The 52,316-nt window shown below is 44.1% G+C and overlaps 2 protein-coding genes across 2 annotated transcripts; one reads left to right on the top strand and one right to left on the bottom strand.

Moving 5' to 3' along the window:
- Window positions 1-15,275: 15,275 nt before the first annotated feature.
- LOC119362956 lies at window positions 15,276-16,703 on the top strand. Its single transcript, XM_037628238.1, has one exon. It carries the CDS (start codon window positions 15,478-15,480, stop codon window positions 16,444-16,446), a length of 969 nt encoding a protein of 322 aa, XP_037484135.1. The 5' UTR covers window positions 15,276-15,477; the 3' UTR covers window positions 16,447-16,703.
- Window positions 16,704-22,287: 5,584 nt separating this feature from the next.
- On the bottom strand, window positions 22,288-27,066 carry LOC119362955 (zinc finger CCCH domain-containing protein 62-like). The gene is made up of 8 exons (XM_037628237.1): window positions 26,554-27,066; window positions 25,551-25,669; window positions 25,298-25,359; window positions 25,161-25,215; window positions 24,985-25,081; window positions 24,795-24,893; window positions 24,135-24,243; window positions 22,288-23,463 (listed from the first exon to the last, which is right to left on the bottom strand). Exons 1-8 carry the CDS (start codon window positions 26,932-26,934, stop codon window positions 22,646-22,648), a joined length of 1,740 nt encoding a protein of 579 aa, XP_037484134.1. The 5' UTR covers window positions 26,935-27,066; the 3' UTR covers window positions 22,288-22,645.
- Between the last annotated feature and the right edge of the window lie 25,250 nt (window positions 27,067-52,316).

Raw genomic sequence — 52,316 nt, 5'->3', positions numbered from 1 at the left:
GTGGGACTAGGAAAGGGGAGTCCTACTCCCACTAGGAGGAGGACTCCCCCCTCCTTGGTGAACCCCCTAGGGCCGGCCGGCCTCCCCCCCTTGCTCCTTTCTATACGGGGGCAGGGGGCACCCTAGAGACACACAAGTTGATCTACGGATCGTTCCTTAGCCGTGTGCGGTGCCCCCTCCACCATATTCCACCTCGGTCATATCATCACGCAGTTTACGTGAAGCCCTGCGCCGGTAGAACATCATCATCGTCACCACGCTGTCGTGCTGACGGAACTCATCCCCGACGCTTTGCTGGATCGGAGCCCGGGGATCGTCATCGAGCTGAACGTGTGCTGAACTCGGAGGTGCCGTACGTTCGGTACTTGGATCGGTCGGATCATGAAGACGTACGACTACATCAACCGCGTTGTCATAACGCTTCCGCTTACGGTCTATGAGGGTACGTGGACAATACTCTCCCCTCTCGTTGCTATGCCATCACCATGATCTTGCGTGTACGTAGGAATTTTTTTGAAATTACTACGTTCCCCAACCGTGGCATCCGAGCCTGGTTTTATGCGTAGATGTCATACGCACGAGTAGAACACAAGTGAGTTGTGGGCGATACAAGTCATACTGCTTACCAGCATGTCATACTTTGGTTCGGCGGTATTGTGAGATGAAGCGGCCCGAACCGACATTACGCGTACGCTTACGCGAGAATGGTTTCACCGTTACGAGCACTCGTGCTTAAAGGTGGCTAGCGGGTGTCTGTCTCTCTCACTTTAGCTGAATCGAGTGTGGCTACGCCCGGTCCTTGCGAAGGTTAAAACAGCACTAACTTGACGAACTATCATTGTGGTTTTGATGCGTAGGTAAGAACGGTTCTTGCTAAGCCCGTAGAAGCCACGTAAAATTTGCAACAACAAAGTAGAGGACGTCTAACTTGTTTTTGCAGGGCATGTTGTGATGTGATATGGTCAAGACATGATGCTATATTTTATTGTATCAGATGATCATGTTTTGTAACCAAAGTTATCGGCAACTGGCAGGAGCCATATGATTGTCGCTTTATTGTATGAAATGCAAACGCCCTGTAATTGCTTTACTTTATCACTAAGCGGTAGCGATAGTCGTAAAAGCAATAGATGGCGTAACGACAACGATGCTACGATGGAGATCAAGGTGTCGCGCTGGTGACGATGGTGCTTCGGAGATGGAGATCACAAGCACAAGATGATGATGGCCATATCATATCACTTATATTGATTGCATGTGATGTTTATCCTTTATGCATCTTATCTTGCTTTGATTGACGGTAGCATTTTAAGATGATCTCTCACTAATTATCAAGAAGTGTTCTCCCTGAGTATTGCACCGTTGCGAAAGTTCTTCATGCTGAGACACCATGTGATGATCGGGTGTGATAGGCTCTACGTTCAAATACAACGGGTACAAAACAGTTGCACACGCGGAATACTCAGGTTAAACTTGACGAGCCTAGCATATACAGATATGGCCTCGGAACACGGAGACCGAAAGGTCGAACGTGAATCATATAGTAGATATGATCAACATAGTGATGTTCACCATTAAAACTACTCCATCTCACGTGATGATCGGACATGGTTTAGTTGATTTGGATCACGTAATCACTTAGATGACTAGAGAGATGTCTGTCTAAGTGGGAGTTCTTAAGTAATATGATTAACTGAACTTAAATTTATCATGAACTTAGTACCTGATAATATTTTGCTTGTCTATGTTTGTTGTAGATAGATGGCTCGTGCTGTTGTTCCGTTGAATTTTAATGCGTTCCTTGAGAAAGCAAAGTTGAAAGATGATGGTAGCAATTACACAGACTGGGTTCGTAACCTGAGGATTATCCTCATTGCTGCACAGAAGAATTACGTCCTGGAAGCACCGCTGGGTGCCAGGCCTGCTGCTGATGCAACTGACGACGTTAAGAACGTCTGGCAGAGCAAAGCTGATGACTACTCGATAGTTCAGTGTGCCATGCTTTACGGCTTAGAACCGGGTCTTCAACGACGTTTTGAACGTCATGGAGCATATGAGATGTTCCAGGAGTTGAAGTTAATATTTCAAGCAAATGCCCGGTTGAGAGATATGAAGTCTCCAATAAGTTCTATAGCTGCAAGATGGAGAAGAATAGTTATGTGAGTGAACACATACTCAAAATGTCTGGGTATAATAATCACTTGATTCAACTGGGAGTTAATCTTCCTGATGATAGTGTCATTGACAGAGTTCTTCAATCACTGCCACCAAGCTACAAGAGCTTCGTGATGAACTATAATATGCAAGGGATGGACAAGACTATTCCCGAGCTCTTCGCAATGCTAAAAGCCGCGGAGGTAGAAATCAAGAAGGAGCATCAAGTGTTGATGGTTAACAAGACCACCAGTTTCAAGAAAAAGGGCAAAGGGAAGAAGAAGGGGGACTTCAAGAAGAACAGCAAACAAGTTGCTGCTCAAGAGAAGAAACCCAAGTCTGGACCTAAGCCTGAGACTGAGTGCTTCTACTGCAAGCAGACTGGACACTGGAAGCGGAACTGCCCCAAGTATTTGGCGGATAAGAAGGATGGCAAAGTGAACAAAGGTATATGTGATATACATGTTATTGATGTGTACCTTACTAATGCTCGCAGTAGTACCTGGGTATATGATACTGGTTCTATTGATAATATTTACAAATCGAAACAGGGACTACGGATTAAGCGAAGATTGGCTAAGGACGAGGTGACGATGCGCGTGGGAAATGGTTCCAAAGTCGATGTGATCGCGGTCGACACGCTACCTCTACATCTACCATCGTGATTATTTTAGACCTAAATAATGAAAGATATGAAGCGTTCCTACTCCATCGAGGGAGCCGCGTGGTAGTTTATATTGATGCGTGGCCGAAGCCTGGCTTGACGTACAAGGTTATGACAGAAGGAGTTTGGGTAGAATACAAGAGAAGGAAGGAGGTTGAGATTACAACTCTATATTCTAACACCCTCCCTTAATCTCAACTAACCTAAGTTAAGATTACTCTTGAATTCTTCAAATGGTCTTGCTGGTAGTGCTTTTGTAAAACCGTCAGCCACTTGATCCTTAGAAGGAATAAATCGAATCTCAAGTTTCCTTGCTGCAACCCTTTCTCGTACAAAGTGAAAATCAATTTCTATGTGCTTTTTCCTGGCATGAAACACTGGATTTGCAGACAGATATGTTGCTCCCAAATTATCACACCATAAACATGAGATACGATTCTTCTTGATTCCCAATTCCTCAAGAAGTGATTCAACCCAAATGATCTCAGCAGTTGCATTAGCCAAAGACTTGTATTCAGCTTCTGTACTTGAGCGTGACACAGTAGCTTGCTTTCTAGCACTCCAGGAGATAAGATTAGATCCAAAGAACACTGCAAAACCTCCAGTTGATCTTCTGTCATCACTACATCCTGCCCAGTCAGCATCAGAGAATGCACTCACAAGAGAAGAATTAGACCGTTTGAAATGAAGTCCTATTCCCATAGTATGTTTCACATATCTCACAATCCTCTTGACAGCTGACCAATGTGCAGAAGTAGGTGCATGAAGATATTGACAAACCTTGTTGACAGCAAATGAGATATCTGGACGTGTGAGAGTTAAATATTGTAGTGCTCCCACAGTACTCCTATACTTTGTACTCTCCTCCTCTTGAAGTGGCTCACCCTCATATGCTGAGAGACTTTCTGGGGAGGATAAAGGTGTAGACATTGGCTTGCAATTTTTCATCCCCATGCGAGACAGAAGCTCAAGAATATATTTTTCCTGATTTAGCACAATACCATCTTGAGTTTTCTTGACTTCAATACCCAAGAAGAAATGCAAATCACCTAGGTCCTTCAAGGCAAACTCTGAGCTCAAATCATGCAAAAGAGCATTAGTAGCATTTTGTGAAGAACTTGCAACTATGATATCATCAACATATATAAGCACAAAAATGACTACTCCTGCCTTGTTATAAATAAACAAGGATGTGTCAGCCTTGGAAGCAACAAAGCCAAGATATTTTAACTGTGAGCTCAATCTGGAATACCATGCTCTGGGTGCTTGCTTTAGACCATAGAGTGCTTTATCAAGCTTGCAGACATACTGTGGCAATTTCTTACTCTCATACCCAGGTGGTTGTCTCATAAACACTTCCTCTTCCAGAACACCGTGCAGAAACGCATTCTGTACATCTAGCTGCCTTAAACTCCATCCTCTGGATACAACAATGGCTAACACAAGTCTGATAGTTGCAGCTTTCACAACGGGACTAAAGGTGTCCTCATAGTCAATGCCATAATGTTGCTTAAAGCCCTTTGCAACTAGACGTGCCTTATATCTGTCAATGGAGCCATCTGCCTTCTTCTTAATTCTATACACCCATTTGCAATCAATAATATTTTTACCTCTCTGATTTGGTACAAGATGCCAAGTCTTATTCCTCATGAGCGCAGAATACTCCTCATCCATTGCCTTTTTCCATTTAGGATCATCAAGTGCATTCTTCAACGATGTTGGTTCTCCTGAAATACACAACATTCCATATGGTATAGTTCCATCTTTCCTAATTTTAGGATTCCGTATACCTTTCTGTAGCCGGGTCATAACACGTGAAGAAACCTCTCGCTGCACCGCTGGTATACTTGCCACAGAAGATCCAGGAGAATCTGCTGATGCAGTAGACTGATTTGTCGTCATATGCGCAGGGGATCCTGTGGCTTCTGGTGTGGCTGCCCCTCCTGCAGGCACTGGCGCAGAGGATCCGCCACCCGACCACGACTGGAGGCGCGCGTGATGCGGAGAGGATCTGGTCCCGCCGCTGGTCCCGTCTGACGCTGGAGCGCGGGGCGAGGGGGATTCGGCCCCGCTGCTGGTCCCGCCTGAAGCTGACGCGGCAGCACGGGAGTGGCCCGCCCTGGATCCAGGACTGGAGCCATCAGGGGCTTGATCCGAGGCGGATGCGGTCGCGTGATCCGAGATCTGCGCGCATGCAGGGGTGGCAGGCGCCGCCAGATCTTCTTCGTCATCTGTGCCAGCTTCGTCTCCTTCCTCAGCATGAAATATAGGATCAAAACCAGCCATATTTTCGAGATCTTGGTCATTTTGAGCACCGTTTTCTCCAGGGACCTGCACAGGCATAAGAGAAAGACTAGTACCAGCAGGAATATCATCACATTGGTTAGTACAATTGTTGTCGCCCCCATGATCAAAAGACCGAAGATGTGAAGGAAGAAGAAGAATTTCTTTGCGGAGAAGTGCACCAGCATTAGGATGAAGGGATGCAAAGGGAAACACGGACTCATCAAATACAACATCTCTGGATATATACACCCGACCAGTAGGAACATCAAGGCACTTAACCCCTTTATGCATGGGGCTATAGCCTAAAAAGACACACCGTTTTGAGCGGAAAGCGAGTTTGCGTGTGTTGTAAGGCCTAAGATTGGGCCAACAGGCACAACCAAAAATACGAAGAGATGTATAGTTGGGTGTGACACCAAGAAGTCGTGTAATGGGTGTTTCAAATTTGATAACTTTACTTGGAAGCAAGTTGATGAGATATGTAGCAGTTAAGAATGCTTCATCCCAAAATTTAAGCGGCATGGAAGCATTTGCTAACAAGGCAAGTCCCATATCAACTATGTGACGGTGCTTTCTTTCAGCGGATCCATTTTGTTGGTGAGCATGAGGACAAGATACATGGTGTGATATGCCAAGCTTTTGAAAGAAAGAATTTAGTTTTTCATACTCACCACCCCAGTCACTTTGCATAGCAATGATTTTAGAGTTCAATTTCCGTTCAACAAGATTTTGGAAATTGAGGAAAACTTGGAATACATCAGATCGCTTTTTCAACAGATAAATCCAAGTAAATTTACTATAGTCATCAATAAAACTTACATAATAGGAAAATCTACCAACTGAAATAGGAGCTGGCCCCCATACATCTGAAAAGATAAGTTGTAAAGGGGCAGTAGACACACTAGTAGAAATTGGGTAAGGTAATTGATGACTTTTTGCTTGTTGACACGGATCACAAACTAACTCACTACTAGGCTCATAAGAGAGTTTATTTTTGCTAAGAACATATCTAACTATGACTGAAGATGGATGACCTAAACGACTATGCCACCTTGATGTAGATAGCTTGGTGACAATATTTGCTTGTTTATTGGACCATGAAGATGATGATGATGATGATGATATGAGTGGGTAGAGTCCTCCCACGCACCGTCCTCTAAGAATGACTCTCCTTGTTTTCAAGTCCTTAACCAAGAAAAAATAAGGATAGAACTCAATAAGAACATTGTTATCAAGAGTGAATCGATGAACGGAAACAAGATTTTTAGAGGTTTGAGGAACATGCAAGACATTGGTCAAGTGTAAATTTTTCACGGGGGTTTTAACAATTGAACTGCCAATGTGTGTGATATCCATACCAGAACCGCTTGCCATGCGAATTTGGTCGCCTCCATTGTACTTCTCCCGCATCGTCAACTTGTCAAGTTCACCTGTGATGTGGTTTGTTGCTGCACTGTCGGCGTACCAGTTGGTGTCCACACCATAGGAGGCTGCATGCGCTTGCTTTTCTTCCTGGTCGTTTTCTTCATAACGCCACCAGCAAACTCGTGCACCTCCTGGATGGTGTCTGTAGCATATCTGACATTCTGGATAGTCATGTTGTTGCTCACGAGCCTGTTGTTGCTGTTGCTGTCGAGGATGGCCTCTGAATCCGCCGCCTCCATTGGAGGAAGACGACTGTCGGTCACCGCGGTCACCACGATCACCAAGGCCACGACCTCTTCCTCCACGCCCGCGAGATCTGCCACGGGACTGGCCACGGCCTCTGTAGACCGCATTAGCGGATGAATAGAACCCGCCTGAAGATGAGTCACCTAGCATCTCCATCCTTTGATCAAAGGCAGCAATCTAGGCAAAAAAGATCGTCGGCTGTGATGATGTTTTTGACAGCGTCGATCGCCGCCACCACGGGGTCGTAGTCGCGGTCCAGTCCGGCCAGAATATAGTCCACCATCTCCGGATCAGATACGGGACGACCTGCAGCAGCTAGTTCATCCCCAAGACTTTTCATCTTCGCCATATACGCCGAGCTTGACATCGAGCCCTTCTTGGTATTGGTGATGGCGATTCTCAGATTAGTAATCCGAGACTGAGATTGTGAGGCGAAGAGATTTGTCACCGTAGTCCAGAGCTCAAAGGTGGAATCTTTCCCAACAACTTGTGCAAGAATTTCTGGAGACATGGAATTGAGAAGGTATGGTAGAACCTGCTGATCTTTGGCGATCCAGGGTCCATATAGGGGATTCGGCTCTAGGGCCGTGGTCTTGTCTGCCTTCGTGATCTCCACCATCTTGGGTGGAGCGGCATCGGTGTTGTCCAGGAGCCCCGTCACCTGCGCGCCTCGCAGGGCTGGGAGGACCTGCGTCTTCTAGAGGATGAAATTACCTCTTGCGAGCTTCTCAGACGGCGGTGATCCAAGGTTGAGGGAGACACCGGCGGAGGAAGCCATGGAGACGATGATGTGTGGTTTCTAGGGTTTTGGATTGTGGCTAGATGTATGAGAAGAGGTGGCTCTGATACCATGAAAGATATGAAGCGTTCCTACTCCATCGAGGGAGCCGCGTGGTAGTTTATATTGATGCGTGGCCGAAGCCTGGCTTGACGTACAAGGTTATGACAGAAGGAGTTTGGGTAGAATACAAGAGAAGGAAGGAGGTTGAGATTACAACCCTATATTCTAACAAATAATTGTTATTTGGTGCCAGCGTTGAGCATGAACATTATATCTAGATCTTGTTTGATGCGAGACGGTTATTCATTTCAATCGGAGAACAATGGTTGTTCTATTTATATGAGTAATATCTTTTATGGTCATGCACCCTTGAAGAGTGGTCTATTTTTATTGAATCTCGATAGTAGTGATACACATATTCATAGTGTTGAAACCAAAAGATGCAGAGTTGATAATGATAGTGCAACTTATTTGTGGCACTGCCGTTTAGGTCATATCGGTGTAAAGCGCATGAAGAAACTCCATACTGATGGGCTTTTGGAATCACTTAATTATGAATCACTTGGTACTTGCGAACCGTGCCTCATGGGCAAGATGACTAAAACGCCGTTCTCCGGAACTATGGAGCGAGCAACTGATTTGTTGGAAATCATACATACTGATGTTTGTGGTCCAATGAATGTTGAGGCTCGCGGCGGGTATCGTTATTTTCTCACCTTCACAGATGATTTGAGCAGATATGGGTATATCTACTTAATGAAACACAAGTCTGAAACATTTGAAAAGTTCAAAGAATTTCAGAGTGAAGTGGAAAATTATCATAACAAGAAAATAAAGTTTCTACGATCTGATCGTGGAGGAGAATATTTGAGTTACGAGTTTGGTTTACATTTGAAACATTGCGGAATAGTTTCGCAACTCACGCCACCCGGAACACCACAACGAAACGGTGTCCGAACGTCGTAATCGTACTTTACTAGATATGGTGCGATCTATGATGTCTCTTACTGATTTACCTCTATCGTTCTGGGGTTATGCTTTAGAGACGACCGCATTCACGTTGAATAGGGCACCATCAAAATCCGTTGAAATGACGCCTTATGAACTGTGGTTTGGCAAGAAACCAAAGTTGTCGTTTCTTAAAGTTTGGGGCTGCGATGCTTATGTGAAGAAACTTCAACCAGATAAGCTCGAACCTAAATCGGAGAAATGTGTCTTCATAGGATACCCAAAAGAGACTATTGGGTACACCTTCTATCACAGATCTGAGGGCAAGATTTTCGTTGCTAAAATCGGATCCTTTTTAGAGAAGGAGTTTCTCTAGAAAGAAGTGAGTGGGAGGAAAGTAGAACTTGATGAGGTAACTGTACCTGCTCCCTTATTGGAAAGTAGTTCATCACAAGAACTGGTTCCTGTGATAACTACACCAATTAGTGAGGAAGCTAATGATATTGATCATGAAACTTCAGATCAAGTTTCTACTGAACCTCATAGGTCTACCAGAGTAAGATCCGCACCAGAGTGGTACGGTAATCCTATTCTGGAAGTCATGTTACTTGACCATGATGAACCTACGAACTATGAGGAAGCGATGATGAGCCCAGATTCCGCAAAATGGCTAGAGGCCATGAAATCTGAGATGGGATCCATGTATAAGAACAAAGTATGGACTTTGGTTGACTTGCTCGATGATCGACAAGCCATTGAGAATAAATAGATCTTTAAGAAGAAGACTGACGCTGATGGTAGTGTAACTGTCTATAAAGCTCGACTTGTTGCGAAAGGTTTTCGACAAGTTCAAGGGGTTGACTACGATGAGACTTTCTCACCCGTAGCGATGCTTAAGTCTGTCCGAATCATGTTAGCTATTGCTGCATTTTATGATTATGAAATTTGGCAAATGGATGTCAAAACTGCATTCTTGAATGGATTTCTGGAAGAAGAGTTGTATATGATGCAGCCAGAAGGTTTTGTTGATCCAAAAGGTGCTAACAAAGTGTGCAAACTTCAGCGATCCATTTATGGACTGGTGCAAGCATCTCAGAGTTGGAATAAACGCTTTGATAGTGTGATCAAAGCATATGGTTTTATACAGACTTTTGGAGAAGCCTGTATTTACAAGAAAGTGAGTGGGAGCTTTGTAGCATTTCTAATATTATATGTAGATGACATATTATTAATTGGAAATGATATAGAATTTCTGGATAGCATAAAGGGATACTTGAATAAAAGTTTTTCAACGAAAGACCTCGGTGAAGTTGCTTACATATTGGGCATCAAGATTTATAGAGATAGATCAAGACGCTTAATAGGACTTTCACAAAGCACATACCTTGATAAAATTTTGAAAAAGTTCAAAATGGATCAGGCAAAGAAAGGGTTCTTGCCCGTGCTACAAGGTGTGAAGTTGAGTCAGACTCAATGCCCGACCACAGCAGAAGATAGAGAGAAAATGAAAGGAGTTCCATATGCTTCAGCCATAGGCTCTATCATGTATGCAATGCTGTGTACCAGACCTGACGTATGCTTAGCAATAAGCTTGGCAGGAAGGTACCAAAGTAATCCAGGAGTGGATCACTGGACAGCGGTCAATAACATCCTGAAATACCTGAAAAGGACTAAGGATATGTTTCTCGTATATGGAGGTGACAAAGAGCTAGTCGTAAATGGTTACGTCGATGCAAGCTTTGACACTGATCCGGACGAATCTAAATCGCAAACCGGATACATATTTTTATTAAACGGTGGAGCTGTAAGTTGGTGCAGTTCTAAACAAAGCGTCGTGGCGGGATCTACATGTGAAGCGGAGTACATAGCTGCTTCGGAAGCAGCAAATGAAGGAGTCTGGATGAAGGAGTTCATTTCCGATCTAGGTGTCATACCTAGTGCATCGGGACCAATGAAGATTTTCTGTGACAATACTGGTGCAATTGCCTTGGCAAAGGAATCCAGATTTCACAAGAGGACCAATCACATCAAGAGACGCTTCAATTCCATCCGGGACCAAGTCCAAGTGGGAGACATCGAAATTTGCAAGATACATACGGATCTGAATGTTGCAGACCCGTTGACTAAGCCTCTCTCACGAGCAAAATATGATCAACACCAAGACTCCATGGGTATTAGAATCATTACTATGTAATCTAGATTATTGACTCTAGTGCAAGTGGGAGACTGAAGGAAATATGCCCTAGAGGCAATAATAAAGTTATTATTTATTTCCTCATATCATAATAAATGTTTATTATTCATGCTAGAATTGTATTAACCGGAAACATAATACATGTGCGAATACATAGACAAACACAACGTCACTAGTATGCCTCTACTTGACTAGCTTACTAATCAAAGATGGTTATGTTTCCTAACCATAGACATGTGTTGTCATTTGATTAATGGGATCACACCATTAGGAGAATGATGTGATTGACATGACCCATTCCGTTAGCCTAGCACTTGATCGTTTAGTATATTGCTATTGCTTTCTTCATGACTTATACATGTTCCTGTAACTATGAGATTATGCAACTCCCGTTTATCGGAGGAACACTTTGGGTGCTACCAAACGTCACAACGTAACTGGGTGATTATAAAGGAGTACTACAGGCGTCTCCAAAGGTACATGTTGGGTTGGCGTATTTCGAGATTAGGTTTTGTCACTCCGATTGTCGGAGAGGTATCTCTGGGCCCTCTCGGTAATGCACATCACTATAAGCCTTGCAAGCAATGTAGCTAATGAGTTAGTTACGGAATGATGCATTACGTAACGAGTAAAGAGACTTGCCGGTAACGATATTGAACTAGGTATTGGATACCGACGATCGAATCTCGGGCAAGTAACATACCGATGACAAAGGGAACAGCGTATGTTGTTATGCGGTTTGACCGATAAATATCTTCATAGAATATGTAGGAGCCAATATGGGCATCCAGGTCCCGCTATTGGTTATTGAGCGAGAATAGTTCTAGGTCATGTCTACATAGTTCTCGAACCCGTGGGGTCCGCACGCTTAACATTATGATGACAGTTTTATTATGAGTTTATAAGTTTTGATGTACCGAAGTTTGTTCGGAGTCCCGGATGTGATCACGGACATGACGAGGAGTCTCGAAATGGTCGAGACATAAAGATTGATATATTGGACGACTATATTCGGACACCGAAAGTGTTCCGGGTGATTTCGGAGAAAACCGGAGTGCCGGAGGGGTTACCGGAACCCCCCGGGGAAGTATTGGGCCTTAGTGGGCCTGAGGGGAGAGAGAGGGCAGCAGCCTAGGAGGTGGCGCCCCCTCCCCCATGAGGAGTCCGAATTGGACTAGGGGAGGGGGCGCGGCCCCCCTTTTCTCTCTCCCTCTCCCTCTCTTTCCTTCCCCTTCCTCCTTCCTAGTGGGACTAGGAAAGGGGAGTCCTACTCCCACTAGGAGGAGGACTCCCCCCTCCTTGGCGCGCCCCCTAGGGCCGGCCGGCCTTCCCCTTGCTCCTTTATATACGGGGGCAGGGGGGCACCCTAGAGACACACAAGTTGATCTACGGATCGTTCCTTAGCCATGTGCGGTGCCCCCCTCCACCATATTCCACCTCGGTCATATCGTCGTGGAGTTTAGGCGAAGCCCTGCGCCGGTAGAACATCATCATCGTCACCATGCCGTCGTGCTGATGGAACTCATGCCCGACGCTTTGCTGGATCGGAGCCTGGGGATCATCATCGAGCTGAACGTGTGCTGAACTCGGAGGTGCCGTACGTTCGGTACTTGGATCGGTCGGATCGTGAAGACGTACGACTACGTCAACCGCGTTGTCATAACGCTTCCGCTTACGGTCTACGAGGGTACGTGGACAATACTCTCCCCTCTCGTTGCTATGCCATCACCATGATCTTGCGTGTACGTAGGAATTTTTTTGAAATTGCTACGTTCCCCAACAATCTCTTGACTCCGATGCTGAGTTACATAATATCTGAACATGAAAAAGGCAAACAATGCAAAATAATATTTGGCACCCAGGTAATTTTTGAACCCTGAACCATAGGAGAATTGCTGTATAGAATTTTCATATGACTAAAGTATATGTACAAAGAAAGAAAAATGTGAAAAATACAAAAAGCCTCAAGCTCAATCAATTCCAGTTTGGGGAAATCCATTTGAAACAACACTAGCTGGGATGAAGATCAATCCAGTTCTTGAAGTTTGTCACATCATGCTTGCTTTTGATTCTATGGAAGATGAGAAGCAGATCATTTATAAGCAATGTGTCCAAGCAGTGACATTGGGTAGGCCATTCTTGAATATTTTCTGAATTTATTTGTATTCAAATATTCCAACAACCCTTGATGATTATGTCAAAAAAAAATTGCTAGGCAGATAGACTTTATCAAAAATGATATCATCCAACATAGAAATACCTATGTTTCTATAAAAACAAATGTTGTGCCGACAGGCTAGAGCAAAAGGGCTGTCACAAAACAGGTGCAATGAAGTTTCTTTCGTGTGCAAAGTGCAGAGCACGCAATTATATGAAGGAAGATAAAAATGTTTTCTCTGCAGCAGATTCCTTGAGTTTACTCTGTCATTTAACATCATCTGGAAGAATTTTTTGCGCGTGGTGGTAGCACTTCTCAAGAGATTTTTGAATATGAAATGAGCTGGAGGACCCTGTTGCATGATCTTATACATCTGAATAGATGAGTAATTAACTGCCTTCCATGGATAGGTCTACTTGTCATGATGCTTTGCAATTTGTTGTTGAAATATCAACCTTAGCTCTTGACACTGTTGATATGATTGTAAGGACATGGGAGTATGAAAGTTATTGATTTCATGATCTTCTTTGAAACAATCTTTGTCAGAAACATTTGCATTCCTAGAAAAGGAGTATACTTCACATAATCTTTGTTCAAAAATATTTTCTTCCATGTTATCATGCTACAGCATGACAGTGTTGCCTTGTCCTAGAGGGCATCTGGGAACCCTCTTGAATTCTTGGATTAACTTGGTTATGCACTTCCACCATAAGGACCCTACTGGTGTGCTGCAAATTGATCCGTTGAGGTAGTATGTGTCCGAAACAAGTTTAACCCAGGGAAGATCATCTTTGTTGTGAAATTTGTGCAAGTGTTTCATCAGAAGACATCCGTTGTGAGAGGCCAAATCTAGTAGTCCCAATCTTGTTTGATGTTTGGGGAGACGAACATTATCCAAAGCAATGTGTGGCATTGCCTGTGCCTTCCATGCCATATTCTCTCCAGAAGCAATGTTTGAGGTATTTATTAAGCTATTCAAGAATATCAGTAGGTATTTATTTATCTGTAGGGACATGAGTACCATGCCTCTATTTGAAAGCTATGTATAAGATTGTTGTTTTGGTTTGACGTTCTTTGTGTTCTATGCCTTGCTCATCTTAAAGCATTGCAATATGATTTCTACTGTATTTCATTGTTGCTTTTGATTGCAGAAATTTGGCATTTTCTTCATCAAATTTAATAAATCTTATAGTGGCCCTTTGTTTTCGGTATGTATCCTGCTAGGTAAAAGATTAAGAAGATATTCCTTTGCAATAGTTTTTCCATTCCATTCAACATTAGACAGTGGTTTTCGGCATGCAAGCGCCCGCAAGACGTGAATTAAGTCTAGCATGAAAAACCAAAGTAACAAAGATTAGTGTACTTTGGGCCTCGTGGCGATGCGGACGCGTCTGCTTGCATCCCTAAGTGGTTTGAATTCTCCTCGTGTGTCGTAAAAAATGATAATGAAATTTGAGGCTTGAATTGCAAGAAAGCTGAGAAAGATTTTAGACCAAAAATTTCGGTAAAAGACACAAACTTGACCTCAGGGCGAAACTATTTCACAAACTAAATTGGTTTTGAAAGCATTTCATCCAGCAGACCCCTAATGTGCAGCTCCTGACAGCAGGGCGCTGCACTCTACCGTGCAGCACCTAACACTCAGGCGCCACACCTGTGAGCGCCTGATGGCTAGCCGCTGCACTACACTGTGTAGCGCCTAGCTCTAAGAAGTTGCACAGTAGAGTGCAGCACCTAACTCTCGGGCTCTGCACAAAAGGGTCAGCGGTGTGAAATTTTTTCAAAAACAGTTTAGCTTGTGAAATACTTTCGCTCTGAGGTCAAATCTGTCAATTTTGCCAAAAAATTCCTTTATTTTGGGGTACTTTTTTTGCGGAGGGAAAATTTTAATCCTTAATCTCTCCAGAAAAATTACCATTTTTACTTTTTGTGATAACTAAGTTGTTGATTGTTTTTTAAAAATAGCTACCCGCTTATTCCAAACGTTTTTTGCTATCACTAAAATAAAACAAAGAAATACCATTCATCTCGCTATACACACATATACCGTGCTAGCGGCTGCATGCACGGGAACAAAAGAGCGTGTTATTTTCCAACCTCCAAGCAGCTAATTCTCTAACGAACTGTTGATGTCAATCGGATTAAAAACGAGCAAGTTGCGTATAAGACGCATATCAAAAATGCTAGACATACAAAGACTTACACGCTTTTACACGCTCCTTCCAGCTAACAACCAATCACAAACCTTTCCCCCCTTGATTTTTAGGGGGTGGACCGCCCCGCTCACCTATTGACCAATCAAAGTTAACTATTCTAGAAAAGCCTGTAAATGGTTTGTACATGTAGCATTGCCGAAGACCACATGGTCGATGTCTCGGCGACGGCTTTTAACGTACCCTCCCCCTCCTCTCTCCCTTCAACCATCCCCCCACCCCCACCCCCTACGATCGATCCAGCTTCCTCCTACCTTCCTCTCTCCCTCTCCAATCTCCATCTCCGGCCAGAGCCTCGCCACCTACATAAGCAAAATCCGGAGGCATCTATCTTTAAAGAAGTAGAGCAGAAGAGAAGAGCAGAGGCGGGGAGTGAGGAGAGGTATAGCAGAGGAGACGTGTAGGGAGATGGAGGTGGCGGTGCCTGTCATGGCGCCGAGCGCGCCGTGCAGCCCAAGAACCGCGGCTGCCATGGGCGGCGGCGGCAGCCACCTGCCCAGCTACTGCTACTTCTTCTCCAGCGCCCCCACCAGCCCGTCCAGGGCCAGCAGCTACGCCGCGGACGAGCAGGGCGACGCCGCCACGTTCGACTTCGCCTTCGGGTTCAGCGGGCAGCTCAGGGAGTCCACGCCCATCCTCGCCGCCGCCGACGAGCTGTTCGAGGGCGGCAGGATCCGTCCGCTCAACGGCCCGCGCTCCAGCGGCAGCGGCCTGCTCGCCGACGAGGACTACGCATCCCTCTCCGTCTCCCCCCGGTCTCCGAGAAGAGCGAGGACGATGTCCGCGGTGCGCGGTGGCGCAGGGGATCGGGCGGAGGTGTCGGCCGATCAGGGTCAGACGAGGGGCAGGTCCGGCCGGCCGGCCCCTGCGTCGTCCTCGTCGTCGGGCGTGTCGTCTCGCAGCAGGAGGGCCACGCGGTCTCTGTCCCCGTACAGGGGCGACCCGATCGACGACGAGTTCTGCTCCTCCCCACCCTCCCCCCGCGGCGCCGCCTCCCTGATGCGCGGCTGCGGGAGCGGCAGCCGCAAGTGGCGGCTCAAGGACCTGTTCCTGTTCCGCAGCGCGTCGGAGGGCCGCGCCACCGCCGGCAAGGACCCGCTGCTCAAGTACAGCATGCTCAAGAGCGGCGGCGACGCGTCCATGCGGAAGGGGAGGGGCTCGGCGGCGTCGGCCAGCGACATGGCGCCGTACACGGTGAGCCGGGCGGCGGCCGAGGAGATGCGGCGGAGGACGACGACGCCGCTGCCGTTCCACCGGAACAGCCTCTTCGGCTACTTCAGGTCCAACCCGGCCATCCACTCCATCAGCCGCAAGCTCAGCAGCTACTCGTCGTCGAACTCCAACCGCGGCCGGAGCGCCACCGCCGCCGCCAACTGACGGCCGACGACGCAGCTCGCTCGCCCGCGCGCACATGCATGGCGCTGGCTACTTTGGCAGTAGGAAAAAAAAAAGGAAGAGAACAGTTTTTATTCGTTTGCTCCTGCTTGGTTTGCTCTCCTGATCTGTATTCTTTCTTCATGTGTGAATCACCACAAAGGTTTTCATACAAGTGTAGATATGTACCTACGCAGCACATGCAACTCGCAAATTCTTTGCAAATTTTGCCCGAAAACTCAAGCACGCCTTGAATTTCATTTCACCGGAGTCCAACTCGTTTTGCCAGAGCTGTGCTGCTAATTCCCCTGAGCGATTAGGCGACCAAACCCTGCATCGGCACACGTATATGAATTAATCTAATGAAAAACCAGGGAGGACGCAGCGCGGCAACATGGGGATACTGTTGTGGGATTCCGTCGGGGTGTGTGAGCGTGATGCTGCGTGCATGCGATGCGATGCGATGCTCGGTGGATCGATCGATCGGCCTCGGCGGCAAACTGCTGACGCCCTGAGCTGTTGCGGGGCGTAGTATAATGGTTTCAGGTACACTGCGAACTGTCACAACTGTTTCGTCGAGCTCACCGCGCCACCGCGGCGAGCGACGGACGGAATAATCCGGGTTAAGATAAGCTGGCGGATCTGACATTCCCAGAGTTTAAAATTGATGGGGATTGGATGATAGTAACCGGCATGATTAGAGCCTTAGAGCTAGACGAGATGAGCTGAGGTGTTGATGTGTTTGTTACTAGTGGTAGCGTAGAGACTTGCTCGTTCGGTGATGCAAGCAGGCGCATCACCCATCTGCCTCTCCAAAGATTCTCATCTGAGCTTTTCTTGCAAAGATTCTCTTTCTTCTCAAGTAGACAAGTAGTGAGTAGTAATTTTCTCTGGCCTGGATTTCAGTTGTTGAATTGTCGGTTGATTGGTTGGGACTGTGAAGTTTAAGTGTTTATTAACTGAACACCACTCGTTGGAAGAAGATACGACACTACTGCCTGGAATGCACGTACTATACCGGAGCAGACACCATTGATGGTGATAATCCTCGTGTTGGACGAATTTATGTAACAGTGATTAGACATGAGAGTGAGACATCATCATGAACGGTGCTAATCTCTTGTTTTCCCGCAGCAAATTAAGCAGCTGTGGCCATGTGGGTAGGCATCAGGCATAATTAAAGGTGATGTCAAGTCCACAGAGAAAGGCAAACAAAAAAGAAACACGACTGCAGAGGGGAATAGTGCCACTTACCAGTAGAAATGCAGAAGAACTTTAAAAGAACTGAAGTGCATAACTCTGGATTGCCAGTTCTGATTTCAGAGAGGTGTCCCAAGTCAACACCTACCAACAGCTCCCGGCCCTACCTTTTGACACAATGTTTGTTCCTTCGTTTTGAACTCGCGGCTTGTGGCAAAGAACAAAGGGGACCCTCCAATAATAATAGGCCACCACTATAACAACACGTCTTTAGAAAGAAAAGAAATCACCGTCAGTTCTGATTACACATCACTAAGATTCACCGTCAGTTGTTGCTGGTCAGTTCGCAAGTCGTTGGCCCGTGTCGGTTTTCTTCATTTCTCCTTCTTATTTTATCGTATTTGGTTATGTGCATCCTCACTGTCTCGATTAGGTCCTAAAATTGTGACGGTGCAGATGTCATAAGTAATTGATACTGTTTTGATATTAATATATACTACCTTCTAAAAAAAATAGCCTACTAGTTTATTTTGTCATCAATTATTCACCCAAGCAAAAGGTTTGGATTTCGGCGAAACAATGACTCAATTAAGAAGTGTCGTCGTGATGGATGTAGTCAGGTTGTGCAACACTGCAGCTTGAGGGTGAGCGCGAGTACGTTAGGGCCACGACCTCGGAAGGTGGTGTCAATGGTGGAAAGTCGGGGCGGCATCCCCAAAACTTCGACGGGTTCAAGGACATTTTTTTTTGTCATGCGAGGACAACGTGCCATCGATGTTGGTCGACGACCTGCCATGGGAAGCTTATGATGCATTGTCTCATGGGATGTTTGCTTCTTCATACGCGCCTAAGAGCCCCCGCTCTCCTAATAGCGGTCACGACCTCTTGTGTACGATGGTAGTAGGAGGTTGACTAGCTTCGGTGGTGTCGTTTCTCAGATGCAGAGATCGGAGTTCCAAGAGCACTCCTAGATTATTCGGCCAGGGGTCAAAACACTTAAGTCACTTCTCAGATGCAGAGGTAATTTACCGAGGTTCAGGGCACCACGAGGTGTAATCAGGGACGGGGCTGCCTTATTGGCATTGATGTCAGTTGACCCCAATGAAATTTGAAAATCCTTTACTAATTTGGTACTAATCACTAACATTTATAGAAGGACGAACCCACAGCCAAATACATGACCCCGCCATACTTTTTTTCTAGCTTCGTCCCTCGGTGTAATACTCTGCTTCTACTTTGTGTGTTCTTGCTTGTGTGTTGAGAGACAGAGAGAGAGAGCTCTTTTGTTTACAACGGGCATAGAGAGCTCCAAATGATCTAATGGGAACCTCCCTAGGGAACGGTTTCAAAAGCAGTGCTGCTATGCACACGATGGTTTTAGACGATTTGTGCACCATAGTGCATATCCATTCGTTCATCTGTATCACCGAAGGGTAGCAGACGGCCAGCACTCCCGTCGTGCAGCTGTCGTGCATGCCTTTGTCGTCTGCCAAGCAGTTTCGTTTCAAAAGTCCCTTAGATAGGCCAGAGAGGACCATACTAATGGTGATAATTGCGCCTCAAGGGCGCTGGTCCTTTAAGGCATGTGCACGAAGACTTTTCGGTTGTTATCAATAAGGCCAACCATCTCCGGTAGGGGAGTGGGCGTTTCGACGAGTCGTTCTGGTGGCGGTAGAGATCGTGTATGGTGTAATTCTTATTGTGTTTGAGATGATTTCTACTTCTAATAAACTTTTATAATAGGTATGAACCTTTTTTGCATAAGGAAAGAAAGAATGAATATATGGTCTCAAAGTGAAGTATACTCCACAGAGTTGAACACACGTTTGGAATTATTATTTTTCAAAAACAGTCTCTTTCTCTTTTATCTAAGAACAAAAAATGTCAGAAACTGGGCGAATATTATGCTGGAGATGAAAAGAATAATTGTTCTTTGCTTCGACGTTTGATACTCCCTCTGTAAAAACATATGAAAAACATTTAGATCACTAAAAACGCTGTTATATTTTTTTTGAAGGGAGTAATTTACGGAAAAACTAACGCCCACACGTGTGGGTGTTTGCAGATCGCCCACACGCCTCCATCACCATTTATTTTGCCACGTATGAATAGATGACATCAACAGAGATCTTTTTAATTTTCGGCTTAAAAATGTTTTATCTTCTAAATAAAAAAGCGAATTAAAAATCCGTGTTCACCATTAAATCCGCCTCGACAAGATCTTCAAAACTAGACCCCATGTTGATATGTTTCGACGATTTTTTTTCCCGGAAGTTGCCATGATGTTTACACTATAGTTGCCATAGTGCTTAAACTAAAGTTGCCATGTGTCAATTTTAGTTTGTAGATCGTGGCAATTTTAGTTTTTCGATGATGGCAATTCCAGCACTTTGACCATGAAAATATTTTTTTATTGAATCATGGCAATTTTAAGTGCCTGTATCATGTCAATTTTAGTTTATGGTGCATGAGAAGTCTAGTTTCTTAATTCTCCATTTTATAATATGTTAAAATTTACTTTTAAATGTAAAAGAAAATAGTTGAAATATATCAATGACAACTTTAGTGTAAATATCATGACAATTCATGTGCAATAGACATGGCAACTTTTAACACACAAAAAAATTCGCCGAAATATATCGATATGAGATCTAGTTTTGAAGATCTCGTCGCGAGGGATTTAATGGTGAAAACGGATCTTCAATCGGATTTTTCATTTAAGAGATAAAATATTTAAAAACTGAAAATCCGAAAATATTCTCGCATGCATGCATGCGATGACGTGACAATCTATTTTGCATTAGAGACGTGTGGTGCGTCTTCTTTCCTGCCACACGTGTGGCAGTTATCGACGTCCGTAATTTATTGGTATGTCAACGACTCTTTGCTCAATCTACTTCACTTGCTTTTATCAATATATTGGCCAAATTACGAGCAACCAAAACTTTAGCCACACCTAAATACTTGGCAGGACAAGGCTAGCCAAGAACCAAACACACTGATAGTTCACCCTCGTTCGTGACATACTCCAAGCAGCATCGATCATTATAACCACACGCTCCTACTAGCGTTTGCTTTGACGTTGGGACTACGAAGCGGCAGAAAGTACAGACACCTTCTGATTTTTTTGTTTGGAACTTGAACCTTTGGAAACCTAGGAGGGACCTAAAAAGGCCAGCAGAGAATCAAATCCAACACACCCGTCGCGATCATCATCGCCATCAAAGGAGTGCAACGCATAGTAGGAGGCATGTGTTCAGGGTCCAATCCTGTCGGGCAAGGGAACAGCTGAGCTAAATTACAGGCTAGGTTTGGGCTGCACAGCTTGACATGATTCGTAGCCGCCGACCTTTCACTGCTGCGTCGACACAACACGCCTTCGATACGTGCGCATGCAAAAGCACATGACACTGCTGCTGCAGCTTCCATGGCTCGGCTTCTCCTTTGCCACGCAGCCGTGGCCTGTGGTGGTGCATGACGGCGAAGCGGACGCGTACAGGCAAAGCCAGAGTGTGTGATCGTTATCGTGGAGCGTGTTTTTTTATCTGAAAAAAAAACATTGAGAAGAAAAGTGAATGCTTTCGATTGCCGTTTAGAGCTTGCGAATTAATTTTCGAGTTGCTTGAATATCTTAAGATCGAGGTGATAGGCGTGATTATGAAAAATAGATCGGATAAGATACGGTGTTTGACTCGATCACAGTCGGGCGTTTGTGGAGGGTGGGCTCACTTCACGTAGGCCCGTGGTGCGAAACCAACCGGGGAGAGCAGAGGGTTGATCAGAGTCGAAAACATTGACCTCGTGCACAACGTACTAGTACGTGCGCGCGGGCGCGACTGTGGGGCGCTGGTCAGCATACGCAGCACAGCACGCATGCGCACTGCACCGGCGACTCGGCTACAGCCCCCGGGACCGGGATGGGACCCGCCCGACGCCCGAGGCGAACAGGGTCGCATCGCGCACGCACCTGCCGACCCCACCCGCAAGCTTCGTGCTTCCCACAAAAGTGACACGCACGTATGATGATGCCCAAGGAATTTTGGCTCTCACAACACTCATGAGTGTGAGGTGCATGTGTTTGTTGGATTAGACTTGGTTAGATTTCACTCTCTCTTTTCGCCACCACGATCGAGCTCGCTGTAAAAGCTCCCACCGCACAGGACACTTGCCGCAGCGTCTACTTGATGATCTATTCATCGCGACAGCGCACGAACCCTCCGCCACCGGATTTTTACGAGTATTAGCTCGACGCTAAGCAGTAAACGTGCGTATTATTCAGACAGTTTATTATGAAGATCTTGGGCCGGTCGTCGGTCAACCGGTCGATAATAAGTCACGGGAGGAAGGGGCATCGCGTCGAATATATACAAGCGTAGCAGATGGAGAACTGACAGGAGACATGGTGCCGTCACAGGTACAGGTGTATGTATTGCCAAAGCGAAATGTCGACCATGACCGAGTCCTTGTTGTGTCCCCCGGCATGTGCTCGGGGAAAAGTTCACGGTTTCAGACTGTATACAATACTGAACTGTGAACTCTACTCAACTGAAATGTTTGGTGTAGGCTGACGGCCATATCCGCCACAAGACTGGAGTAAGCAATTTGGTAATACTGCCATTTAATTTTTTTCTCAGAATCGTCATGTGATGTTTCAGAAAATTTCTACTTGCAGCAGATAAGTTAGTCCATTAATGAATAGATTCAGAAAATAAAACTAGCAGATAAGCCCATTTATGAACCCATTCAGCAAAGGAATGAAGGTATTTCTCAAGTTTTCTTGTTTACTCTCAACTTCACAGTTGCGCCTTCCTGTTGTTCTCTGAGGCATGTCTTGGAATGTCCTCACAAACATCCGTGTCAATTACAGTGGCCGTCACATTTTCCACAAGACAGGCATGGAAATGTGCAAAATCACCTCAGCGAGCTGGCAGGGTTTCCACATTTCTCACTAGTGACCACTAATCAAGTGTTCAACCATGCAACTGTCATCTGACAAACTACCCTATCGAGGAAACCCATGACTACCACCAGAATATCTGTACTGCGGCATCACATATGCCCCATCTGGATGACGGCGGTATATAGTTTGCGACGTGTGGAATGGTGGAAATACCACCGCACGTTGATCAGGTGGAGGTTCCCTGAAATAACCAGGCGCGCGCCAGCCAGCCGGTGCTGCATATGGGTGTCCGAAAACCATTGCAGGGTTTGGACATGAAATTGATCTGTCGTCCATATGATGTTGCCAGGCATTGCCAACTTCGCGCAATGGAGGTTGCCAGGCATTGCCAACTTCGCGCAATGGAGGTGGCCGCTGGGGCCTCTCGGAGAAAGGACGATGTATCCCAGCTGAATTTCCAGGGTAAGCCTGCCGATGAGAAGCTGAACCTACACCTAGGCGCCTTCCTTCAAACTGATCATGGTTGCCACCAACAGTGTTTTTTTGCTTCGAACCGGCTTTTCCTTTACTCACCCTAGCCTCCGTGTTACGCAGACCATTGTTGACTGGTGCTGTTCGCAGGTTTTTCTGCGGGATGGCATGATTTGTCTCCGTGTTGGCATTTAGCTGAGAACTGCTAGTGCTGGTGCCAATGTTCTTATCCAGGGGGGCAGAATTTGTCTTTGCCTTCCGATGATCACCAGTGTGGTTTTTCCCGGAAGGCACTTGGTGCTCTTCTTTTTGAACTTTTTTGGCAGGATGATCAGAATTGGAGGTTTGCATAGCACGTTTTCTGCCTTTAGTGATATTGGATCCACCATCAGGCCCTCCAGGTTGAGACTGATGCTTTCCTTTTTCCTTCGATTTCTTGCCCTTAAGAGCTGAAAGAAGGATAGATACAAAAGGAAGGGGGACAAAATTAGTCTGGCACCTGGCAAAGCAAACATATACCTTCAAAACAGTAGACTTGGAAACTCGAAAGAAAATTGAGGAGACACAGGTTGAATCACACAGTAGCTTAGTGAAACAAATGACGTGTTATGCATACATCTTTCGTGGGCAACAACAGACAGCTCATCTTGCAAAAGCTAATGTACGTGTTATGCTGTTCTATGTAGACAGATTTTTAATTGATTCCTTAGGAGGAACAGCTGGTTCTACAGTGGAGTTTTAAGGATCCCAGTGCCAGTCGATTAGACCAACCCAAACTTTAGAGTTTACAGACACCAAATCAAAATTCAAATAAGAAATGGTCACAAACTTCTGGTGTTTGTACTGTCTAACCATCATCATAGAAGTCGTTAGCATACAGTAAGGTTCAAACTTCAACATTGAATAAGGAAAATGTACTACATTCTAGAAAAGATGTTTTTTAGGGCAGAAAAGTGGATATATATTAAACAAATACAACAGCTTTTAACACGATATCTCCTTGATTGAATACTAACCCACATATGCAATAACATCACTGAGTTCAGAACTGGGATAGTACTAACAGCGAAATATAATCTGTCTCAGGAACAACCAAGGTTGTGTTGCCAATAGAATTTACCGTGTCCTCTAGAATTACGTCTATTTGAAGCACGGACACGCCTTACAGCATCTCCTCTACTGTGCTTTTCTTCTAGAGCCTTCAACCTATTCGCTTCATTCGCCCAAGCCTAGAATTAAAACAAAAGAATTGCTACATGAACATGAAAATCATATGGGGCCATCTTGTGACAAGGTCAATATATCAATGCATAAGTACACAACATCTGAGAATTGTCCGAACATCCTCAAAATGGTGCATGTGTAAAATAAGCTTCACTTTTCCCATTTATGTTGGTGTGGTTAAAAGCTACTCCCTCTGTTCACTTTTATAAGGCTTTGTAGTTGTTTCAAACAGTGTGCAAAACAACACAATTTTACTTGTCTGAAACGACTTATAAAAGTGAACGGAGGGAGTATAATTCATGCATATCCAAACAGCAGAATGGATCAATAAGATTATATGTAGCTATCTCATACGAGTAGTATGAAAGGCAACATAAACTTGATAATTGGTATGCACAGATCCATAACATTCCAATAGCACAATATCTAAAAAGACAGCATAGACTGAATAAGTATGATTAAGTGCATGCGTTGGATAATATTGAAGTGTTCCAATATCAAAAATGTGATTTACAGAAACTAGTGTAAACTAATTCTGGTAAAGAGCAGTTCCTACCTGACGGAAAGTCATCATTCTGTATAGATTGCGTCCTTTGACAAGTAGCAGATACAAAGGTGGTAATTTTCCTACTCCTTTGCTCCAGAACACTTGAATCTATTGAATTGAACAACTAACATAGTCAGAAAGGCCATAATAAGAGAAAAAAAACACAATAGCAGTACTATATCATTGAATCGATCCTTACAGTAAATGTGTGTTGCTGCTTGTCTTTACCATAACTTTCCTTAATAACTTTCCCAGCTACTATTCGCTTCCCCATACTTTTTGAGAGCCTTTTGCCACTGTCATAACAAAAGGAGAGTCACATTACCATTCCAAAGAGACACTGGATGCTCTAGTGCAAGAAACACCAATGAGTACCTTTTCTCGTGAACCTTTTGTTTGAATAAGACAGTATCACCTCGACAGACATCGCCTAATTCACAGACCATGGTCAACTGCCTTTGATAATTTTGTATGCAGATAAGAGAAAGTTTCCATGACAAGTGGGATCTCACCTTTACAGTTAATACAAAAGGATGACCGGGGATAAATCTTCTCTGGATCTTCATCTTTGAACCTATTTCAGAAATGCCGCATCACCAAATAACAGGGGATTTTGGATTAAAGAAAAAACAAGAACGGAAATAATAATGCAGGGAGTGTTTTTTAAAATGTGACTTCCGATATCAAATGTAATAGCTATTCGTCCTGATAGTTGAGGACAAGCACCAAGTACTGTTCATGACTAGGACATATCTAATAACGAACCTATGATGCAGCATTATTCTTTCGACACAAGTTTCTATGTCCCCAACTTGGGGAAGACCATTATTCTTTAAATATGCTTTGCACTCCGCCAACTTAATACCATCCAGGTTTCTCCCTCGTACAAGAAAATATTGATCATTATATTATGTAGGAAATAAGAGAGTAGTCTCAGACATAAGGACCATGATGTTCAATAAATTCATGTTTTGCTCTGGAACAAACAGAGCAAAAGCAAGGTCTAGCTATATCGTATAGCACTGTCCTAACTTCTACCATCTCAAACCTGACAGAAGTCGTGCCAAGGATTCCAGCTCAATTCAACCACTGGTTTATATTGAAGTTGGTCCTGCCAATTGCTCATATCCATTTCAACAACTATTCTGCCTGTATTTCAAAACAAACTATAGATGTCTACAAAAATATCTACATAATTTGGAAATCCTATTTCCTCAGGTGAGGCTGTGATACTCAATATCACTACGAGGCAGACCACATTCTGCGACTAAATTCAGTTGTACTAGATTCCTCTAACCAGCATGTTATCAGATTGAGTTTCCCCTGGATGTATCCCACCATGAACAACGCTAATTCTCAACAGCTAACAGGGTTCCAGCGTGCAGCAGCATCCACGGTGTCCAATATCACTCCAGGAAGACTATGTTTGGCGACGTGATTGAGTTGCACTAGATTTTATAACTTGATTGAGTCGCACTAGATTTTACTAACCCACAGGTGCTCACAGATTGAGTCTCCTCTGGATGCAATCCATACTACGAAGCTACTTCCTGACAGGGTTCCAAGCTAACAGTATGCAGAACTATCTACAAGTTTATCAGATCAACAGTGCCAAGCACATGCCACGTTTTCCAAAAATCAAACAGCAATTAGCACTATCCACGATTTCCAATTCCACTCCAGATTTTCAAAAATCTCGCCTGCTTATAGAACGCAATCATACGAATTACGGCCGAGAGCAAACGAGAAAGGGATAGAGGTGATTACGGCGGAGGAGATCGGCGATTTTTGTGCAGGCAGCCTCGCTCCGATCTGCGCCGGGTCGGTCCGCCTCCGCTCCCCCCTCGTTCCCAGCGCAGCCGCCTTCCTCATCGTCGTCCTCTTCGTCTTCGCTGTCGCTGTCGCTGATGTCGACGTAGCTCTCGCCGCTATCGCTGATGTCGACGCAGCTCTCGCCGCTGTCGCTAATGTCGATGTAGTCTTTGTCGCTGGTGGGCTCGTCGCCGTCGTCCTCATCCTCCGACCCGGACTGTTCGGATCCGCCGGCATCGGAATCCGAGGAGATGTCGATGGGCGCGTGGCGCTCTTCCTCATCTGCCGCCGCCGCCGCCGCCGCCGCCGCGGCGGCGCGCCCTCTTGTTACCGGCATCGCGGCGTCCTTGGGCGCCTCCCGATTGCCTTCCGCCGCGCCGCCGTACCGCCGCTTGCCCCTCGGTCTTCGCGTTTTTCCCCTTTTGTTTGCCTCGGAGAAAAATGGGAAGGCGGATTTATATTGCCTTGTCAGACCAGCAACGTCTACAGCCTCTCCACAAGTAGTTCCAGAAATTCAAATTTTGAATGAGCGGCCGTTGGGTTGGGACATTTGGATTGACATGTTCCACTTCCACGCAACACCAGCAGCTCATCACAAGGCCTCAACGGCTCAGATCAGAGCTTATCTTGCAAATGCCATGGTAGCTGTTTTGGTAACCACTTCATCCGTCCCAAAATATGCTTATGTATTGGTGGGAGTAGTACTATTTGGACTAAGTTTTAGCAAAACCAGTTGTAGAGATTTTTAGGAAAATCAGTTTTAAGTTGTTGTTTTGTTCAAGCTGGCCGATAGAATACTTTGTTTGGACTTTTATAAACTTTAAATATGGCCGCCGAAGAGACAAGAGCATTAAATAGATTTTCATCTCTAATTTCTCTTCTCTCTGATTTTCTGTCGTCCCTAATCTCTCTCTCCCTCAACTATCACACATATATCGCCGACGAGGCCCTCATGGTGTCGACACCCAGATACCTTCCTGCTACTAATGCATCAACTGTGGTCGAGCACGGCACCTTCTCCGTCACGCCTTGAGGGTGGATGTAGGATCGAGAAGAGGTGTTTGGGGGGGGGGGGATTAGACCCTCAACAAACAAAAGTGGCAGTTTTTACGTTCTTCAAGTTGAGGTGGAGTTTTAACACAATTTTAAGCATGCACAATGCATTTCAAGTAAGCATGGCAAGAGTATAAGCAGCGGAAAGAGTAAAGCATATGTTAATTGCAAGAAAGTAAAGGGATGTGATTGGAGTGTGCAAACGCAATGATGACACGGAGATTTTTGGCGTGGTTCCGACTTCCGATAGGTGGTGCTATCGTATATCCACATTAATGGAGACTTCAACCCACAAAGGATAACGGCTGCGCGAGTCCATGAAGGACTCCGCGAACGAAGGGTCCATGAAGAAGCAGCAACCTTGTCTATCCCACCATGGCCATCGCTCACGAAGGACTTGCCTCACTTGGGTAGATCTTCACGAAGTAGGCGATCTCCTTGCCCTTACAAACTCAATGGTTGACCTCCACAATCTTGTCGGAGGCTCCCAAGTGACACCTAACCAATCTAGGAGACACCACTCTTCAAAAGGTAATAGATGGTGTGTTGATGACGAACTCCTTGCTCTTGTGCTTCAAATGATAGTCTCCCCAACACTCAACTCTCTTTCACAGATTTGGCTATGGTGGAAAGATGATTTGAGTGGAAAGCAACTTGGGAAAGGCTAGAGATCAAGATTCTTGTGGTTGGAGTGGAATGTCTTAGTCCCAACACATGAGTAGATGGTTCTCTCTCAGAAAATAAGTAATGGAAGTGTAGGCACGTTCTGATGGCTCTCTCTTCAATAGAGAAGGGGTGGAGGGGTATATATAGCCTCCACACAAAATCCAACCATTACACATAATTGACCCAACTTGGTCAGACCGAATAGATTAACTCGGTGAGACCGATTTAGTTCAAAATGTGAACGTTAGGAATCTCGGTGGGACCGACATAATCAACTTGGTGGGACCGATGTGCTAGGACTAGGGCAAAACCTCATCTCGGTGAGACCGATTGCATGAACTCGGTGAGATCGATTTCAGCAATGAGCAAACAGAGAGTTGGTCAGGCAAACTCGGTGGGACCGATCGCTCATTTTGGTGGGATCGAAACGTTACGAAGGGAAACAGAGAGTTTGCAATGCGAACTCGGTGGGACCGATCGCTCATTTCGGTGAGACCGAAACATTAAGAAGGGAAACAGAGAGTTTGCAATGCCATCTCGGTGAGACCGAGATCCGTATTGGTGAGTCCGAATTGTCTAGGGTTTCTGGCAGTGGCTATGTCAACTGAACTCGGTGGCGCCCGAGATCAAATCGGTGGGGTCGAGATTTACTTTGGATTTTGGACATATTTGGAGTGGGAAAGTGGTTGAGGGTTTTGGAGCAGTATCACTAAGCACTTTGAGCAAGTAGACCATTAAGCAACACCTCATCCCCTTTTAATAGTATTGGCTTTTCTATGGACTCAATGTGATCTTGGATCACTAAAATGAAAATGAAGAGTCTTGAGCTTTTGCCAATCTTTGTCCTTAGCATTTTGAAGGGGTTTCACATCCTCTTGTCCTTGCCATGCCATTGTTGAACTGATCTGGAATCTACTAGGTAAAGGTATTAGTACGACAAGAGATATGTTGACATTAATTACCAAAACCACCCAAGGAGCACTTGTGCTTTCAATCTCCCCCTTTTTGGTAATTGATGACAACATACATCAAAGCTTTGGATAAAAAGATATGAAGAGTAACACGTAAAGCTTTGGAAAGACATGTAACATGCATAGGCTCCCCTACATGTATGCATTCATGTAAAGATGGAATATAAGAACATGTGAATGCATAAGCATGTCGGAGCACGTAATGAGTTACATGTATCTTGGCTATATGCATTAGAGCAAATGATGTAGATAAGATAAGTGTGCCTTCATGTTCATGAATCCTTCTTGCAAACAATATGTACATCAACAAGAAATCATCATGCACATGAGTGTGATGCATGTACTTACCTTGTGGTCTTGGGCTGGCTTTGGAAGAGGTGAACTTGAGAAAACAGGGTTAGATAACACAAGAACACTCTAATTAAAGCAATTTCAGGAAACCACAAGAGTACCAAGACTGGGATGACATGTAATGAGTGAGTACTTAGTACTCCATTTGGAAATAGTCATGTCCCCAAAGATTAAAGATATGCAATGAATTCCAAAGATTTTCTTCCCCCAGATATGAACTCTTTCTCCCCCTGAATCTGATATTGGATAATGGGAGAAGGTAGGGTAAGAGAAAATCAGAGCAAGAAATGGTACAATCAACTATATATTGACATGTCTTTCCCCTCTTAAAGACATGTGACTTCTCTCCTCTATTGTTCACAGGCATCTGGAGAAGCTAAGATGTGCTTTCTCTCCCATGTGATAAGCTTTGATGTGCTCTCTCTCCCCCTTTGACATCAATTTCCAAGAAGAGAACTTCTGGAGTATGATTCAAATAGGTTTTGTCCTTGAGACACATTACAAAGTAGCATGTAATTTATGATGCGGGTAGAGGATAAGAATCATTGAGTGGAGCCGGAGAAGAAAGGAAACATGCAATGACAAAAAGTTTTCTCAGCAGTGAAATTGGTAACGCCAACCTCTTTTCATCGGTGACACCGAGTTGGCAGTGTCAGGGATGATGCATATCGGTCAGACCGAGTTAGTCTGTGTCGGTTGTACCGATGAACTATCTACAAGTAATTCATGTAGTTCGGTCTATCCGATAGGCATGAATCGGTGAGTCCGAGTTCAGTGCAGAGTAAAAGATTTATCAACTCAGCTCACTAGACAAATTAAATCTCACAAGGATTTGCAATGAATTAAACACAGAAAGAAATGCAGACAAAAGATCTAGATGAAGTGAACAAAGAAACACTAAAGAACTTCATCAAGAGGGGGGGGGGCGGCGACAAAGTCACCTATGTTAGAGTATATTGACTGAGGAGTCAAGTGATAACACTTGATCGTAGGTCATACTCATCGTTTAAGCTCAAAATGGGGTTACCATTTTTTGTTTAAGCATTTTGATGTATTCACATCTCGTTGAGTTTCTTTGACTCATGACTTGGGTCAGAGCTTCTCTAAGATGGAATAACATACCTTAGGTTGTGTTGATCTTGCTCATGTAGTTGAACTTGCGTTGGATACTCAAGGTTGATGTAGTCCATCAAGAGTTGAGAGCACCACTTGTAGTTTGAGTTCATCTTCCTAAATGGGTTAGTTTTTGCAAGGAAGAGCACTTGTGTATCCAAAATATATCCCATTATCCCATTACCCGACGGCAATGTATTCCGCTTCGGCGGTGGATAAGGATACCGAGTTTTGTTTCTTGGGGGACCAAGACACAAGAGATCTACCAAGAAATTTACAAGTACCCAAAGTGGACTTCCGATCAACCTTATCACTGGCATAGTCCGAATCTGAGTAGCCAACAAGATCAAAAGAAGACCTCTTAGGATACCAAACGCCAAAATTTGGTGTATGAATTAAGTATCTCACTATCCTTTTCACAGCCTTAAGATGACATTCTTTAGGGGCCACTTGATATCGTGCGCACATGCACACACTTAGCATAATATCAGGATGGGAGGCACATAGATATAACAATGAACCAATCATAGAGCAGTAAACCTTTTGGTCAACCGGTTTGCCATACTTAGTCAAGTCAAGATGTCCACTAGTAGGCATGGGTGTTTTCATGCCTTTGCTTTCTTGCAAGTTGAACTTCTTTAATGAGTCATTGGTGTACTTTGTTTGACATGTGCCACTTCCACACAACACCAGCAGCTCATCACAAGGCCTCAACGACTCAGATCAGAGCTCATCTTGCAAATGCCATGGTATCTGTTTTGGTAACCACTTCATTCGTTCCATAATATGCTTATGTATTGGTGGGAGTAGTACTATTTGGACTAAGTTTTAGCAAAACCAGTTGTAGAGATTTTTAGGAAAATCAGTTTTGAGTTGTTGTTTTGTTCAAGCTGGTCGATAGAATACTTTGGTTGGACTTTTATAAACTTTAAATATGGCCGCCGATGAGACAAGAACATTAAATAGATTTTCATCTCTAGTTTCTCTTCTCTCTGATTTTCTGTCGTCCCTGATCTCTCTCTCCCTCAACTATCACACATGTATCGCCGACGAGACCCTCATGGTGTCGACACCCAGATACCTTCCTGCTACTAATGAATCAACTCTGGTCGAGCACGACGCCTTCTCTGTCACACCTTGAGGGTGGATGTAGGATCGAGAAAGAGGTGTTTAGAGGGGGGGGGGGGGATTAGACCCTCAACAAACAAAAGTGGCAGTTTTTACGTTCTTCAAGTTGAGGTGGAGTTTTAACACAATTTTAAGCATGCATAATGCATTTCAAGCAAGCATGGCAAGAGTATAAGCAGCGGAAAGAGTAAAGCATATGCTAATTGCAAGAAAGTAAAGGAATGAGATTGGAGTGTGCAAACGCAATGAAGACACGGAGATTTTTGGCGTGGTTCCAATAGGTGGTGCTATCGTACATCCACATTGATGGAGACTTCAACCCACGAAGGGTAACGATTTTGCGGGTCCATGAAGGGCTCCACCCATGAAGGGTCCATGAAGAAGCAGCAACCTTGTCTATCCCACCATGGCCATCGTCCACAAAGGACTTGCCTCACTCGGGTAGATCTTCATGAAGTAGGCGATCTCCTCGCCCTTACAAACTCATTGGTTCACCTCCACAATCTTGTGGGAGGCTCCCAAGTGACACCTAACCAATCTAGGAGACACCACTCTCCAAAAGGTAATAGATGGTGTGTTGATGATGAAATCCTTGATCTTGTGCTTCAAATGATAGTCTCCCCAACACTCAACTCTCTTTCACAGATTTGGCTATGGTGGAAAGATGATTTGAGTGGAAAGCAACTTGGGGAAGGCTATAGATCAAGATTCTTGTGGTTGGAGTGGAATGTCTTGGTCTCAACACATGAGTGGATGGTTCTCTCTCAAAAAATAAGTAGTGGAAGTGCAGGCATGTTCTGATGGCTCTCTCTTCAATAGAGAAGGGGGTGGAGGGTATATAGAGCCTCCACACAAAATCCAACCGTTACACACAATTGACCCAACTCGGTCAGACCGAATAAATGAACTCGGTGAGACCGATTTAGTTTAAAATGTGAATGTTAGGAATCTCGGTGGGACCGACATGATCAACTCGGTGGGACCAATGTGCTAGGGCTAGGGCAAAATCTTATCTCGGTGAGATCGATTGCATGAACTCGGTGAGACCGATGTCAGCAATGAGCAAACAGAGAGTTGGTCAGGCAAACTCGGTGGGACTGATCACTCATTTTGGTGAGCCCGAAAAGTTACGAAGGGAAACAAAGAGTTTGCAATGCGAACTCGGTGGTACCGATCGCTCATTTCGGTGAGACCAAAACGTTACGAGGGAAACAAAGATTTTGCAAATGCCATCTCAGTGAGACCGAGATCCGTATCGGTGAGACCGGGTTGTCTAGGGTTTCTGGCAGTGGCTATGTCAACTGAACTCGATGGCGCCGGATAGATTAAATCGGTGGGGCCGAGTTTGACTTTGGGTTTTGAACATATTTGGAGTGGAAAAGTGGTTGAGGGTTTTGGAGCAATATCACTAAGCACTTTGAGCAAGTAGACCATTAAGCAACACCTCATCACCTTTTAATAGTATTGGCTTTCCTATGGACTCAATGTGATCTTGGATCACTAAAATGAAAATGAAGAGTCTTCAGCTTTTGCCAATCTTTGTCCTTAGCATTCTGAAGGGGTTCCACATCCTCTTGTCCTTGCCATGCCATTGTTGAACTGATTTGAAATATAATTGGTAAAGGTATTAGTCCAACAAGAGATATGTTGACATTAATTACCAAAACCACCCAGGGAGCACTTGTGCTTTCAATGGAAGAAGCGGACGACAGTGACATGTTATCAAGATGATGACCATCAAGGGGCGATAGTAGTTGAATCCTTCAAGGGGCAAGGGCGGTGTTGAATGTTGTGGTGGCAAAATCATCACTCAATGCTTCAGGGGGCAATGGCGGTGTTGCATGTTGTGGTGGCAAGATCAATGTCGCCAGAAGAACCTCACATATCCGGGACTGGCTTTTGGGACGACGAACCCATGATTAGGGTTGGTTCGCAGGAAGCGAATTTTTGAATATTAGTAAATTATCACAAAACGTGTAAGTATGAGCGTAGGCAAAATCAGTTGTAGTGATATATTAGAATAATTATGGCATCTAAAAATAATTGAGATCTTCTCAAAAGTCTCACATGCCATCTTCCCAAAAAAGCCTCACATTCCTCAAGCGTGCGTTTGGTTTGAGCTCAATTTCATCCTACCAAATAAATTATTTAGCCACTCAAAATTTTGGTGATTTGTTTTAGGGAACATCGTTGCACTTTATTAGCCACCGACATTCAAAGGGATTGTTACCATATCAAGTGGCGCAACTAGCCAAATATGGCTACCAACATCTAAAGATAATGAGAATTTAGCTAGACCATCCGCCTTATGGTTACTCTTACGACCTCCATAGACAACACGACAGTCCTCGAAATCGCTTGCACGAGTAATGATTTCCTTACGATGGCACCATGCCTTCCTGTTGCATTTAAATATGTCCTTCACAATGGTTGCATAGTCGGAGGCATTGAGTAAGCGTTTGGCCAGCAGATCAACCGCTAGGGTTTGAGCTTCTCAACAGGCTAGGGCTTCAAATGTTGAAACATCAAAGATACTCATGTAAGTTACCGACAATTAGCCGAGATATAGGCGTGATTGATCCTGGCATACACCAACCACAACTCCTTTGTCGTTGTTTTCAAGATAGTGCACCATCAAACATTGAGGTTCATAAAGACCAGTCAAGGGAGGAATCCAAGGAAGCTGTTGTGGTCTTCCACTGCTCAAATGAACAATATTCTACAACCTATTTGTAGTAATATCAAGATCAGACAGAAAGGAATTGATGAACATATGTGTGGGCATTGGTGACTAAAACTCATTCTCATGTATAGCTTTGCGCCAAGCCGTCCAAACCCCCGAAGAGTCATCACCATATGTATGAAATATGCATGTGATAACGATCCCATCATATAAAATAGCTAGTGCTTAGCATTAACTTTCGTTGTGTCGATCATATACTGATACTTCTCCAATGTATCTATAATTTATGAAGTATTCATGTTGTTACATTATCATTCTTGGATGTTCTACAATCGTTTTATAGAAACTTTATATCATTTTTGGGACTAACCTATTGACCCAGTGCCCAATGCCAGTTGTTGTTTTTTTGCTTGTTTTTACATCACAGGAAATCAATATCAAACGGAGTCCAAATACCGCGAAACTTTTTGTGGATTCTTTATGGACCAGAAGACATCCATCAGGCCAGAGTAGCACCTGGGGGGGGGGCAAGGGGGGCACAACCCACCAGGGGGCGCCCCGGTGGGTTGTGCCCACCTCGGCGGCCTCCCGTACCCCCTCTTCGCCCTATAAATTCTCAAATATTCCAACAACCCTCGGTGAGACCCTAGATCAAAATTCCTATGGCCGCAAGCCTCTGTAGCCACGAAAAACCAATCTAGACCCCGTTCCGGCACTCCGCCGGAGGGGGAAATCATCACCGGTGGACATCTTCATCATCCCAGCGGCCACCATGATGAGGAGGGAGTAGTCCACCCTCGGGGCTGAGGGTTTGTAGTAGTAGCTATGTGTTTAGTCTCTCTCTCTCTCTCGTGTTCTTGAGATGTCACTATCTTGATGTATCACAGGCTTTGTTAATATAGTCGGATCATTTGGTGTTTTCCCCTCTCTATCTTGTTGTGATGAATTGAGTTTTCCCTTTGAGATTTCCTTGTTATCGGATTGAGTACTTTTATGGATTTGAGATCACTTGATATATGTCTTGCATATGAATACCCGTGGTGAAAATGGGGTATCATATTGATTCACTTGATATGTGTTTTGGCACTCAACTCGCGGATTCCCGAGGTGACATTGGGGTAATCTATGCATAGGGGATGATGCACGTTCTCGTCTTTGTTTCTCCGATAGAAATCTTGGGGCACTTTTTGAAGTTCTTTGTGTTGGATTGGGTATTATGAATCTGACATTGTTTGATGCATATCGCATAATAAACTCACGAATACTCGCGGTGACATTGGAGTACACTACAAAAAAAGACACATCCGTGACATTTTGGGCCGAACAAATTTTTTTCTATCATACTTATGACACTTCTATGATGATAATTGTGCAAAACCCGGTATCATCATAGATGTGGTGGGCTCCTACTTCAATGACAAAAATCATGACAAAAAATGGGCTTTTCGTCCTGGGCGGGCCGGAGACGCAGCTGCATGACATTCTTTGGGCCGTCCAAGACGGAAAAAACCATGGTAGAAGTGAGGGCGAGGAAAATATCAGGGAGTTCCCGGTTATGGTGGGTGGTCGGGGGCCAAGCGATGCATGTTTCTCTCATACCCTACGCGCGTGGGTGCGAGGCGTTGGGCTCTAACTAAACCCGAGCGAGGCGTCGCCTAACCGAACCCGAGCGATTGCACTGCAGGCTACGCGTTACTGAACCCGAGCGATCGAGCGATTCCTTCGCTACTGCCGCTAACTGAAACCAATCGATGCTGCTTCTGGATGAACAGTGAGCGTTGCTGGGGGAGGGGGGGTGGATGAACAGTGAGCATTGCTGGGGGGTTTGGATGAACAGTTCCCGGTGGGGGTGGATGAACAGGACCCCGTGGTGTTGCCTCTGGATGAACAGGACCCCGATCAATCGAGCCGGTTGGAGCTGGATGAACAGGACCCCATGGAGGGCTGGATGAACAAGACGACCCCGTGGAGGGCTGGTTGAACAGTAGCCGGTGGAGGGCTGGATCAAAATTTGTGCCATCAAAACTAAGAGTGTCAGAGAATCCTAATCCCCTAGTCGAAATCTTTACTCTCTAGGCGGTAAAGCCTAATAAAGAGAGACGAGGCTCTGATACCAATTGAAAGATCGTGGATGTCGCCTAGAGGGGGGGGGGTGAATAGGCGTTTTAAAATAATTACGATAGAGGCTTGAACAAATGCGGAATAAACCTAGCGGTTAATTTGTCAAGCACAAAACCTACAACAACTAGGCTCACCTATGTGCACCAACAACTTATGCTAAGCAAGATAAGAAACTATGTGATAGCAAGATATATGACAAGGAACAAAATGGCTATCACAAAGTAAAGTGCATAAGTAAAGGGCTCGGGTAAGAGATAACCGAGGCACGCGGAGACGACGATGTATCCCGAAGTTCACACCCTTGCGGATGCTAATCTCCGTTTGGAGCGGTGTGGAGGCACAATGCTCCCCAAGAAGCCACTAGGTCCACCGTAATCTCCTCACGCCCTCGCACAATGCAAGATGTCGTGATTCCACTAAGGGACCCTTGAGGGCGGTCACCGAACCCGTACAAATGGCGACCCTTGGGGGCGGTCACCGAACCCGTACACTTTGGCAACCCTTGGGGGAGGTCACCGGTACCCGTCAAATTGCTCGGGGCGATCTCCACAACCTAATTGGAGACCCCGACACTTGCCCGAAGCTTTACACCACAATGATTGAGCTCCGAACACCACCAACCGTCTAGGGCGCCCAAGCACCCAAGAGGAACAAGCTCAAAGGTACCAAGCACCCAAGAGTAATAAGCTTCTCAACTTGTAGCTTCCACGTATCACCGTGGAGAACTCAAACCGATGCACAAATGCAATGGCAAGGGCACACAGAGTACCCAAGTCATTCTCTCTCAAATCCCACCAAAGCAACTAATGCTAGGGAGGAAAGTAAGAGGAAGAACAAGAAGGAGAACACAAAGAACTCCAAGATCTAGATCCAAGGGGTTCCCCTCACATAGAGGAGAAAGTGATTGGTGGAAGTGTGGATCTAGATCTCCTCTCTCTTTTCCCTCAAAAACTAGCAAGAATCCATGGAGGGATTGAGAGTTAGCAAGCTCAAAGAAGTTCAACAATGGGGGCAAAAACGAGCTCAAGAGATGGGGAACCATTGGGGAAGAAGACCCCCTTAAATAGGTCCCCACGAATCTGCCCGTTATGTGCAGAAAACTGTAAGACCGGTACAACCGGTGCACGAACCGGTACAACTGGCCAAAGCAGAGGAAAAACCAACTTGGGAAAAGCTCTAAGCGGTACAACAGCCTGGGGAACCGGTAGTACCGGTTAAACCGGTAAAACCGGTCAACAACCGCCCAAGAACCGCTCCAAAACAGAAACTAGTCCGGTGCTAGAGCGGTACATGGCCGGTACAACCTCCGGACCAATTCTGGAGCGGTACAACCGCTCCAAACACCGGTTGTACCGGTCAACCGGTACAACCTCTCTACGGGGCGGTACAACCTCTCTATGTAAAACAGGCAATATCAAAACAGCCACAACTTTCGCATACGAGCTCCGAATTCGATGAAACCAAGTTTGTTGGAAAGCTAGCAACAAGGGCTAACACAATCTTGATAGAAATATCAATAAGAAGAAAATGAGAAAAGGCCCATAAGAAAATGGTGAGAACCCTTCCTTGGATAAGACCAGTAAAACCTCCAACACTGAAAACATCATAGAAGACGCATGCGAACTCCGTTTTTGATGAACTCAAGCTTGTCATCAAGATGACCATAAGCTCTAAGACTCACAAAGAGAACCAAACAAGAACCAAGAAACATGATGCAAGGATGCAATGGTTTGAGCTCTCTACTAACGATACGATCAAGCTACCAACTTGAGAGCCCCCCTTGATAGTACAGCAAACGATCCTATAACCCGGTCTCCCAACTACCACCACGAGACCGGTAAAATAGAAAACCTATCAAGGGCAAACCTTTGCTTGCACATGGTCCACTTGAGCTAGATGATGACGATCTTGACTCCCTCAAGTTGGACCACCTTTCTTGATTGTGTTGGCTCGATGAAGACTAGATGATTGCTCCCCCACAGTCCACTATGGGTGAGCGACTCTTCGGCACATCTTCACAAGTCCATAGACACCACAATGGATGGCAAGATTCAAACTTGATTGCTCCCCCATACTCCATTATGGGTGAGCCACTCTTCGTGTTGCTCCACTTGAACTTGCACACTGCAAACTTGATGACGATCACCACTTGATGTCATCCTCCATGGGTTGTATGGGATCTTCCTCTTGACGCAAGACCATGGAAACATACCTAACCCCACAAAGAACTCTCACCTAGACCATGGGTTAGTACACAAAGCTTAATGGACAATGCTTACCATACCATGGGAACACTTGGTCCCTCTCGGTACAACTTATGCGCTTTGTGTGTTGATCAACTTGAATCACTCTCTATACTTAGTCTAGATCAACCTTGAATCTTTCCAACTCTCTTCATTTGGATGATGTCTTGAAGGTAAACATGAATTATCACACAATCTTCTTCTTCAATACATGCTTGCAATAAGCTCAACACTCACATGACCGATCTTTGGATAATTCCTTAATAGCACCGCGGTCATCACAAACTCTCCTTGAAACCAACAAATGGACTCCAAGAAAAACCTATGGACAAACCCTTCAAATATAAATCAAGGCAACCATTAGTCCATAGAGATTGTCATCAATTTCCAAAACCAAACATGGGGGCACCGCATGTTCTTTCAATCTCCCACATTTTGGTAATTGATGACAATCACTTTCAAGAGAGTTTATACAAGGAATTATGCATCACCATGCAATGCAACAACCAATAGTGCATGCGAATGAGATGCAAATGCTAAGGAACAAAACCAAAGCAAGAGGAGACAACTCTCTAAACTTCTCCACAAAACTCTCCGAAACTTCTCCCCCATTGGCATCGATTGCCAAAATGGGCTAAAAGCTTAGAAGGCCAATATAAAATGTGTTCCTCCATAAATTGTGTATTTCTCAACAAGAGAGTGGAATGCAATACACATATCCAACGGTAAATACTTGGAGGAAGATAAACTATATTGAGGCCCAAAGATTGCAAAAGGAAGATATGCCACAAAGACATAATCAAAGAGATAAAACAAGCAATCAAGCAATCAAAAGATACCAATTGAAGTAAGCTTATCAAAAGATACCAATTGAACCAACTAGGCGAATGATCCTACGAGCCACATGAATAAAGGATATTACGATAAGAGCGGAGTAGTGTTCTAAAGAAACTAGAGAAGCTCCCCATGATTTGTGCACATCAAGAATTTTTGTATTTGGATACAAAGTGCACAAAATAGGATCATATCTCCCCCAAAATTAATAGAAACTTACAACAAGTGCAATTGAGCATATAGGAAACTAAGCCTAGTACTTGCAACAAACACATGGTTGAGCAACAAGTAAGAGAGGCAACTTAAGAGTGGGCTCAACCAAAAAGATGTGTGTGACTTAAGGCAATGCACTTGAGAAGACTAATGTACAGAAGAGCATTAAGCAACAACAAAGTCTTCAAAGAATGAGGCACACGGTGCAAGGCCTATCATTCCCATACACAACTAGCGAATGGGTTCACAAGCTTACTAATAAGCAGAAGAGAACCTATGCTTGTGACAACCCGTGGTGAAGATAGAAAATGAAAGCCTCATCAAGACGAGGGATACCAATTAAGATGGCAAAGGCCTTGTCAAGACAAGCATGAGGAAAAAGATCTTCACCACAAAAGAGTGCATCAAGATGCAACGAGATAAGACCCACACTCAAGACAAGATCTTTCACGGAGCCACCAAAGAAATAACAAAATAAAGACAAGGTGGACGTGAAAGAAAGGATATCATCTTGAGATGTAATTTCTCTCAGGTGTATAAGGTTCTAGGTAGACGAAATCATGATGATATATGTCTACAAAGAAGGATGTACACCCGACATAGTTACAACACGAAGGAATAAGATATCCAAAAGGAAGTCATACATATACCAATAAGATATTTGCTTGGAAGCATAGCACATGGCTAGATATGGTCTTATTGTATATAAATGAATTCCTACCACACAACCATCAAAGACATCACAACTAGCAACATGAGATCATTGTTGGGATGCTTTGAGAAAGGAAACAAGTATCACAAGAAAGAATGAATACATGCCATGATACAACCTACACAAGGTTGATGCAAGAAATGTGTGCATGAAGTAGATGATGATACTTGTTACCGAGATACCATTGGAAGGATGTAGTAGATACCAATTGAAGGTAGATGGTAGTTCATTGATCATCCTAGCTTGACACCAATAAGCACATGGTGGAAACACCTTCCTTGTGAATGAGATGAGCATCCAATCCATCTCCAAATGTTCCTAGAAGAACAACACAAACTAAACGGTACCCAAACTCATTGGGACCACATAGTTAGAAACACCAATACATAGGACAAACTTCACATAAATATGTGCATATAGATATGAAAATGAATTTCATGCACATCTCATCCAAATTGAGGCTAGGTGGAGTTTCCCCTATATATCGAGTCAAAGAAAGAAAGCATGCCAAATAACATACAAGAAGTAAATATGCATGCTTGAAACTTTCAAGAACCGAAACCAATGAAAACGAAATGCCAAGTGAAAAAGGATACCAAATAGATAAATCATCACTTGGAAGATATCATTATAGATACGTCAAGGAATGAGATATCCATTGATGCACACTAAATTAAAGATGTCAAACTCCCAAAGAGAGGATGGTTCCAAACAAACCAAGCTCTCAACAAAGTTTCATGATGGCACAAGGTACCAAAAGAAAATGGCTTGCCTTCCACCAACACACACTTGATAAGGATCACAAGAAGAGTGTTCTAAAGAAAATAGGATAGCTCCCCCACGAGTTGTGCACTAGAGAGAATTTGCTTTTGAATACAAAATGCACAAGGTGGGATCACCACTTTCACTATATCTAGAAAACACTAGACAAGAACAAGAATTAACAAGATCCACAAGTGGTATGGAAGACAACGGGAGTTGACACAAATCTTGGCAAGAGAAAAGGCAAATAAAAACAAAATCCCATGTAAAGATGATTAATAAATTCTACCACACATAAGTGACTACCACTTGTCAAAAGACAAGAAGTATTTGGAAATAATTCCCGTTGGTAGATAGCAAGGATATCCAACATCATCTTCACACCAAACACAAGCAAATTGCAACTTGTAGAGCTAACATGCCACCTAGGAACAAGATAATCTACAATATCAACACTAGGTGACAAAATCTCAAATGTACACATTTTCTAGGCTAGTAATATACATAACATATTACTCCCCCATAATGTGATACCAATAAAAACTTAACAAGAGGCAATAAGAGAAACAAACAAGAGATAATTAATGGACTATTTAGAATTTGAATTTCTCATGAGAGATATACCACCTAGCGACTAGATAATCTTGTAATATCAATACTAAGTGGTATTCTCCATGTACCCACCTTTATAGGATTGCAAAGTGCACAAAGCACATCACTCCCCCATAATGGGATATTCCATTAATCTCTCACACGAGCCAACTAAGATACAACCAAGATGCACTAAGGCTCAACGAATGACACACAAGTACATGATGTGCAAACCAACATACACAAAGGCAGTTTGGAGACATATCATATACAAACACATGCAAGGAACAAAACCAAAACATGCAAGGGGGCAAGTAACTTTCAAAGTAAACAATTTAAGTACAAGTTACCGCAAGGAGGCACATTGGATATAAGATAGAAACTTGATAATCCAATTGACTTGGCTTGTGACAAAAAGAATGATGAAGTACCCTTAATTCTTCATAATGTAGCCAAGTCTCCAATGCCCTCCAACAACACCTATTGATCAAGTTTGAGCTTGTTGGTCCCCAACCAAGTTGGGTCCTAAGAGGTTAGTCACAATAGGCTTGGCAACTAAAATGGCTCTTTTCTTGACACCACTTTGAGTACCAACAAACTTGGCAAACACATTGCCAACCTTATCCTTCCCAAGAGAATAGATATCATCAATAGTAATTGGGTTGGATAAGTTACCACTAGTGCATGAAGAAGCGACGTGGCCTTTCTCACGACATAAGTAGCAACATCTACTCTTCACTTTCTTCTCACTTGATTTCTCAACTTGAGAAGCATTAGCTCGAGTTTTCTTGGGAAGAGGCCTTTCTTCAACTTGAGGTTGAGCATGAAAGTGAACTTGTGGCCGCTTCCCTTTTTCCTTGTCACTAATGGGCTTCTTCTTCAATGGGCAAGATCTAACATGATGCCCTTCTACTTTGCACTTGAAGCAAACAATCTTGGCCGAATTCTTGACTTGTTCTTGGCCCTTCCTTTTGTTCATCTTGGACTTCTTCTTCTTATTGGAGTTGAATCCAAATCCACCTTTGTCATTGGGGGCTTTTTGCACACTCAAGATATTGTTGAGTGTGGATTTCCCTTGATGACTCTTTTCCAAGTCTTTCTTCAAAGAAGTGACTTGGGCCTTGAGCTCTTTGATTTCCTCTACATGGTTAGTCTCAACACAAGTACTAGAGGAAGTATAAGCTTCATCGTTAGAGCAACAAGGCAAGGAAAGCCATTCATCACAAGATGTACCAACATTGTGAGTAGATGAATTACAAGGGCTAGCACATGGCAATATACTATTTTGACTAGAAGTAGTGCTAGTATCCACATGAGGCTCACTAGATGTTACCTTAGCAATCATGGCCTCATGAGCTATCTTTAGCACACTATGGGATACTAGAATATCATCATGAGAGCTTGAGAGCTTTTCATGACTTTCTTCCAATTTCCCATAATTGCTAGATAGCACCTCAAGTTGAGCCCGTAGCTCAACATTCTCCTTCAAAATGGATGCTTCATAAGTAATAGAGTTAGTAGCACAAGCATCATCATTTACAACAATAGGAGATGACAACTTGGCAAGCTCTTTTAAATAAGGAGCTTCAAGTTGGGCATGAGACTCGGTGAGTTTGATGAGCTCACCCTTGATGACCCTTGAGCCATTTTCGAGGTGCTCAAAATCCTCAAGGAGTCTAGCATGAGAAACTTCAAGCTTAGCATTTTTAGTTTTGAAATCATTGGCCACCTCAAGAGCTCTATCATGAGATTCCCTCACTCTAGATAATTCTAGAGCAAAAGTCTCCTCAAGAGATTCGGAGGTGGTTTGTTCATGTTCAAGAGCTTGAGATAGCTCTGCGATCTCATTTGCGTAATCACGCCCATGAGCTTCCATTTTCTCAATGGTGGCCTCATGCTCCTCTAGATGAGATTCCAACTCCTCAATGTATTTCTTGCCATCAATGGCAATGGACATTATTTCCATGAAGTTGGAATGAGCAATTTTATTTTTATGAAGAGCTTTAAAAATCATTTCCCCCTTAGTTTTTAAGGAGGCAACATTATCATTCTCTTCATCATTATCCTCATCATCATTAGCATCAACATCATCATCAAGAGACATATTGGAGTACAAAGTAGGAGATACCTTTGACGCCTTAGCCATAAGGCAAAAAGGAATAGATGATGATGTAGGATCCCTTGAGGCACCATTAAACACCACATCTTGTTCCATGGAGTGTTCGGTTTCCTCTACATTGTTAGCACAACAATTCGAGGAAATAGATGCATTTTTATCATGGCAACAAGACATAGCAAGCATATCATCATGAGATTTAGTCAAGCAATTTCTACATGATATGCAAGGACTATCAACACAAGCATGTGAAACATTTAGAGTGCTCCAAGTGTTAAAGCCCAAAGAAGGAGCATTGCAATAATACAGTGATGAAGGATCATCCACAATAAGCATACTATCATCATTGCAATGACCAACACTACTCACCATATCATTACCTTGTGGCAAACCACATGTAGGTGAAGTAGAAGAAGTTGAGAAGACTATATGACCGGAGGTGGAGGGAGAACAATCATCCCCACAAATCTTGGACACACCATATTATCTTGAAGCTTCGTCCACAACTCATGAGCATCCCGGAATGACATGAGTTGAAATATAACTACATTGCTTAAAGCATCAAAAAGCACATCAGAAGCTTGAGCATTGAGATAAGAGTTTTTCTCATCCTCTAAAGATAATCTTTGGGGTTCCTTTGGAGGAGAAAAACCCATATCTACAATTCGCTCTAAATTTGGGTCCATGACCCTAAAGAGATTAAGCATGCGAATTAACCAAACATCAAAATTTGTGCCATCAAAACTAAGAGTGTCAGAGAATCCTAATCCCCCAGTCGACATCTTTACTCTCTAGGCGGTAAAGCCTAATAAAGAGAGACGAGGCTCTGATACCAATTGAAAGATCGTGGATGTCGCCTAGAGGGGGGGGGGGGTGAATAGGTGTTTTAAAATAATTATGGTAGAGGCTTGAACAAATGCGGAATAAACCTAGCGGTTAATTTGTCAAGCACAAAACCTACAACAACTAGGCTCACCTATGTGCACCAACAACTTATGCTAAGCAAGATAAGAAACTATGTGATAGCAAGATATATGACAAGGAACAAAATGGCTATCACAAAGTAAAGTGCATAAGTAAAGGGCTCGGGTAAGAGATAACCGAGGCACGCGGAGACGACGATGTATCCCGAAGTTCACACCCTTGCGGATGCTAATCTCCGTTTGGAGTGGTGTGGAGGCACAATGCTCCCCAAGAAGCCACTAGGTCCACCGTAATCTCCTCACGCCCTCGCACAATGCAAGATGTCGTGATTCCACTAAGGGACCCTTGAGGGCGGTCACCGAACCCGTACAAATGGCGACCCTTGGGGGCGGTCACCGAACCCGTACACTTTGGCAACCCTTGGGGGCGGTCACCGGTACCCGTCAAATTGCTCGGGGCGATCTCCACAACCTAATTGGAGACCCCGACACTTGCCTGAAGCTTTACACCACAATGATTGAGCTCCGAACACCACCAACCGTCTAGGGCGCCCAAGCACCCAAGAGGAACAAGCTCAAAGGTACCAAGCACCCAAGAGTAATAAGCTTCTCAACTTGTAGCTTCCACGTATCACCGTGGAGAACTCAAACCGATGCACAAATGCAATGGCAAGGGCACACAGAGTACCCAAGTCCTTATCTCTCAAATCCCACCAAAGCAACTAATGCTAGGGAGGAAAGTAAGAGGAAGAACAAGAAGGAGAACACAAAGAACTCCAAGATCTAGATCCAAGGGGTTCCCCTCACATAGAGGAGAAAGTGATTGGTGGAAGTGTGGATCTAGATCTCCTCTCTCTTTTCCCTCAAAAACTAGCAAGAATCCATGGAGGGATTGAGAGTTAGCAAGCTCAAAGAAGGTCAACAATGGGGGCAAAAACGAGCTCAAGAGATGGGGAACCATTGGGGAAGAAGACCCCCTTAAATAGGTCCCCACGAATCTGCCTGTTATGTGCAGAAAACTGTAGGACCGGTACAACCGGTGCACGAACCGGTACAACCGGCCAAAGCAGAGGAAAAACCAACCTGGGAAAAGCTCTAAGCGGTACAACAGCCTAGGGAACCGGTAGTACCGGTTAAACCGGTAAAACCGGTCAACAACCGCCCAAGAACCGCTCCAAAATAGAAACTAGTCCGGTGGTAGAGTGGTACATGGCCGGTACAACCTCCGGACCAATTCTGGAGCGGTACAACCGCTCCAAACACCGGTTGTACTGGTCAACCGGTACAACCTCTCTACGGGGCGGTACAACCTCTCTATGTAAAACAGGCAGTATCAAAACAGCCACAACTTTAGCATACGAGCTCCGAATTCGATGAAACCAAGTTTGTTGGAAAGCTAGAAACAAGGGCTAACAGAATCTTGATAGAAATATCAATAAGAAGCAAATGAGAAAAGGCCCATAAGAAAATGGTGAGAACCCTTCCTTGGATAAGACCGGTAAAACCTCCAACACCGAAAACATCATAGAAGACGCATGCGAACTCCGTTTTTGATGAACTCAAGCTTGTCATCAAGATGACCATAAGCTCTAAGACTCACAAAGAGAACCAAACAAGAACCAAGAAGCATGATGCAAGGATGCAATGGTTTGAGATCTCTACTAACGATACAATCAAGCTACCAACTTGAGAGCCCCCCTTGATAGTACAACAAACGATCCTATAACCCGGTCTCCCAACTACCACCACGAGACCGGTAAAATAGAAAACCTATCAAGGGCAAACCTTTGCTTGCACATGGTCCACTTGAGCTAGATGATGACGATCTTGACTCCCTCAAGTTGGACCACCTTTCTTGATTGTGTTGGCTCGATGAAGACTAGATGATTGCTCCCCCACAGTCCACTATGGGTGAGCGACTCTTCGGCACATCTTCACAAGTCCATAGACACCACAATGGATGGCAAGATTCAAACTTGATTGCTCCCCCATACTCCATTATGGGTGAGCCACTCTTCGTGTTGCTCCACTTGAACTTGCACACTGCAAACTTGATGACGATCACCACTTGATGTCATCCTCCATGGGTTGTATGGGATCTTCCTCTTGACGCAAGACCATGGAAACATACCTAACCCCACAAAGAACTCTCACCTAGACCATGGGTTAGTACACAAAGCTTAATGGACAATGCTTACCATACCATGGGAACACTTGGTCCCTCTCGGTACAACTTGTGCGCTTTGTGTGTTGATCAACTTGAATCACTCTCTGTACTTAGTTTAGATCAACCTTGAATCTTTCCAACTCTCTTCATTTGGATGATGTCTTGAAGGTAAACATGAATGATCACACAATCTTCTTCTTCAAGACATGCTTGCAATAAGCTCAACACTCACATGACCGATCTTTGGATAATTCCTTAATAGCACCGCGGTCATCACAAACTCTCCTTGAAACCAACAAATGGACTCCAAGAAAAACCTATGGACAAACCCTTCAAATATAACTCAAGGCAACCATTAGTCCATAGAGATTGTCATCAATTGCCAAAACCAAACATGGGGGCACCGCAGGTTCTTTCAGCGATGAAACTTTCTCTCTGTTTTTTTCTCCGCGAGACGGTATATATGGAGTTGGAGTTGAGGTCGGAGGAGGTTCGGGGGGCCCACGAGATAGGGGGGCACGCCCTAGGGGGGGCGGCGCCCCCCTATCTCATGGACAGGCCCTGCCCCCCTGGCCTTGATTCTTTCGCCAAAAATTCTAATTAATTCAGAAAAGTCCCTCCATGGATTTGTAGGTCATTTCGAGAACTTTTATTTTCCACACATAAAACAACATCATGGTAGTTCTGCTGAAAACAGCGTCAGTCCGGGTTAGTTTCATTCAAATCATGCAAGTTAGAGTCCAAAACAAGGGCAAAAGTGTTTGGAAAAGTAGATACGTTGGAGACGTATCAACTCCCCCAAGCTTAAACCTTTGCTTGTCCTCAAGCAATTCAGTTGATAAACTGGAAGTGATAAAGAAAAATTTTACAAACTCTGTTTGCTCTTGTTGTTGTAAACATGAAAAGCCAACATTCAAGTTTGAGCAAATATTACGAACTAACCATACTCACAGTAACACATAGGTCTCACAATTACTCACATCAATAGCATAATCAGCTAGTGAGTCATAATAATAAAACTCGGATGACAACACTTTCTCAAAATAATCATAACATGATATAACAAAATGGTATCTCGCTAGCCCTTTCTGAGACCGCAAAACATAAATGCAGAGCACCTTTAAAGATCAAGGACTGACTAAACATTGTAATTCATGGTAAAAGAGATCCAGTCAAGTCATACCCAATATAAACCAATAATAATGAATGCAAATGACAGTGCGCTCTCCAGTGGGTGCTTTTAATAAGAAGGGTGATGACTCAACATAAAAGTAAATAGATAGGCCCTTCGCAGAGGGAAGCAGGGATTTGTAGAGGTGCCAGAGCTCGATTTTAAAATAGAGATTGAATAACATTTTGAGCGGTATACTTTTGCTGTCAACGCAACACCTATGAGACGGCTGTATCTTCCACACTAAATGCATTATAGGCAGTTCCCAAACAGAATGGTAAAGGTTTATACTCCCCCAACCACCAACAAGCATCAATCCATGGCTTGCTCGAAACAACGAGTGCCTCCAACATACAACATCCCTGGGGGAGTTTTGTTTAATTATTTTGATTTGCTTTGATCTTTTTGGATCATGGGACTAGGCATCCCGGTTACCGGCCCTTTCTCGTGAATGAGGAGCAGAGTCCACTCCTCTGAGAATAACCCACCTAGCATGGAAGATATAGGCAGCCCTAGTTGTTACATGAGCTGCTCGAGCATACAAAACAGAATTTCATTTGAAGGTTTGGAGTATGGCACATACAGATTTACTTGGAACGGCAGGTAAATACCGCATATAGGTAGGTATAGTGGACTCATATGGAGCAACTTTGGGGTTTAAGGAGTTTGGATGCACAAGCAGTATTCCCGCTTAGTACAGGTGAAGGCTAGCAAAAGACTGGGAAGCGACCAAAGCATGCATTAAAATTAATTCACACCAAGTACAAGCATGAGTAGGATATAATCCACCATGAACATAAATATGGTGAAGGCTGTGTTGATTTGATTCAACTACATGCATGAACATGTGCCAAGTCGAGTCACTCAATTCATTTAAAGGAGGATACCATCCCATCATACCACATCATAATCATTCTAATAGCATGTTGGCACGCAAAGTAAACCATTATAACTCATAGCTAATCAAGCATGGCACAAGTAACTATAATCTCTAAATGTCATTGCAAATATGTTTAGTTTATAATAGCTGACTCAGGAACGATGAATCATCATATTTACAAAAGCAAGAGAGGTCGAGTTCATACCAGCTTTTCTCATCCCAATAAGTCCATCATATATTCTCATTATTGTCTTTCACTCGCACGACCGAACGATGTGTATAATAATAAGAGTGTACGTGCATTGGACTAAGCTGGAATCTGCAAGCATTCAATTCAAGAGAGAAGACAAGTAATATGGGCTCTAAATTAAATAAATAATCATGCATATAAGAGCCACTAACCATTTTCAATATGGTCTTCTCGACCCCCAAAGGAAAGAAAAGAAAATAAAACTATTTACACGGGAAAGCTCCCAACAAGTAAAAAGAAGAACTAGAAATCTTTTTGGGTTTTCATTTTAATTTCTACTACAAGCAAGGAAATTAAACTAACTAATTTTTTGGTTTTTTCTCAAGGTTTATCAAACACACAAGAAGAAAACTAGAAAAAGGGAATTTAAACTAACATGGATAATACAATGAAAGAGTATGAGCACCGATGACTAGTGTGTGAACATGAATGTAAAGTCGGTGAGAAATATGTACTCCCCCAAGCTTAGGCTTTTGGCCTAAGTTGGTTTAATACCAAGGACCGCCGCTACTCTCTTCGGTGTAATGAGAGGTGTAATCAGGATACCAGTGGTTGGTCATCTCCGGGTCCCACTGGACAGATGATGCACGATAGTGGTCCAGCTCAGGTTCCGGTTCCGGTTCAGGTTCTGGAGTAAAAGCTTGAGCTCGATGATTGTTTACCGCCTCCGGTGTAACGAGAAATTTTTCTGCAAGCAAATCAAACAATAGAGGCGCAGGCAAAATAATAATCTCAAAGTGTTTCTTATTGAATCTAAGTTTATACAAGAGCATCCTATCTTCATTGTGAACAATAAACTTATGTGCTACCATGCTCTTGTAATCTAGAATGTGAGGAGGCAATATTGTCTCCTTTTCCTCATGGTGCCTAATGGGTATCTGAAAATGTCTAGCAAGACGTGCAACATAGATACCTCCAAATATGGGGCCTTTTGTACGATTAAGGGCTAGCCGTTTAGCAACGACGACACCCATATTGAAACTATTGTCTCCAAGCAAAGCATGTTGAAGAATGATAATATCAGGAACACTCAAGTTTCCACTATTCCCACGACCGATCAAGCATCTACTAGCAAATATGGCAAAGTAGCGTAAAACAGGAAAGTGTATGCTAGAGACTTTTGCTTCGGAACCCTTCTTTAGCTCTTCTACAGCAATAATATTAACAAAGCCAGCCACATCTTCACGATGGGGTTCCTCTAGTTCTCCCTCATAATGTATCCTACATACCGTGCAAAAATGACGTAAAGACATTTCTTTGAACTCGTCATATAAATAAAATGACACTTCAGGCGGTGACTTCTTAGGATAATAATAAAAGTTTTGCACGGAAGTATTGGTGAGTAAGAGATACTAATCGATTTGGTCGTTGATGAAACCGGTGAGACCCGCAGTCTCGATTAAAGCATAAAAGTATTCATAAATTCCAGCCTCTCTCAAGAAATCATCACATGGCCATTCACACGGTCGTACTTCCGTTAAGCGAGGCAGATGATACTTGGCCTTTTCCTTCTCTTTAGCTTGTTTTTCTTGGGAGCTTTGGCTAGAAGAGCCCCTCAAAAGTTTCCTCAACATTTTCTGAAATTTTCTGAAATTTTAGTAACTTCAAAATAAAAGTGCATAAAACTAAACAAGATTGATAGCAACTACTCCTACAAGTGCCTAGAGCCCATATCATGCATTAGAATTACTTGGAACCTCAAAAATTTAACATGCAAGCTCAAGAACAGGGTCACCAAGACAACAATGATTTGCAATGAATAAAGCACTAGAACAAAAACTAATTGGACCAATGGAGGAGTCACATACCAAGCAACAATCTCCCAAAGCGGTTTTGTGAATGGAGCTTTGAGCTAAGAGATCGAAAATCGCAGCAAAACAAGCTAGAACTCGTGCTTGAGCTGGATGGGGATTTTTTTGGGTAGAAGATGGAGTGTGTGGGTGCTGGCATAAGTGGAGGAGTGCCACCAGGGGCCCACGAGACAGGGGGCGTGCCCTATAGGGGGGGGGGGCGCCCTCCTCTCTCATAGCCTGGTGCTTGCCCCTTTTGCAGTGTTTTCAGTGCCTAAAATCCTCAAATATTCCAGAAAAAAATCATACTAAATTTGCAGGGCATTTGGAGCACTTTTATTTTCAGACTATTTTTTATTGCACGGATAATTCAAAAAACTGACAGATAACACTATTTTTTCTTTATTTAATATAAATAACAAAAAGTAAAAAGAGGGTACAGAAGGTTGCACTACAAAAAAAAGACACATCCGTGACATTTTGGGCCGAACGAATTTTTTTCCTGTCATACATATGACACTTCTATGACGATAATTGTGACAAAACCTGGTATCATCGTAGATGTGGTGGGCTCCTACTTCTATGACAAAAATTCATGACAGAAAATGGGCTTTTCGTCCTCGGCGGGCGGGAGACGCAGCTGCATGACATTCTTTGGGCCGTCCATGACAGAAAAAACCGTGTAGAAGCGAGGGGGAGGAAAATGTCGGGGAGTTGCCGGTTACGGTGGGAGGTCGGGGGCGGAGCGATGCGTGTTTCTCTCGTACGTACGCGCGTGTGTGCGAGGCGTTGGCTCTAACTGAAGCCAAGCAAGGCGTTGGGCTCTAACTGAACCCGAGCGATTGCACTGCAGGCTATGCGTTACTGAACCCGATCGATCGATTGATGGCTATTAACTGAACCCGATGGAGCGATTCCTTTGCTACTACTGCTAACTGAAGCCGATCGATGCTGCCTCTGGGATGAACAGTGAGCGTTGCG

Source organism: Triticum dicoccoides, chromosome 2B (genome assembly GCF_002162155.2).
Source record: "Triticum dicoccoides isolate Atlit2015 ecotype Zavitan chromosome 2B, WEW_v2.0, whole genome shotgun sequence".
Classification (NCBI taxonomy): Eukaryota; Viridiplantae; Streptophyta; class Magnoliopsida; order Poales; family Poaceae; genus Triticum; species Triticum dicoccoides.
The sequence above is the reverse complement of the archived record's forward strand: the minus strand, read 5'-3'. Positions and strand labels throughout refer to the sequence as shown.

Bases quoted from the DNA above. Each gene is read 5' to 3' on its own strand.
- LOC119362956 (XM_037628238.1), top strand. From the start codon at position 15,478: ATGGAGGTGGCGGTGCCTGTCATGGCGCCGAGCGCGCCGTGCAGCCCA.
- LOC119362955 (XM_037628237.1), bottom strand. From the start codon at position 26,934: ATGCCGGTAACAAGAGGGCGCGCCGCCGCGGCGGCGGCGGCGGCGGCG. The intron at 25,360-25,550 runs GTTCGTTATTAG...TTTCTGAAATAG, and splicing joins AGAATAATGCTGCATCATAG to GTTCAAAGATGAAGATCCAG. The intron at 25,082-25,160 runs GTACTCATTGGT...TTGTTATGACAG, and splicing joins CAAAAGGTTCACGAGAAAAG to TGGCAAAAGGCTCTCAAAAA.